Here is a 69579-nt window from a genome sequence, read left to right as displayed (position 1 = left end):
CTATTTTACTTGGTCCACATTCAAAAGAGAAATTAATATCTTTTTTTTTTTCAAATGCGAAAGTGATAATATGACAAGGAAACCAAAAACGCTTTACTAACACCAAAGATCTGTTATTAAATATTAAATACTTGTAGAATAATTGATTTTTTTGCAATATATAATATAAAATGAAAGCAAATATGAGAAAGACGACGAGGTCCAGTGTGAATGGGGGAAAGAACCGGAAGGAAAGTCGTCCTTTTTGATCTAACGGCTGTGGTTCAAAGAAAAGGAATTAATGGTGGATCAGATGCCACGCCAAAGAAAAGGACACGTGGCGGAAGATTAGTTGGCCCGTCACGTCGGTGAAATAGAATATATAGTAGCGAAGATAAGCTTCCGTTATCAAAAAGTCAATAAAATCAGCACAAAAAAGCAAACCCTAGTTTTCTCTCTCTACGACTCATTAGAGAGAAATAGAGAGAGAAAGAGAAAGAAAGAGAGACTCAGATTCCTTTTTTCCTCTTTCTCAGCTCTTTCGTTTGTTCCCACTTTCGTTTCTAGGAAGTTGCAGAGCGAACTTGACCGAAACCAAATTCCCCAAAACCCACTCCTCCTTTTCTCATTTACCATTTCACAAAACAACCTTGTTTTTCTTTCTTATCAGGTATTTCCCCCTCTTTTTCTTGTTTTTCGTCTTCGTCTTCTTCGTCTTCGGATTTTTCATCGCGCTCTATTGAAATTCTGGGTCAAGATCTGTTTTTTCTCCTCTAATTGGTTTGGTTTCTCCGTAGCCTGCGGTTGTGGGTATCTAATTTCACGAGCCTCACACTACTCTTTGCTTTTGGCGTTTATTGTGTTTTGCCCCTATTTGATTATTGGATTAGATCTGATCATCCCTTATATGCTTAGGGTGATTTATGTTCTTGGAATACGACACCGATTGTGAAATCAGTTTTTCGGACTTTGTTTTGTTCCTTATTGTTTGATGATGTTTTGGGAGTTTTCTGGTTGATTTGGTGAGCACTATTGATGCCGCGGGATAGATCGTTTACCAACCCTATTGTTGACTTTATTTGGTGAATTTTGGTCTTGTTGACCACTCTGTGCCGGGTTTGGTGGTGGTTATTAGGTTAATATTTTACTCATTTTGGTGTTCTGCTTACTCTTCTTGCGTGTGGAATATTCTTGAAGTGATAATAGGGACTGATCTGGAAGCTTTTTCTGATTATGTGGCGAATTAGGTTTGGATCTGATAGAATTAAATTCCAGGGAGTTATGGTGTTAAATTTATGTGTTTTTGGCTTTGATAATTAGTTTCTGACACGGGAGACTTATGTTGTGTGTTTCAGGTTCCCACATCTTGTGTGATGTTGAAGTGAGGCTAAGGATAGAACTAAGTTTACTTGGATATTTGCGAACAAGCTTTATGGAAGATAGAGATATGCCTACGAATGCTTAATTCAGTGCAGGATATTTTTTAGCCAACTTCAATAATATCATTGAGGAATTTCTGTTGAATTTTAATAACTGAAGTGAAAGAAGGGTTTTTGACTTGTGAGATTTTTAAGCAAACTTTGGAATCATGCCTGTTTCAGGACATGAAGAGGTGTTTATTTCCTTTCTGATTTAACAGCTAACTACGATTAGAGAACCATTGCCAATTTGTACTATTTTGGATATTGATTACTTGATCTTCTATTGACAGACTGGGGTTAAATCCATTGCTGGGCAATTTAGTGGTTTAACTGCAGGTGTACCGATCAAGAAAAGGAGGTGGTTCCCTTTGAATCGGCCTTCATCGCCACTGACTGAAGAACCATGTTCTCTTACTGAAGAAACTGATTTGCAACGAAAAGAAAACTCGAGCAATTCCCAAGGATCTACTCTTTCGAACGCAACCGCCGCAGGGGCACCAATCAAGAAAAGGAGGTTTCCTTCTGTTCAAGCTTCGTCAGCTCCTCTGGAAGAGGGTTCGTTTCCAGAAGAAAGTGATATCTTGCGAAAGGAACATTCAAGCACATCACAGGGTTCAACTCTTTCTACCAGTACATCTGGATTATCTGATATTAATGGAATTGTCTTTGAAGACAAGAAAGCAAGTACTGATCTCACTCATGCTAAGACGGTGCAAACCGATTCTGGCCTCCTTAGGCCCAAACTTGAGGAACCGACTATTGCAACTCAATCAAGTACTTTGGATGTCATGGATAGCCTAGAGAAGGTGAAACTTAATGAAGGTTCTGATAAGAAATTGGGATCCCAGATGATTAAGGGAAATCCTGAACTCTTGTTGGCTGCAAAGCAAAGTCTAGCACTTAACATTGGAGCAGATATGAGCAAACAGAGTGTCCAAGACATATGTAAACAAGAGTATGCTATAGTTCCGGATAGTACTCATTTATCTTTAAGGTTAAAGGATCATGAGTTTCCAGCCCTTGGAAGTTCTGAAACTCACAACAGCAGTAAAATTGAGAAAGTGGAACCCGTCTCATTGGAGTTGTCTCTAAGCAAGGAAGAACACACTACTCAAAATTCAATTAGTGATGCTAAAATTAACAGTGACACACCTCGTGTTCATTCCAACAGGGCAAACTGGGATCTGAATACTACAATGGATGCGTGGGAAGAATCTGGGACTGATGCAAGTTCAGTTAAACCTTCTGTTGATGGGATGAAAGCTTCTGGTGGTGCCCTTGATGAAAAACAATTCATGTGCTCAACTGGAATGGTGCTACCAACAGGTGTTGAGTCTGTAAAGCAAACACTTGAAGAGAGTCAAAGGAAGTCTTTCATTATTTCTTCTGGTCCGTATGGACAGCATAAATTGGTCCTCCCACGGGATCTCTGTCTTACAACTTATCCTTCGAAATTTGCTGAGCTCTCTAGAGTATCTGTTACATTAAATCCAAGCAATGCTACTCCAACTGTGAGCTCGTCAAGTTTGATAGCTTCTGGTGATGTGAATGCTTCTAGTCTTAGGTCGGTAAAATCAGAACCATTTGATGAGAACTTGAAAAGGAATTTAAAGGAAGCTAATGCCAGTTCATTAGATAGTGTTTCCGTTAAACAAGAAATTGTTCAGCATTCCATTGTGGAGTCTTGTAAGTCTGTGCCTGTTGGCAATACAATGTTAGTTGATCCGAAGCTTGTTAAACCTGAACCCAGTCATGATGGTAATGATGAAAGACCAAAGGCATCAGAGGGTAAAACAGATCGGTTGGATAATGAGTTGTCACAAGGGTCAGATATTTGTTCTTCAGCTCTGGCAGTGCCAGTGCCAGTCACTTCCGAGGTGGCAAAAGTTCCTGCAGAGGCAGTTTGTCCTCCAATGAAACCTGTCTGCTCAGCAGACTTGAAATCTTGTTCAGCGCAGTTGACTACCCCCGAAAATGTAGTTAGCCACCAAGAAAATTGTACTTCTACCACTGAAGTTAATGTTCAGGAAGTATCTCCTGGTGCTTTGGCCGTGCAGGTTCCTTCAGAAACAGATATGAAACCTGTAGTCGATAATGGTACAGAACTCTCTGATGCTAGCACGAAGGATTCATTAATAACCAAAGAAGAAAATGCTGATAATCGTGATGGTTGCAGAGTGAAACTCATGAATGAGCCTACACCTCATCCACGAGACAGGGGTGATAGTTGTGTAAGTGATGAAGAAAAGATAACCTTATCAACCGATATGATGGAGGATGATCCTTACGGTTCTGATTATGATTCTGATGACAATCGTGCTGTGAATGTTCCTGTTGATACTGAACAGTACGCTGAAGATGATGATTATGAAGATGGTGAGGTCCGAGAACCTCTGCAGCAATCCACTGCCCAAGACACCATATGCGAGGTAAGAGAAGTAGAACATCCTGACTCTAATAATTTTGGAAATAGACAGATGGAGGAAGGGGGTGTGATTGGTGATTGTCCTACCTTATCTCATGCTGTGGAGGATGACAAGACAGCTGTAACCCATGGTGAGGTAAAGGTTGGTGAAGATGGGGTGGACATTGAAATGCTTGAGAGGTCAGCTAAGGTCGTTGATAAAATTGTGTGCATGCAAGAGTCGGTGGATAATGAAAAGCCAAATATTGCCTCTGATGGGAAGCAACTGGTTAACCTTATGCAAACGAAACCGCTAGATCTTTCAGATAGGCAAAATGCATCTAAAACCGTGGAGATGGAATTATGCTCCTTCCAAGGTACTGCAAACAATGGGGAAGAAGCTGTTCAGTGTGCCAATGAGGTTGTAAAGACAGCTGACACTGTTAGACAAATTGATTTAGATTTGCCAAAGATGGAAGTGTTTGCAAATGCTGATGATGCAAGCAAAGATGTTAATAATGGTGGTAACCAAGGAAGAATCATTGATCTCTCCCGAGCTGCTAGCTCTTCATCCCCTAGTAAAACTAGGTCTATATCAGGAAGGTCATTGCCATCACGGGGAGGTAGAGATGTATTATCCGACACCCTGGATGGTGACAAGCTACCACGAGTAAGGTATGCATTTTATTCTCATCTGGATGTCTTTTGTTGGTCGAGTTTGTTCTTTTCCTTTAAAGTCTTATTTTTCCCTCCTTTATTCCTGTTTTGATATTTCAGAGATGATGTTTATATTGATGCACCTCGCAAATTCTCTAGAGAAAGACACCAAGATATATCCCCTAGAAATTCTAGAATGAATTTTGTGCGTGGTAGAGGAAGGGTTAATAATCGAATGGATACACTCCGTGGGGATTGGGAATCTGACCGGGAATTTTCTGGTGAGTTCTACAATGGTCCAGGTCAGTTCCGTGGCCCCAGAAAATATGCATCTGCTATTGCCGATAGTGATATGGAGTTCAATAATGTTGCTCCTGATGGCTCGTATGTTGGGCATGGTCGGATGGGAAGAAAACCATTGAATGATGGTTCATATATTCCGCCAAGGAGGCGCTCTCCAGGAGGAAGAGATGGCATCCAAATGGGTCATAGAATACCAAGAAACGTTAGTCCAAGTAGGTGCATTGGAGGTGATGGTTCAGAGATGGTTGGCATGAGGCACAGTGAGAAATTTATGAGAAATTTCCCTGATGACACTATAGATTCTATGTTCACACGTCCCCAACCGTTTGATGGACTGGATGGTCGGTTTACTAGAGGGAATAGGAACTTCTCTTCAATGCAGAGAAGGGGTCTTCCACGGATGCGTTCCAAGTCTCCCATCAGATCAAGGAGTCGCTCACCTGGTCCATGGTCTTCTCCAAGGAGGAGGTCTCCTAGAAGAAGATCCCCAGATGGGTTTGGTGGGCATCCAGAATTAGGCCACAGAAGATCTCCATTATACAGGGTTGACAGGATGAGGTCCCCTGAGCGCCCTGTTTTTGGTGAGAGAGTGGTGCGTAGGCATGGTTCCCCATCCTACATGTCGAGACCTTCTAATGACATTAGGGACATTGATTCTGCAAGAGATCATGGTCATCCGAGGTCTGTCATGTCCAACAGGAGTCCGTCTGGCCGGATTTTAGTTAGGAACAGGAGATTTGATGTTGTGGATCCCCGCGATCGTGCAGACAATGATGACGACTTCTTTGGGGGTCCTATGCATTCTGGTAGGATACTTGAGCTTAACAATGAAGGAAATGGTGAGGAGAGGAGGAGGTTTGGTGAGAGACGAGGACCTGTTCGTTCTTTCAGGCCACCTTACAATGGTAATGTTAATGAGAACTTTCACCTTAATGCTGAGGAGGGGCCTAGACATTATAGATTCTGTTCTGAAGACTCGGACTTTCATGAAAGAGGCAACGCCATGAGGGAAAGAGACTTCGACAGAAGAATTAAGGGGCGGCCAGGAAATGTGCCGCCACCTAGAAGAACAAGAAACATGGATGAGCAGGAAGATAACTTCAGGCATGGTGGTGGACAGGTTTGGAGTGATGATAGTTTTGACGACATATCACGAGTAAAGAGGAAAAGATTTTGATTCTCCCTCCTCTCCCTCTTAATTTATTTTATGGTTAGACGAGTCACCTGCTGAATGCATGAATGCTTTGCTGGGTGTTAAATATTGGAATTTGTATTGCAGGTTTTTCCACCTACAGAATTAGATTTAGATTTTGTGATAATAAATAGTATCCTTTTAGTTTTTCCCCCTTACTGCTGCTGCCTCAAGCTCTGGTTTAGAGAGCAGAGATGAAAGTAATGGTTGGTTGTAAAAGCTGTGTGAAGTGACCAGATTTTAGTGCAAGGAATTGTGAAATGAATGAAGGTTGCTTCTCAAAAATAAATTCTCGGTTGTGCGCGGGGCAAAAGTGCCCACAGGCTTATAAGGGAATGGATCAAATCAAATCAATAATCGCCAAAAAGAGTAATAAAAGGAATGGAAAGTACAACACACTTATGCTCTTTTAATAATACACTATAACACTATGACGCCCTGCCTCGGATGCTCACTGCCGACTAATGGGTCTAGTTAGGACAACTAAACAGGTCATAGTCACCAATCAGCATAATGGTGGTTCGTAACAACTAAGGTGTTATTGATGCCGTCCAAGACATTCTGTCTTGTGCTACAGTACATGATTTCACAATTCTTTTTCTTTCGTGTGCTTACTTGGACGGTGGCCTGTGTTACCAAACTAGTAAAAGAAAAATAAAACAGCTGCAGCTTTTAGAGCAGTACACATTTCCCTTTCAATGAATGAGTAAATGAGTACGTGATAAACTTATACTTTGCTAATCAGACTGGCCTCGTAATCTTATATCATTCTAAAAATATATGCAATCACTTTTAGACATTGGTCAAAGTGTTGAAATTTGAAAAACTAACATAAATCTAGATATTTAAAGGATTTAGTTAAGGCATATTATTAGGAATTTTTTATTTTAATAAATACATAATAAATCTCTTACTTTAATAAATATATTGAAATTTTAAGTTGTATTTTAGTTAGTATCTTAACATGTGTCTCATTGTCTGAAGACACAAAACGCATATTTTAAAATAATAAGATGCTGTAAATTACTAAATAAAAGTTGACACATTGATTTCTAGTGGTTAATCTTTATTTCATTTAGCTCATTTAACGTGTTCAATATATATTTTAGGATTTAGCTAATATGTGTTTTAAAGATAAATGATAAATTTATTATTATTAAATAATTTTAAATATTTTATTTAATAAATATAAAATAAATATATTAAAATTTTAAATTTTTAATAAAAAAATTTTTATTTTATAATTTTAATATGTATTTTTAGTATCCATGATAGATCAATCTTATATTATTGAAGTTTGAGATTATAAGATTTATTGAATGATGAGATTAACTTAGCCAGAGACATTGATTAATGCATGGATTTAATTTAACATTAATTGAAATACACCAGCACACATCCCCACACACAGAAAAAAGGTTCGTTTATAAATTATAACACATGCTTTCTAATTTGAGTTTTGGAAAAACTCTATATTCATGTATTTTTTATATGGTTATTAATCAAGTAATTTTTTTTACATACGCTTTCTCCATTCTTCATTCATTTGTTATACACTCGTTTGTTATACACGCGCTACATATAACGTGCTGCAACTTAAAACTTTGCTCAATGTATATCTTTTGCTGCAACGTAAACCTCCTTCTTCTTCTCTGCTCGCGTTTTTTCTTATTGATCTGCATTGTCTTCGTCGTTCTCCTTTGGTTGCGTTTATCTTCTCGTTTTCTTATTTCGATCTGGTTATGTTGCATTTATCTTCTTTCTATTCTTCTTCGTTTTTTTCTTCAATCTGCATTTCTGAATCGAAACAATAAATAACTTAACTTCAAATCAGGAGAGCGATTTGGATTACTCTTCTGAAACGAATCAAATTGACAAAGTTTGGATTATTCAATTTTGAATCGAATTGAATGGAATGCAAATGCTAATTTGAATTGAATTAAATGGACGGAGGTGTACTGAATTGAATTGAATTGAATTGATAATATGTAAATTGCAGGCAGAGTTATTTGAATTTGATTTTATATAATGGATCATGTTTCGTTCACTCAATATTATATACTTGTTTCACCATGAGTACTGTGTCGGTTCACCATGAGTACTGTGTTCGGTTCACCATGAATACTGTGTTCAGTTCATTCTGCAGAAAGCTGTTTGAATTTGATTTTATATAATGGATTATGTTTCGTTCACTCAATACTATACAATTGTATTATGTTCGGTTCACCATGAGTACTGTGTTCAGTTCACCATGAGTACTGTATTCGGTTTATTCTACATTATTCAAAACTCTTCTTCCTCACCTTCTACTGCTTCTTCACCAGAGAGAGAATGAGAAAAAGACAAAAAAATACAGCAGCAACAACAACAAAAGAATGATGATAAGGAGAAAACACGTGAAGAAAAAGGAACGCGAAAGCTGCTTGAATTTGATTTTATATAATGGATTATGTTTCATTCACTCAGTACTATACAATTGTATTGTGTTCGATTCACCATGAGTATTGTGTTCGGTTCATTCTGCACTATTCAAAACTCTTCTTCTTCACCTTCTACTGCTTCTTCACCAGAGAGAGAAGGAGAAAAAGACAAAAAATACAGTAGCAACAACAACAAAAGAATGACTACAAGGAGAAAACACGTGAAGAAGAAGGAACGCGAAAAAGGAGGAGAAGGAGGAACGCGAAGAAGAAGGTAAAGAAGAAGAATACGCTCCGTGCGTAAACGAGCGTGAGAAGAAGCGCGGGAAGAGAAGAAGAAGCGTAGGGGAGAAGAAGCGCTGGGCAAGAGCGATTTTGTGTGTGTTGAACACGTATATTTTACGTTTCATTTAATGGTATTAGATTTTTTTTGTGTTGGGCCAACTTAATTACATAATTACATGGATGTGTATCATCTCCATTTTAATTTTAACTATATGTATATTAAAAATTATTTATTTTATATATACTCATGCTTACACTTTATAGTTTTTATCTCTTTTGAAGTATGTTTTTTATATATGATTGGTGAATATCATTTTTTTATATTGTTCAAATGTGGCCCATTTATTTATTACTTTACAAATCAATCAATATTTCGTTGAAAAAAAAACTGATATAATAATTAATTTTTTATATGTATAATTGTTTTAAACTAAATTGTCAGAATTATATTTTTTCCTTTTTCAATTAGGGTTGGCAATAAATAGGATAGAGTCTGGATTTTATCTTAATTTTATTTGCGGATTAAAAATTATTTTAAAACTTAACTTTATCCTATCAGTAGGTTTCTATCAGTAGGTTGAAATTTTTTATTTCTAACCCTACATACATTCTAAAATTCTTAACCTTATCCTATCCGAAATTACTCGCAAAAAAAAAATTAAAATTTCAACTAAATAAAAAGTTCAATAATTTCATATTTCATACGTATTAATAAAATAAAAAAATTAAGTTCAAATTAAAATTAAAAACAATAAAAATTTAAAGCAATTCAATATAAAATTACAAATAGCATTGATCATCAAGTTTTTAATAAAAGTAAAATAATACAAATAAAAATAAATGTCTTGTCATTCTCCTTCTAACTCCAAATTCTTACAACATTAGTCTTTAAATAATAAACGTACTATATTAATAATTTAAATAATTAGTTTAATAGTTACTTAAGCTTTTATAAGAAAAAAGTTGTAGATTCAATACTCACTTTCTTCACTGTATATATAATTTTTAAATATATATTACAAACTAACTCTACATGTAACTTACCCTACCCTTCTCAAAACCAACCCCCTTTTTTTCTCTTACTTTTCACATTTTTCATTAATCTTCCTTTGTTAATAATTCATAAGTATGTTGCTGTTTATTTCGGTACTAAAAGTCTCTGATATGGATTGTGAGATGAATCGAAAACTTGCGAATCGAGGTAGTTGTCGGATCGTCTTTTTGGAGCGGCGGAGGATGGTACCTATAAAGACACTTCGACGCCTAAGTCAGAATGGATCTAAGAGGTATAAAGTGTGTGTAATGAGTGAATATCTGAGGAGGTCTCTGGCTCTTCTTTATATAACTGGTGGTAGTTATCTCATCTTATCTGGCTAAGATAAAAGAGATATTTGAATTCAAATGTTAGTTAGAAATTGTAGAGCCAGTTTAGACGATCATCATCTTATCTTACCAGGCTAAAATAAGGGAGGTATTTGAATTCGAATGTTACTTCAGGATACTGGAAGTTATTGATCCGTCTTTGGACCGTGAGGATGACCCAATCTTAGGATTGTTAGATTTGGTGACCATTCCAAAGAAGGACTTGGAAATTAGGTCTGGAACATGTGTCCCTAGATCATGAGAGCATGCTTGCTTGGTCTCAATATTGAATTGTTGGGGTGTCCAGTTTTCTATAGTTCAGAAGACTGTGAGGGGCTTGAAAAGGACGTGACGTCATCCTGTGCCAATTGGCGGGATGTTGGTGAGTTTCGCTTTTCGCGAGTTGGAAAGTCATTAGTTTAAACCTTAACGCCGCTTTCGTTGACGAATTTGGTTTTCAGTTTTCTATTCTCGGGATGCGGTGAGGGGGCTTGCAAAGGGTGTGATGTCATCCTGTGCCGATTCGCGGGATGTTGGTGAGTTCGACTTTTCGCGAGTTGGAATACCGTTAGCTCATGCTTGTTTTTGTGTGTCCTTTTTGGGCCGTTATTATGAACTTATTTTAGACCTCTTGGTGTGCCGATTTCTATACTTTGCTTATTTAGCTTGTTTGGATATTCGTTTTGTTGGTCTCAGAGGTGATCGATTTCTAATGGTAGCTATTTAACTTATTTGGATATCCGCTTTGTTGGCTTTGCGAGTGATCGATCCCCAGGTCACCTTTTTTGGTATTTGGATATCTGTTTTATTTAGATATCCGTTCTGTTAGCCTCGGAGTGATCGATTCTCGGGTAACCATTTGGATATCCGTTTTGTTGGCCTCGGGATGATCAATTCTTGAACAACCGTTTTATTTTTTGGATATTCGTTTTGTTAGTCTCGGAGTGATCGATCTCCAAGAGTAGCCGCGTTTAGTTCGTGCTATCGTACGGGACAATACTTTTGAAAAAATAAATTTCATTTGTGGTTTGGGTCTCGTTAAAACCTCCCGATGTGGGTCGGAAAGAGTCTCCCGTAGAAAATATACGATTAAACAACTTAAGCAATAAATGAAAGTGAACAAAGAAAGAAAAAGTTAAAAGGTAAAGAGATAGTCCTAAACGACCTTGATCTTGTTACTTTGGAAGAATGTTTCTACGTATAGTAACGTCGTAAGTTGGTGGCATTTCAGGATCTCGGGAGCTTGTCCCGTCTAGTGTTTTGAGTCTGTAGGATCTATTTCCGATTAGTCTTGATTCGGTAGAGACCCTCCCAGTTGGACGTGAGTTTTCCTTCTCCAGAAGTGTGGGGACCGGTGTCATTTCGTCATAATTTACCATTCAATTCAATCAGTTAATAATTAATAAAAGTTCGCATTCTTTTCTTTTCTTTTCTTATTCTTTCATAATTTTATCATGGTATCAGAGCCTTGGTATCTATCTTGAAAAGGATACATAAGCTATCATAATCACCCTACTTCTTTTTCAACCTTCTTCCACGATGAATAATCAATCTTTTAATTTAGCTCAGCAATCAATCTCTATTACATCCATCCAAGTAAAAATCTAACATCAGTCTTGGTTACACCTGTTCTAACAGAAAACAACTATCATTTATGGAATAGTCACTATGTCCTGTCTGCACCTTCTTTCGAGAGTTTCTTTTGCATTCTGTTTCAGCAGTCATGTTTGCATTCTATTCAGCAAGTTCAATCTATATATGTTTTAGCAGTTCCATCTGCACTTTTAGTGCGCTCTATGCGTCCTTTGAAGACCAATCTTATTGCGCCATACACGCCCTCTGAAGATCAATCTCATTGCACTCTACGCGTTTTTTTTTCTTTTTTTTGAAGATTGCTGCTCAAGCACAGCATCTCCTTTTATATTTTTGCCGGCAGTTATAACTCCGCCGCACGCATCTTCCTCTGCATCACCATATCAAAAACCATGAAATAAGTGTGCTTCTGCCTATCCTTAAATAATACTGCTTTATTTTAATGAACAATGTATAACTCCATACAGAAATTCAAACAGAACGAAATGCTTACCATCAGTTACCCATCATGGAAACTACCGCCGATGTCAAAGTATTTTATGCAATTTGGCCGCAATCAAACTCTCAGACCGGATACCATTACTTTCTCAATTTGGGAATTTAAGTTTCAGAGAAGAGAAGCCACACTTTCAGACAATGAGATGATAATTTTCTTGTTTTTTGTCTTTCAATTTTTTTCTAGTAAAACTTCTCAGGTTTTCTGTTTTTGGTCTTCAACTTTTCACAATAAAATATTTTTGTCCTCCACTAGACACAATAAATAATCCTTGCGGGTAACTATAACAAAAACAAGGGCAAAGATGTTATGACATTGGACGGGCCGGCCCAATATTTATTGCACCAGGATGCATTTCCAAATAAACCAGGATTCACTTCTTCAAATAACAAAATTTATGTGGGAGCAAACCAACTTGAGTTGGTGAGTAGTCAGCTCACTCGTTCACTTAAACAAGTGTCGGGAGTTTCAAACCCTGTCTTGTGCAATTTATTGGCCAACGACAAACCCTTAAATAGAATTCAAATCCGCAACGAATTAGTCTTTGACCTATCGGGTGGAGCAACCAAATTTCATAATAAACCAGGAAACCTCTGACTCTTCCTCTCAAAAAATAAAGGGCAGCTGATCTCGATAGGCACACGCTAAAACTCACCCTCTCCTCCCTCAAAATTGAAAGAAGAAAGAAAAGATGCGACGAACCCTAGCGGCGTAGCCCCCCAGCCCCGTAGCACGCAGCCGCCGTAGCCACCGCAGCCCCACAGCCCGGCATAGCCCACCGCCACCGCATCTCCTCTCCTCTGTTGGAGCTCTCTCTGTTTTCGCCGTGTCGCGCCGTCACTCCCCCTTCCTCTTCGCCGCCGGTAAGCACTGTGATAAATTGATAACAGTTCATTAGTTATGCTGTGTAGTTTTGTTAATGATTTTTGCTGTGTCCCTTTACTCCAACTAATAATTGTGTTGCTGGTTTTACTGTGGAATTTTATTACTAATAATTGAGCTCCCTCTGAATTATTTTTGATTTTTTAATGATGATGGAACCCTTGCAGAGCTTAAAGGTTTTGAGAACAAGCGAAGAGGTGAACTGAAAGTAATAAAAGTTTTCCAGGTATATGGGTTAAGATCGTTAGCTTCAAGCACAAAGCATCATAATATTTGATATGGATAAATCATTAGGATTGAGGATATCTGTTCCTACTTTCCTTTGACAGAACATATATTCATTATTCAAGTGATAAAGTTGAAAGTGGAAGAAATGTTATATTTATTTTGGTAATTTCTATTTAGCCATTTGCTTATTTATTTCCTGATTTTTTTTTTTGAAAAATACAAATACTGTAATTTACCTAATATCATTTCGAAACTTGGCAGCTGCCTAATCACTAACTTGGCTCATGTGATAATTTTGTGAAAGTTCTCTTTATGTTTAGAATGATTTTATGACTTTGTTTCTTCCTTAACAATTAACATATTCTTGTCACAGGCTGAGCTATTTGACAAGTTTCTCCATGGCTCAACCTTAGATGAATGCTATTCAGCTATTGCTGTTGTGGCAGGCTTGATCTTCTTGATGTGTGCTAAAGATTCATGGTTTACTGTCTAATTTAATTTTTGTATTAAGAGCATTGAGATTTTTTTTAAGGGTTAACCACAAAAAAAACGCTCTCGAATTATTCAAGCGCGAACAAAAATATACTCGAATTTTACTATCAACAAAAATGCCTTTAAATAATTTAAAAACACAATAATAATACTCAACAATAAATATATATTTTCAAAAAATACGTTAAAGATTGAATTTTCATGTAATTTTTTACAAGCATGATTATAAAAATAATATATTATTATATATAAAAATTGGTAATTTTTTGTTAAGTATATAATTTTTTATAATTATTTTTGTTAACAACTAATAATATTTTTAGAAAATCACAAAATAATATACACTTAACAAAAAATTACCAAATTTTAAGAATAATATCTCATTTTTTTAATTATGTCTGTAAAAAATTGTATCAAAATTCAATCTCTAATGTATTTTTTGAGAAATACATATTTAATGTTAGTTTTTTTGAGAAATACATATTTAATGTTAGTTTTTTTTGCAAGATTATATAACATTAAATATGTATTTCTCAAAAGATATATTAGAGATTGAATTTTGATACAATTTTTTGCAAGCATAATTAAAAAAATGAGATATTGGTATTCTTAAAATTTGATAATTTTTCTTTGAGTATATATTTTTTTTGTAATTTTTTTGCTAACAACTAATAATAATTTTAAAAATCATAAAAATATATATACTTAGAAAAAAAATTATCAAATTTTAAGAATAATAATATCTCATTTTTTTAATTATTTTTGTAAAAAATTATATTAAAATTTAATTTTTAAGATATTTTTTAAAAATATATATTTATTGGTGGTATTGTTGTTATGTTTTTAAATTATTTAAAAATAATTTGATTGATAGTAAAATTTGAGTATTTCTGTCCACAGTGTTTGAATTAATAATTCGAAAATTTTTTGGTGGTTAATTTTTTTTAATTTAGTTTATTTAGGATATATTTCGTCATGATTGGATATAACCTTCCATGATCTTGGCTGTGGTATATATAATTGAATTTTATTAAGTTTAAAATTATTAAATTTATATATATTAAATTTTTTAATAATTTTATTTAATATTTAATTAAATCAGTTGAATTTTTGTTGAATCAATGATCTATTAAACTAATAATTTTACCAATTTATGTTTTTGCAATCTTGTTAGCTAATTACGGTTTTGGCTTTTCATTTTTTATTGGATTTTTGTGAATTAAATCGTGTAGACTGTGGTATGCCTTGTCAAGCAGCGTGTTCAAGAGATGATGACCACGAAGGAAGTAAGACTGAAACCTTAGCTACGGAGTTCCATCTGTTCGAGGTAATATGTCGAAAAATTTACTGACGAAGAAACCAAATTGATTTTGTACGTATGAATAATTTCTCCCTTATTGGTTAAACAAGGCACGTAACATATTTTCTCCCTTATTAGCCACGTGTCGTTAAGTGGTTGGTCTGTGACACCGCCTAACAACAAAAAGAACAATAGAAATAACCTCAGCTCCACCACCTTCACCGTCAGAAGAAACAGGAAATTTAACGATGAGAAACTTTTTCCGATTAGCAGCACGGGCACGACATCCCCTCCGAACGCCCAAATCCGCGGCGGAGAACAGTGTAGTTTCCATCATCCACCCCGTGCGCACAACGGCGTCGTTTCACCGCCACTACCACAATGCCTTTTATTCCTCCGCCTCTCCACTACCATCACTCAAATCTTCCCCCTTCTTGGGATTCGGAGGTATTTTTCTTCTTCTTCTTCTTTTGCATTGATATTTTTTCGGTTGTTATTCTCTGTTTGTTTGAACTCAAACTGTGCGTCGTAACAGGGCAAAGGAGGAACATGTTCATCCAAACGCAGCCTACACCGAATCCTTCGTCTCTGATGTTCTATGCCGGGAAGCCTGTCATGGAAGTTGGAAGCGCCGACTTCCCAAACGCGCGTTCGGCTATGAATTCGCCTCTCGCTAAATCAATCTTTGGAATTGATGGTATTCTTGTTTGTCCTCTAGTTCAATTTCATTTTGTAGCTGGCATTTTGGTGAATGCGTGTTTGCGATTGCTTTGCAGGGATTACTAGGGTTTTCTTCGGGTCTGATTTTGTTACCGTGACGAAATCTGATGATTCTTCTTGGGAGTTGTTGAAGCCTGAGATATTTGCGGCCATTATGGATTTCTACTCCTCTGGTCAGCCGTTGTTTTTGGACTCTAAAGCTGCTGCAGCCATGGATACAGCTATTCAAGAGGTAAATATTATGCATCCTTGTTCTTTTCTAGTTTATTCAAATGCTTATGTTGTTTTTGTATTGATGATTGCGCCACTCATGTTATTTTTGTCATTTTAGCAAATGTGAACATGCTTTTTTGTGATTAGTTTATGAGGTCTTTGGCTTTTGCTAACCAGAGTGCATACCTGTCATGTATTTGTCACTGAATCCTTTATTTCACTTGGTTGCATAAAGACTAATGCTAGATTTATATCAGCAATATAATAACTTTTGCTTTGCCTTGCTATCATGTATGAGATGCTACTAAGTTTGGTTAATCGCTGTAGTCATCAAACATTTTGCTAAGTTAGGCATCGTTTTCCCTTCTGGTAATTTTTTGTGTTGTGCCAACTGGAAGAAAACCTCTGTCTCTGTTCCTGTACCTTTCTTTTTTTCTTTTTGTTCTTCTAGGGTTTGATGTAAAGGCACCATTTCCCCACTAAATTGGCATTCACTCCCTTGTTCCCCACCTAATCAGTTCAGATGGTTTTTTCCTTAACATATTCTATACTTGTATCTAACTAATCTAAGTACCTTGTGTAGTATGAAAATGTTTTAACCTTGGAGTACATTTGAGTATGTACTCAACCATATTTGAGAGGCCTAAACTAAATGGTAGTATGCATGTGTTTTGTACAGGATGATTCCGAAACTGTTGCAATGATCAAGGAATTGTTGGAGACTCGTATTCGGCCGGCTGTTCAAGATGATGGTGGAGACATTGAATATCGAGGATTTGATCCGTAAGTTCTTAATAGTTTGTTATTTTGGTTTTGAAGCACATGGATGAAACTTTTAGGAAGAGCGTCCAACTACTGGCATTATAGAATTATATTTTTACCAAGTTAATTTATTTATTGTGGTTTTTATCTAGGGATACTGGAATAGTAAAACTTAAGATGCAAGGAGCATGTAGTGGGTGCCCAAGTTCTTCGGTGACTTTGAAATCCGGCATTGAAAATATGTTGATGCATTATGTACCTGAGGTAACAAGTTCTGGGATATCTTCTTGTGCTGAAATTAATTCTTGTTTCCTACTGGGGACTATGCTTGTGCTTAGAAACAAAGTTTGTTCTGCCCTTCCAGTTTCTTTACGTTTTTTTTTTTTTAAGAAAAAGAGCAGCAGCTTTGTTTGTTGTAAGCTTAGAATTAGAAGGCAAAATTTATAGTGTGCCAGTTACAAAACTTATTTCCTCTTTATTTTTCACATTCAAACTGTGGAATTTGGATTTAATTATCATAGGGATCATGCTCTTATTTTGTACCAAATGTTTGATCAATTTTTTTCTTTTAGCTTGTTCTCTAGCATATGCAAATTGGCATTTGTCATAGCAACATTAATGGAATGAATTCCATGAACAAAATTTCCAATGCTGCTTGCTTTACAGGTCAAAGGAGTTGAACAAGAACTGGATGCTGAAGATGAAGCAGAAGCATTAAGTGGACAAATGGAATAGTAGAACTTGTTCCACATTTACACTTTGTTTGGATATAGAAAAAGAAAATGGAAGGAAAGAAAACAGGAGAAGAGAAAATGGAAGGAAGAGTAGATTTCTTTGTGTGTTGTTTGGATGAAGAAAAAATAATGGAAAGAAAATAGAGTTTTTTTTTTTTTGGATACTTTGTAGAGTTGCATGAATTACCCTATCCCTTAATAGGATAATTGCTGGCCTTCACTTTAAATTGCTGGCGATTTACACAATCACACAAGTGCCTAGGTATTGTGGTATAGTCCACATCTACTTTATGCCTGACTGAAGCCTAAGACGCTTGTATTAATTGCATAACAGGGGCCACTCGTGTAATGTAATAAAATCCCTTGATTCATAGTAATTAATGACCATTGAATATGGAAAGTTGTCTGTTAAATATTTTTTTGAATGTATCTATCTATCTAAACTTGTGTTTAGGTTTGAACATTTTAAATTCAAAACATGGTCCATTAGTTAAAAATTTATAACCACATTTTGGATAATCAATTTTTAAAATTAGTTTAATAATTTTGTAATCGGCTATTTTAGCATTTTACACTAGTTTGGTTAATTTCAACTATGTACACTCCTATTTATATTTTTTTTCTTTTTGTATACCTATAGCTCATTGGACAAACTTGGTTTGCTTTCGTTGAGAGTCGAACTCAAGACCTCCCGCTTACTAAACGGGTGCTCTAACCAACTGAGCTACGAAAGCAGATGTTATATTTTAATCATATTTCACATTTGATGATTGTCACTTATCTTTCAAAACATGATTCTAAATAAATAAATTCTACATAATGGAATTCGATTATATAGAATTTAATTTGCATATATTATGTTTCTAAACCAATTTTTATAAAAACATAATTTCACATTAATAGAAAAATATATGACTTAGTCACTTGCTATAAAACATGAACACTTCGCTGATTTGTTGCGTCTGTGTGTCAGACACATTTTGAACACGACACTTATTGACACTTGTTTGACATAAAAAAATTTTCACCAGACATGTTTGGCGTGTCTGCCGTATTTTAATAAAAAATAAAAAATTCTTTACTAGACATGTTTAGACACATCTAAATATCATCACGTGTCCGTACATCCAACTTTATTCTTGATATATATTCTTAAATAAATTTAGAAATAATATATATTATTATTTATTAAAACAAAAAATATTTTAAATATTTTATATAATTAAGAGAAAATATTTAAAAATTTATTTTATATTTTAATATCAATAAAATATCAAAATATCATTATAATATATTTAAAAAATACTTTATATTTTATATAGTCTTCCATGTCTTATTAAATTTTAAAATTCGCATATATGTCGTGTCCCGTATCTATGTATCCTAGGTCACTCATAAACTTAAAATTTTTGTGTATGATAATATATTATATAATAATTAAATTCTAATAAATAAATAAATATAAATATATTATCATGCATAACATTCAATATTAGCACTTGGATATAGTGTAATAGGAAATAGTTGTCTTGTTTGGATTTTTATTTTTTATTTTTTATTTTTTAATATTTTTAAAATTTTATTAACGTGTATATTTAACATGTGGGTTTTTTTTTCTGTCATGACATGATGGTTAATTTTGTACTATAGTCGGTAACGTAAAGAAAAAACGGGAGTAGCCAGTTGCAAAAATCCCGAAATAATGTTACTAAGGAAAATCCAATCTCTTAGGAAAAAACAGTTTAACTCATTTATTTATAGTTTCTGAAATCAAAGGGTATTGCCAATTCGCTTATTTAGTATTTACATTGTGACCCGAACGCCCGCATAAATTTTCCTTTTTCTCTTTCCCAAATCCCTCTTTTGTGCTCTGTTCCTGCGTTTTCGCCAATAACCCCTTTTAAAATTTTATTGCAAAGTCCCCCCTTTCTTACTTTTTCACATTTTTCATTAATCTTCCTCTGTTAATAATTAGTATCTTGCTGTTTGTTTCTTTTTTTATTTTTCGTTTGCTTTGATTTTTGTTTTCGTTGAATCTTCTATTTTTCGTCTTCTCCGAACTTTGGTTTATCGCGGTTCCTCCGATGCGTATCTGATCCCCTGATTTCCGTTCCCGAGCTACTCCAAGGTTTGTGATGTAAAGATTTGCTATGAACTAATTAGGGTTTTTGTCTTTTATTTTTGGTTGGATTTGTGTGAATTAAATCGTGTGGTGTGCTTTGTCAAGCAGCGTGTTCGAGAGATGATGGCCAACGAAGGAAGTAAGACCGAAACCTTAGCTGCGGAGTCCCATCTGTTCGAGGTAATCTATGAAGCTTGTCTCTCTCTAGTTACAAACTACTAGGGATACTCAAATTTCATGTTACTCATTTTAGCATAAGCTTTAAATCCAATATTAATCATAACCTTGCTTCACCTATCATTATTTATTTGTTTGTTTATTTTTATCTAAACTCTGATTCATATGTTGCTGGAAGCTTCAGTTTGTCATTTAATTTTCATTGTTTGATATGTGTTCTCTGGAGAAATTTGACCCTGTTAGGAAAAGACTGAAAGTTTGTACCAACTTTGGGGATCTCCTCTCTGTACTGTCATATATGCTAATATTATAGTTGCAGATGATAAATAATAGTCATTGTTTCCTTGCCTGTAATTTTCTGTGTTGGAAATTATTTAGATTCAGAAATGGTTCAGTTTCTGTACGCTTTTACCTGTTTTTGCTAGGCATCTTGATTATTGGTTAGATGCATAACCCACCTCTCTTTCTTCTTTAGAATCGGCATATTGATGCAACACAACATCAGCCATCTTCATACACTGCACCTACGGCTGGATCAGAAGCTGCTTCATGGACTGTTCATAGCTCCACAACAAATGGAATTTACTCTAATCCACCCTACCAGTATAATCAGCATCCACAACCACCTGGACGAAGCATTCAAGAAGGCCAAAACGTATCGTCAGTTGCTGGTAATTCATCAAATTTGGGAACAGCTAATGTACCACAAGATTACAATGCATACGCATCATACCCAAGTTCTTCTAATCCATATGGTTATGGCAGTGCGGGATACTCAGGCTACTATAACAACTATCAGCAGCAACCTAATCATACATATACACAGCCTGTAGGAGCATATCAAAACACAGGTGCTCCTTATCAGCCTATTTCCTCCTTTCAGAATACTGGGTCTTATGCTGGATCCGCAAGTTATTCAAGCACTTATTACAATCCTGGTGATTATCAGACAAATGGCGGTTACCAAAACAGTGGCGGTTATGGAAACCAAGCAACAGGGTGGAACAATGGAAGTTATTCAAGTTATTCTTCTCATTCTTATACAAATTACACACCAGATTCCACTGCCTCTTATAGTTCCAACACTGCAGCCCCTTCTGTGCAGTATCAACAACAATACAAGCAGTGGGCAGACTATTACAACCAAACAGAAGTCAGCTGTGCACCAGGGACAGAGAACTTATCTGTCCCAAGTTCATCTACTTTGTCATGCTCTATTCCTGAAGTTACTAGTAGTTATCCAACTCCAAATAGCCAGCCACCACAATCATATGCACCATATTGGAGGCAAGAGTCCAGCTCTTCTGCAATGCCTTCTTTTCAGGTTTGAATATTATTTTCAGGGAAAAGAAATGTTGGGAAACCAATTATATTTATACATGTTGAACTGCTTTGGCTAATTTTTTTCCCTTTTCTGTATTCTGATATATGCATTGATGTTAGGCTAGTTGTTGCGTCCCTATTATGATGAAATTTTGGTATATACGATATCCAATATTGTGTGGCTTCCATCGGATAAAACATAATTAACTTATTAACTTCTTGTTTGTTTGTTTTGGTGGTCAGCCTGCTGCTGTAAATAGTGGTGATCATGATGGTTACTGGAAACATGGGGGCCAAAGTTCTCAAATACACCACACTAATCCTATTCCCCCAAACTATCAAAGTCCTTTAGATTTAAATAATTCTTATGATAAATTTCAGGATCAGCCGATGACAGCTTCTTCCCAAGGGGCCAACTTACACCTTCCTCCTCCTCCTCCTCCTCCTTCTTATCCTCCTCCTGCTACTGCTCAACAGGTGAACCAGATGCCCATGCAAACTGCTCCATCTTTGGATACGAAACGGGTAAGTAAATTGCAGATTCCAACAAATCCTCGAATTGCTTCAAATTTGACATTCGGACAGCCCAAAACCGAAAAAGATAACTCTTCAAGCAGTCCAACAGTAAAACCTGCTTATATTGCTGTCTCAATTCCAAAGCCATCTGAGAAAGTGGCATCTAATGATGCTGCTAACTCAATACTCAAGGTGAGAATTTAGAAATAATATCCAAATATTTATTTTTAATTTCTGTACAATGCATCCTAGAGTATTTCACCTGCCAATTTATACACTTCTATTTCATATATTACTAGTGAAAGGAATGTGAAGACAGAAAAAAAAAAAAGCTTCAACATAACATCTTATTACATGCTGATGGAAACTAGTTATTTAAAGTTATTGTAGCATAAATAGAGTACTGGATAAAAATGAAAACAAATAATTAAGGTGAAGGAAAATAGTTTGAGGGTTAGGATTTCTCTCTAACTTGAGAAGCAATCAAAATCAACAAAAGAACAAGAAAAACATATATGAAGCACATCTAGCCAATTCTGCAACATAACCATAAGGAAAGAAAACCCTTGAGAAGGTCTTTCTTTCCCTAATCAATATGCCTGTTGACTTTTGCCTGTTTCACCATACTACTAATAGGCTAAAAGGGAAAGGCGCCTTGTTCTGGAGTTTTTTGTTTTGGGTGCATTTTGAATGAACAGGATTGATTTTCCCAGAAATTGGTTTGCTGCATGTTTGGTTCATAACAACTCATAACTGCTACCACACGTCATGGTTATGACTTTATGTATTAAGTATAAGTAATTAAACTATTGTTGCTTGCAGCCTGGTATGTTTCCCAAGTCTTTGCGTGGCTATTGTGAGAGAGCTTTGGCTCGTTGTAAAGACGAAAAGCAAATGGCAGCATGTCAAGCTGTAATGAAAGAGGTGAGTTTTATTTCTTCAATGGAATTTGGAAGTAAATGTTTTAATGCATTATTCCTTTTAGCCAGTTACCCGTTGAAAAAAGTTGGCTTGTGACATAATTTTTGTTTGGTAGTTTGATTTTGTAATCTTATCTGGCTCGTTAACTTTCTTCCAGATGATCACCAAGGCAACAGCTGATGGTACACTATATGCACGAAATTGGGATATGGAACCACTCTTCCCAATGCCAGATGCAGATAATGCCAATAAAGAGTATGTTGTCTCCAGTTTGGCTCTAGTTTTTGTATGTTTCACTCTCACTGATAAAACAAGAATTTCAATAACATTAGGTAAGAATATTAAAAAGAGAGAATGGTGGATCTTCATAATGGAAAAAAAAAAAAAAAGAACTGACAAAAGAAAACACTGAAAGTGGAAAGCTTTCCTATCTCCTTTCTTTCGTATGTTGTCATGGTTCTCTTCTAATTATTATGTTTTTAGTTTCATGGAACATAATTTTTAACATTCTCAAATATTCATGCTTCATTATCATAACTTAATTATAACTTCAGCTTAAACCAGGTACCATTCATTTTTCTATAATTATGTATGCAGTCACCTCCATCACTGGTGCTAGTGGAATTTGTGCTAATGTATTCCTCCTGTGTTTTATCCTTTGTTTTAGAATTGAGTCCCGTATCCATATTGTTTTGGCACCTGTGTCATGCCTTGTAAATGTGGATTATATGCATCCAAATGCCCGAATGTTGACGTGTCATAAATTCTAATGGCTATTATTATTTTTACAAGTAGTTGAGTCAGTGCTTTTATACTTTCTTATATCATTTCTTGCAGTGGTTCGCCATCTTCAACCAACGATTCTTCATTGCCAAAATACAAAAGGAGTCCCAGGCGAACTAAAAGTAGGTGGGAACCATTACCAGAGGATAAGCCAGTCGATAATCCGGTATTAGTCAGTAATGACACTATCAAATACAGCAGTTGGTTACCAAATCAAAAGGACAGAAAGGTATTATTCATAGACTTAGTAAGAAATTTATAGGTTTTCGAAGGTCTGCTCCTGCACATTACTGTAACTTCACTTTTTAATTTTTATTGGGGAAAAAAAAAGAATAATATGCATTATCGCTTGCAATGGCTTTTGTTTTTTGGAATAGAAATGCTTCTCATTAATCACTTTGAGAATTAGAAATATGTGTCTATATGAGTAACAAAATTATATATGTATTTATATAAATGAAACATGCAGGTGGTAGCGGAGAACAACGAGAACAAGGAAGATAGTTTGAGGAATACTAAATTTTCTCCATTCTTTCAGAGAACATCAAACAAGACACCCCAAAGGGCATTTAAGAAGCAACGCCTTGCTGATGCTTCTGAAAATGGCGATGCATCCAGTGATAGTGATAAAGAACAAAGGTTGACACAATATTATTCTGCTGCAATGGCTTTTAGGGACTCCCCAGAGGAAAGGAAGAGACGTGAAAATCGTTCTAAACGTTTCGATTTAGGGCAAGGGCATCGATCAGAAAATAATCACTTCAGGAAAAGAAATGCTGGAGCTGGAAACTTGTATAATAGAAGGGCTAGTGCCATGGTGTTGAGCAAAGCCTTTGAAGATGGTGTTAGCAAAGCTGTTGAGGATATTGACTGGGATGCCCTTACTGTAAAGGGTACTTGCCAAGAAATTGAGAAGCGTTATCTGCGATTAACTTCTGCACCAGACCCTGCCACTGTATAGTTTCTTTGTCTTATGAATTTAAATGGCACACTGCTTCCTTTTGCTGGCTTCCCTTCTCCACTTTAGTCATTAATCTTCGATTAAATTTTATTGAACTTGCAGGTAAGACCTGAAGAGGTCCTTGAAAAGGCACTATTGATGGTTCAAAATTCCCAAAAGAATTACCTTTATAAATGTGACCAGTTAAAGTCAATTCGCCAAGACCTTACTGTGCAACGAATACGCAATCATCTAACAGTCAAGGTACTATTCAGTCTAGATATCTTCTACTGGATCACGTCAAATATCTTTGGCTATCCTACTAGTCATTTGTTCTGGGAATTTTTAAATTTGGTTTCTTTTTGCTCTCAAATAGCTCATGCCTTCTATTTTATTTTAACTGGTTATTCTAGGTACCTTATGTTTCCATCTTTACTGCTCTCGCTAACTCTAAATAATGTTTCAGGTGTATGAAACACATGCCCGGTTGGCACTGGAGTTTGGAGACCTCCCTGAGTATAATCAGGTTAGTGTTGGATTCTTAATTTTAGATCAGGGAGCTAAGTATAACCATTCTTAGGTACAATTTCTTTTGATCAAGAAATAGGAGTTTTTTATTATAAGAATTGTGGAATTATTCAGTATTGAATTATTAATTACCAAGTGCAAAGCCTTGTTGCTTTTGTGCCATGTTATTTTATTTGTTGAATCCGAAGCAAGTTGATTGGATTTGTGTGGTTTCAGTGCCAGTCTCAGTTGAAAACTCTGTATGCTGAAGGGATTGAGGGGTCCTATATGGAATTTGCTGCTTACAACTTGCTTTGTGTTATAATGCATGCAAATAATAACAGAGATCTCCTATCATCAATGTCAAGGTTAGCCCACATTTTTAATAATTTCCATGTTGAAATTGTCAAGGAGTACATCAGATTTTGGATGTCTAATATTTGTCGATGTCAGGTTATCCGAGGAAGCAAAAAAGGATGAAGCTGTAAAACATGCCCTTGCTGTTCGTGCAGCTGTAACCTCTGGAAATTATGTTACTTTCTTCAGACTATACAAAGCAGCTCCTAACTTGAACACCTGCCTTATGGGTGAGCATTTTAGATTAACTTGTTTTCATTTGCAGCTTTTTGGCAACTTATTATGAAGAATTAAGCGTTTCACACTAATGTGATTTTTTATTTTCAATCTAACTTCCGCAGATCTTTATGTTGAGAAGATGCGTTTTAAAGCTGTGACCTGCATGTGCCGGTCATATCGCCCAACTGTGCCTGTTTCATATATCTCTCAGGTTCTTGGATTCTCAAATGTAGTGCCAACAAATGGTGTAAGCGATGATAAAGACACGGATGCTTTGGAAGAGTGCTCAGAATGGTTGAAAGCACACGGTGCAAACATAATTGCGGATAACAATGGTGACATGGTAGTTGATACAAAAGTATGTGTCTAATCTCTATCTTTTGTTCCCTGTCCATGTCATGAGTTTTGTTGCTATCCTGAAATAGTTATCAATACGAGCTTATAGAATTTTTATTTGCTGAAATATCACTCATCTTTATCTGATCATGCTGTTACTAAGCTATCTGGCTGCTGGTTCTTTTATAGATACAAGATATTGACATGCACAGTATAAGCTCTTCCTACTGACACTTCAAGGAATGTTTAATGTGCAGGTTTCATCAACTAGTCTATTCGTTCCAGAGCCGGAGGATGCCGTGGCTCACGGTGACACTAATCTTGCCGTCAATGACTTTTTTGCACGCCCACCCTTATAGCCAAGTAGTTTTTTTTTGTTTTTTTTTTTTTTTGGGGGTGGGGGGGGGGGGGGGTGGGGGTGTGTTTGGATTACTGTTATAGTGAAGATCATTCAGGAAGGTAGTGGGAAAAAATATTGGAGCCCTTGATGTACCTTTTGTAAGCGTAGGTTGTCATATTTTTCTAGCAAAAGATAAGATATAAAAAGGGCTGTGTAAAGTGCAGTATGAACAGAATAGCATATGAAAAACCATTAGAACTCTGCCTCAAGATCTAATGAAAAATGGCATCATAAAAACATTGTTTGGAGTGGTCATCAATCATCATTCTTTCCAGGTAGGTGGCAAACATAAAACTGTTGTGGAGATGTATTGTAATTTAGTGCAGTGCACAAAGATAATAAAATCGCCTTCAATTTATTTCCATGCCATGATATGAACCAATATATCTGCTTTACATATTTACTTTCCCATAGTATTAGTTATTACATGAACAAAATTGAAGCTCAACAATATATATATATATATAAGATAGCACAGTTAAATTATAAATAGCATCCCTGGCCAGAAAAAAGAAAAGCCTTTGCGGTTGAAGTTTACTTGTTAGTTGAGGACTGGGGCCAAACGCTTATCTTCTCCTTCTCGTACTTGATGTAGAGGGCAGAAACTGCGGCCACGAAATAGATCTGAATAAGAATAATGGCTGGTGTGTGGTAGTTTATCACTCCCTTCCCCGTTGCCAGCTCCACCAGCAACAGCGCCGTTAACCCTAGAATCGCAATTCGACCGTTTAACCTCTCGCTGTATGCGCTGAACCCGAAGTCTACCTTCAATCCGCCGGACACCGGTTCTTTCAGTGGTACCGGTGGCAAGAACACGCCGGATCCGGAGGTGGAGGAGGATCCCTTCTTGGACTTGCGGCCCTTTCGAGCCTCTGCTTTCTTCCCCGTGCCACTCCGGTAACGGACACGGAGCTGGTTGATGCGGTTCTCGATGTCGTCGTCGTCGGGAGCGGCGGGCGGGTCAGATTCGGGTTGGGAGGACTCGTCAGGATCGGATTGTGCGCGGGTTGTGAAGAGAAAGAAGCGGCGGCGGTGGTGGTGGTTGCGGAGAAGGTGAGGTTTGGGTGAGAATTTGGAAAAAGGAAGCGGGAATGAATTTGAGAATTGCAGAGACAGTGACGACGGTATGTTCGCCATTCTCTCCCTCTCTCTCTGTGTTTTGGATAAGTCGTTGTTGTTTATCGCAGCCTTTTTTCTGTGACTTAATGTCAACCTCAGAAAAAATGTGTGTATAATAAAATGAACACCACATCACTCGATAACTCAATCACATTATTCACATATTACTTTGGAGGTGCCTCATGCCTCAAGGTACATGAGCTGTCTCGTTTCCTTCCTTCATTCATTTTCTACCCACTTTCTCTTTTGTGTTTATTCTGCAATCAATTCAGATTTCAGAATATCATCTTATACTGCTACAATAATCCTTATGATACATTTTTCTATTGAACGGATGAAACTTTATTATTCAAATAAAATTCCTGTAAATAGCTTGTTTTATATATATCATCATTCTCAGAATATTAAAATATTATATTTTTAATATTTTGGGTGTGGGAATAGAATAATTGAGGAACATGCTGTTATTCTAACACAATAATTTTAATAATGGCCATTTTTCAGCATAATTTAATTAATTCTTATTTCCAATAGGTAGAAAAAAAAATCGAAATTTTATGTAAAATTAAAGATGTATGTTAAACATATAAAACATGAAATCGTGAAATTTTTCTAGCTTAGTATAAATTGTTTAAAATCGATTAGCTTTTTAAAAATTATAATATCAAAATATTTTAATAATTAAATTGAAATTCTAGCTATTATCTCCAACACCATAAACAAATCTAAAGGTGTCAGCATAGAGCACCACCCATTTTTAAATAACAAATGTTATATACACATTGAAATTAGTCACTAAATTAATTATGATATATTTATGTATAAATAATTAAATATATATTATTTAATTTATTTTATATTTCAATATATATTTTATATGAATATGATTTAGTAGATGTATTTTGACGTCCATATAAGGTAGTTGTTTCAAAATTGTGATAACTCTTATAAATATATCAAAGTTGTTTGTTCATTTGTTGAATAACTGAGTTTTATTTGAATTTCTTAATTTTTCGCGGCACATTCCGAGATTTCGAATCTTCTTTGGCCAACACTATAGTTGATTAGGATTGACACACCAAACTCTAAGAATGTTTAACAAAAATCGCGTGAAAGAATTGAAACTTTGAGCCATTTCATTTATTCACTTTGATGACAGGATATATATACTTGTTACGGTGGGTAACCGGAGATGGACTGAATGGATGGCGTTGGCTGGCCCAAATGTGTGAAGGAGGAGGTCGCCGGATGAATGTGCAACTCGGGAGGCTCCGTCCGACTTGTTTGTGAGAGAAGAGGGGGTGGTACCTGCAAAGACACTCCGATGCCTAAGTTAGCAAGAGTGTGAGCAGGTCTAGAGAGTATTGGGCTTAGAGATACCTGAGGGGTGTCAGTGTATTTATAGTGGTGAGCCAATAACCACCGTTGGAGTAGTGCCATCTTTAGGATGTTAACCGTCCCATTATCTCAGAGAAGTTAAGATATGGCTTTACGAAGCGGTTAGAGAGATTTTAGGGGTGGTTACTCATTTGAATGAGTGCTTATCTGCCAGCTAATCTCATGTCCGACTTCTTTAGAGTAGGTCGTAGTTGACACCGACTTCTTATATGAAGGTCGGTGTTTTGGGTTAGGCTTAATCCTTCGGATTAGGCCTTTTATTTGGACCTGGGCCTTTGTTATTTGGGCCAGGGTATGAACAATGCCCCTACTTGAGCCCAAGATTCCTTTAGTGCTTGGGTTCAAGTATTTAACTCGGGTTCGTAGCCGACTTTCTCGGAGTAAACACGGGTTTTTAAACCGACGTGATTTTCGCGACCTTTTGTTTCTGACAGTTACGTCTATTCAAGCGTCGTGTCCGTTAGGGATGCACTTAGGGATTGATGGCTTCGGTAACGGTGCACTCTCATTAATGACTGCTCTGTTTTTACCATTATGCCCCTTAGCATGCTCATAAATACTTTCCCTCTCTTTCATTTTTTCGTTTCTGAAAATTTTCAAATTTGCTTTGTTCTTCGTTCGTGCTGTATTCTTGCGCTTGAAGACTTCTGCTTCCTTCAACCTCCACCTTTTCAGATAAAGGTTAGCTTTTCACCTCTTATGATACGTCTTGTGTTTGCATGCTTTTATTTTGCGGGTAGATAGGTTGGTTTGTAGCTCTTTGGCTTCGTGTCTCCTCCCTTTAGAGACCGTATTTTTTTATTTTTCTTTTCTTTTTTCTTTTTGTAGGTTTCTGTCACCTTTTATAAGAAAAAGAAAATGGCTTCTGTAGATGTTCTTTCTCAGTGGGTTGATGTTACGGTCCTGGGGGAGGAACCCTTGGTTGATGCTGAGTTTATTACTCACCTTCGTACTCACCACAGGGTTTGTACTTCGGAGGAGGACGAGCCAAAATATGAGTTGGTGATCCCGGGTCCGGAAGACCGGGTTTGTTTTGGGAGGGCCAATGAGGCGGCCCCTCATTTTTTCTTTATGTATGAGTGTATGATCACCCGTTTGGGTGTTTTTCTTCCTTTTTCAGATTTTGAAATATCTGTTTTACACCACTGTCGAGTTGCTCCTACCCAACTTCACCCCAATTCTTGGGGTTTCTTGAAAATTTACCAGTTTATTAGCCATGCTTTGGACTTCCCGACCTCTTTGAGGATTTTCTTTCTTTTTCATATGACTAAGCCCTTTAGTGGGCTAAACAACAAACAACAATGGGTATCCTTCCGAGCCATACAAGGTCGGAGGATTTTCACTCTTTTTGATGAATCCTTCCATGACTTCAAAAATTATTTTTTCAAAGTGCAAGCTGTAGAGGGTCATCACCCCTTTTTTCTGGACGACAACTCCTCTCCTCGCTTTTCCTTATACTGGCTGGAGGCTTCTCCTTGTGAAAAGTACAGCCTAGACGATCTGGACGAGGTGGAGGCGGCCATTGTGGGGTTTTTCCGAGAAGTGTAGGGGAGGGCCCCATACTTAGACACTAGGAAATTCCTCCAAGGGTCGCCGACCTTTGTTCAGTCGCAACTAGGTAGTATACGTATTCCTTTTCTTCCGACTTGTATTTGTCGACTTTTGGTTTTACCGACTTGTAACTTTTGCTAGTTATTTTTTTTTTTGCAGATATGGCAAGGAAGAATGCTCAGGAATCTTACCAGAGAGTTTAAGAGGCTAAAGCAAAGTCTCGGGCCAGGTCCGGTGGTGCCAGGGCGATCACCTCTCCTCCTCCTCCTACTCCTCCTCCTAAGAACGTGGGTACTCCCTCTCAGCCCATTGTAATTTCATCTTCGACCTTGTCTCGGCCACTCCCTTCTGCCCAACTTCTTCCTGAGCCAGAGAAGAAAAAGCGCAAAACTTCAGAGTCTGGCTCTTCTTTTGATGGTGGGGTTAAGGCGGATGCTCTTGCATTCGTCCGAAAGAACATCTATCCTTATATAAGTATGGATGATGTTTCTGTTCGAAACCACCTCACCACTCTGGCCGAGGAGAGTTTTAGGGCGGCGGGTGTTTGTGGCAAACTTTTGGACATTTTTGAGAAGACTCTCCTCAGCTCTTTGGGGGCAACCTCGAAAGTTGAGGAGTTGGAGGGGAGGCTTCTTGCTTTCCAAGACCAAGAGAGGGAGTTAAGGGAGGAGGTGGCTAAGTTGAGGGAGGAGAGGGATAGCCTTCGGGAGAAGGAGAGTAAGCTGCGGGCCCAATGTACTATGGAGGCGAGTTTAAGGAAGACAGCACAGGATAGTTACCAGAGTTTATTTCAAGATCTTGTGGCTATGAGGAAGGATTTGCTGAATTCTCGGAATGCGTACGCCGAGTTGGAGGACTCTATTGCTGATGGTGCCGATGAGTCTTGGAGAATTTTCCTGGAGCAAGTCAGAGTTATCGCTCCCGACTTGGATCTTTTTCCTTTACATCCTGATAAAGTCGTTATTGATGGTGCTATCGTGGATCCTCCTGTCCCCGAGGTTGTTTCCGAGTCAGAATTGAAGACTCGGGGGCAGAGGATTATTGAGTCTCCTCCTCGTTCCAAAGATGCTCCGAGTTCTTCAGTTGTTCCTCCGACTTCCTCTTCAGCTTCTCTTCCTGGTCCTGGTGGCGCTCCTCCTGGCTCTGGTGGTGGTGATCCGTCTACTCCTCTGCAGAAATAACTTATTTTTTTATGGCTATATGGGGGCTCGGCCTGTGAGTCCCCCCCCTTTTTTTAACTCATGTTGTTTGGTGACGCTTGAACAATTTCTTTTGGCCTTTTAATGGCCGTAAACAAAGTATTTCGGCAAGTGCTCTTTGAATAAGGGTTTAGATTAACAAAATAAATACCCTTTTTTAGATAAGGGTTTAAGTTACCTTATGCGTGTATGCTTTTCTAATTTAAAACCCTCTTGATCTTTCTCTGAAAAACCTTTCTTATTGGCTTGTCTTGTTTTTCCGAGCCTTTTTGTTTAAGGGCTTTTAGGCAGCCTTCAAACTTTTCTCAGGTTTTCCAATCTCTTTTTGTTATCCTTTATACTCAACTTTGCTTTAGTGAGTTTTTATGACTTAGGTTATTTTTGTGATGCGTTTTTCCTCTACTCGGAGTGCCATCTCGACTTAGAAGTCGGATTGTTCTCGAGTTTTTACGATCAACTCATACAACCTCTTTACGCCGACTTGTACCTCGTCGTTTTATCCTGACGACCATCTAGGTCGGTTCATGGGATTTTCACGTTTTGTCGAGCTTAAGTCGGCGCGTTTCGTAGAAAGACTTAGAAAAATAAAGAAGGATATTATAAAAGATATTGTGAATGAAAAAGATCTTTATTAATTGGGGAGGTACCTTCTTTTGCTACTAAGGGTCTTGATAGCCTATTTTCCCTTAGTCTCTACTATGATGCCTCGTTAAAAACCCTTCTCCAGAAAAAACCCTTTTGGGAAAAAATCAGGAAGTTGGGAAAAGAGTACATCAGGGAGTAGAGTTCGCTTTTAACTGTAGTACCTTTTCATGTTACAAGCATGCCACGACCTTGGTAGCTCAGTGCCGTTCAGGTCGGTCACTTTATAATAACCTTTCCCTAACACTTCCTTGATTTTGTATGGTCCCTTCCAATTTGCGGCGAGCTTTCCTTCTCCCGATTTGTTGACTCCAATGGTGTTTCTGATTAGGACCAAGTCGTCCGGGGCAAATGTTCTTTGAATGACTTTCTTATTGTACCTGGTAGTCATCCTTTGTTTCAATGCCGCTTCTCTTATCTGGGCACCTTCTCGGACTTCGGGGAGCAAGTCGAGCTCTTCTTTGTGTCCCTGTATATTTCCGACCTCGTCATGGAGAATTACCCTTGGGCTTTGCTCGTTGATTTCTATTGGAATCATGGCTTCTACGCCATAGACTAGTCGGAAAGGTGTTTCTCTTGTGGCGGACTGGGGGGTTGTCCTATAAGCCCATAGCACCTGAGGGAGTTCTTCAGCCCAAGCTCATTTTGCTACCTGTAGTCTCTTCTTTAGTCCTGCCAGTATGACTTTGTTGGCTGCCTCGGCTTGCCCATTTGCTTGTGGGTGTTCTACCGAGGTGAACTGATGTTTGATTTTCATACTGGCTACTAAGCTTCTGAAGGTAGTGTCAGTGAATTGGGTTCCATTATCCGTAGTGATGGAATAAGGTATCCCATATCTTGTGATGATATTTTTGTAGAGGAACCTGCGACTTCTTTGGGCGGTGATGGTGGCCAATGGTTCTACTTCTATCCACTTTGTGAAGTAATCTATCCCCACAATCAGGTATTTGACTTGTCCTGGCGCTTGGGGAAAAGGACCTAACAAATCCATTTCCCATTTTGCAAAAGGCCATGGAGAAGTGATACTGATGAGCTCTTCTGGTGGAGCTACGTGGAAATTTGCGTGCATCTGACAAGGTTGGCATTTTTTCACAAATTCTGTGGCATCTTTCTGCAAGGTCGGCCAATAGAACCCTGCTCGGATTACTTTCCTGGCGAGCGACCTTGCTCCGAGATGATTTCCGCAGATCCCACTATGTACTTCCTCCAATACCTCGGTGGTTCTTGAGGTCGGTACGCACTTTAACAATGGTGTCGATATCCCTCTTCTATAGAGGACATTTTTCACCAAAGTGTAATGTTGTGCTTCCCTTCGGATCTTTTTAGCTTCTTTCTCCTCCTTAGGGAGGATGTCGAATTTCAGGTATTCGACTAAGGGATTCATCCATCCGAGGTTTAAACCGACTACCTCAAGTACCTGTTGTTTATCTTTTATTACTGAGGGTTCCTGGAGGGTTTCTTGGATCAGGCTTCTGTTGTTCCCTCCTGGTTTGGTACTTGCTAACTTGGATAGGGCGTCTGCTCTGCTGTTTAGATCCCGAGTTATGTGTTTTACCTCGGTTTCTGCAAAGCGCCCAAGGTATTCCAAAGTTTTTTCCAAGTACCTCTTCATGTTTGGGTCCTTTGCCTGATACTCTCCACTTATTTGGGAGGTCACCACTTGCGAGTCGCTGTATATCATCACTTTTGTAGCACCGACTTCTTCTGCTAATTTTAGCCCAGCAATCAAGGCTTCATATTCTGCCTGATTATTTGAGGCTGGGAATTCAAATTTTAGAGAAACCTCTATCTGGGTTCCTCTTTCATCTACCAATATTATGCCTGCGCCGCTTCCCGTTTTGTTGGAGGATCCATCTACATAGAGTTCCCATGTAGTTGGTTTTTCCTCTTGATCCCCTGCGTATTCGGCAACGAAGTCGGCGAGGCATTGAGCTTTGATCGCTGTCCGAGTTTCATATCTTAAGTCGAACTCGGAGAGCTCTATTACCCATTGAACCATTCTCCCTGCAACATCCGTTTTTTGGAGGATTTGCTTCATGGGTTGGTTCGTACGGACTCTTATGGTGTGAGCTTGAAAGTAAGGCCGTAACCTTCGCGAGGCTACTACCAAGGAGTAAGCAAACTTTTCTAGTTTGTGGTACCTTAGTTCGGGGCCTTGTAGAACTTTACTGATGAAGTAGACTGGATGTTGTCCGACCTCGTCTTCTTTTATCAGGGCTGATGAGACAGCCTTGTTTGCTACGGACAAGTATAGGACGAGGTCTTTCCCAGGTACGGGTCGGGTTAGAATAGGAGGTTGGCTTAAAAACTTTTTGAACTCCTGGAATGCCTCTTCGCATTCAGGAGTCCATTCGAACTGGCATCCCTTTCTTAATAAGGAGAATAGTGGAAGGGATTTTAGTGCTGATCCTGCCAAGAATCTGGAGAGGACTGCAAGTCGGCCATTGAGCTGCTGGACTTCTCTAAAACAAGTCGGACTTTTCATTTCTAGGATGGCTCTACATTTATCGGGATTGGCCTCAATCCTTCTTTGTGTTAGCATAAATCCTAGAAATTTTCCTGCCTCCACCGCGAAGGCGCATTTTGCCGGATTTAGTCTCATCCCATGCAGCCTTATGGTGCCAAAGACTTATGAGAGGTCGGATAAGAGGTCGACTTCATTCTTGGTTTTCACTAGCATGTCGTCGACGTATACTTCCATTAAAGTCCCTAGGTGGGGGAAAACACTTTATTCATCAATCTTTGGTATGTGGCTCCTGCATTCTTTAATCCGAATGGCATGACCACGTAGCAATAGTTAGCTCGGGGTGTGATGAATGATGTTTTCTCCTGGTCTGGCTCATACATCAGAATTTGATTATATCCCGAGTAGGCGTCCATGAATGACAAGTATTGGTACCCCGAGCTGGAGTCCACTAGGGTGTCAATACTTGGTAGGGGATAAGGGTCCTTAGGACATGTCTTATTTAGGTCGGTATAGTCGACGCACATTCTCCATTTACCATTTTGTTTTCTGACTAGCACTACATTGGCTAGCCATGTTGGGTACTTGACCTCTCTGATGAAGCCAGCTTCCAGGAGCGCCTGTACTTGTTCTTCCACTATTAGGGCTCGTTCTGGGCCGAGCTTGGGTCTTCTTTGTTGTACAGGTCGGGATCTTGGATAAACCGAGAGCTTGTGGGACATGAGCTCGGGGTCAATCCCAGGCATGTCGGAGGCCTTCCAGGCGAAGAGGTCGGAATTATCTCTTAGGAGCTTAGTCAACCCTTGTTTTAGAGTTTCCCCTAGGTTGGCTCCTATATGAGTGTTTTTCCCTTCCTCTTCACCAACCTGTATCTCCTCGGTTTTTCCTCCTGGTTGTGGTCGCAGCTCTTCTCTGGCCTTTGCACCGCCGAGCTCTATTGTGTTAACTTCTCTGCCCTTTCCCCTTAGGTTTAGGCTTTCATTGTAGCACTTCCTTGCTAGCTTTTGATCTCCCCTTACCGTTGCTATTCCCGCTGAGGTCGGGAATTTCATGCAGAGGTGAGGGGTAGATACCACTGCTCCGAGTCGATTGAGGGTAGCTCTGCCGATCAGAGCATTATATGCTGACCCCACATCGATGACTATGAAGTATACTCAGAGTCTTTGATTTTTCCCCTTTTCCAAAAGTAGTGTGAAGGGGTAAAAATCCTAGTGGTTTTATTGGCGTGTCCCCTAATCCGTATAGGGTGTCGGGGTAGACTCTTAATTCTTTTTCATCTAACCCTAGTTTGTCGAAAGCGGGCTTAAAAAGAATGTCCGCCGAGCTTCCTTGATCTACTAGGGTTCTGTGGAGATGGGCATTTGCTAGGATCATAGTTATTACCACTGGATCATCGTGTCCAAGGATTATTCCTTGCCCATCTTCTTTTGTGAATGAAATGGTAGGGAGGTCGGGTGACTCCTCCCCAACCTGGTAGACTCTTTTGAGATGTCTTTTGCGAGAAGATTTGGTGAGTCCCCCTCCCGCAAATCCTCCTGAGATCATATGGATATGTCTCTCTGGGGTCTGTGGTGGTGGATCTCTTCTATCCATATCATCTCGCTTTCTCTTTCCGTGACTATCCGACCTTTCTATGAGATATCTATCAAGTCGACCTTCTCTGGCCAACTTTTCTATCACATTCTTGAGGTCGTAGCAGTCGTTTGTGGAGTGACCATATATCTTATGGTACTCACAGTAATCGTTGCGGCTTCCCCCTTTTTTATTTTTAATGGGTCTAGGGGGTGGCAATCTCTCAGTGTTACAAATCTCTCTATATACGTGCACTATAGAAACCTTCAGAGGAGTATAAGAGTGATATTTTCTTGGCCTTTCGAGACCGAGTTCTTCCCTTTTCTTGGTTTCCCTTTCCCTCTCTTTTGTTGAGGGAGGGGGCCCAGGTCGCCCACTCAGGTCTCTTAGTCTGGCGTTTTCCTCCATGTTGATGTACTTTTCAGCTCTCTCTTGTACATCACTTAGAGAAACGGGGTGCCTTTTAGATATGGACTGTGAGAAGGGACCTTCTCTGAGCCCATTGACTAGCCCCATTATGACTGCCTCTGTGGGCAGGTCTTGGATCTCCAAACATGCTTTGTTGAACCTTTCCATATAGGCTCGCAAAGACTCTCCGACCTCCTGTTTTATTCCCAGGAGGCTCGGCGCATGTTTTACCTTGTCTTTCTGAATTGAGAACCTCATCAAAAATTTCCTTGAGAGGTCTTCAAAGCTGGTGATCGATCTCGGGGGAAGGCTGTCGAACCACTTCATCGCTGCTTTCGATAAAGTGGTCGGGAAGGCCTTGCATCGCGTAGCGTCGGAAGCATCAGCTAGGTACATCCGACTTTTGAAGTTGCTTAGATGATGCTTTGGATCCGTGGTTCCATCGTAGAGGTCCATATCAGGGCTTTTGAAGTTTCTCGGAACTTTTGCTCTCATTATGTCCTCGCTGAAAGGATCTTCTTCACCCAAGAGTGACTCTTCTTGTTCGTCGCGGGAGTTGTGATTCTTGTGGGAAGATTCCAGCTTTAAGAGTTTCCTTTCTAACTCTTTTCGCCGTTCCATCTCCTCTTTTAAATACTTCTCCGTTTCCTTTTGCCGCTCCCACTCTTGTTCTAGCTGTTCCAGGCGGCTGTGGACTAACCCCATTAGTTCAGTTACGTGGGATGGTCCGCCTTTTTCTGATTCGCACTCGTCTGAGGAGTTTGCCTTCGGGTTTTTTACCCCGGAGGTGCCCTCTCTCTGCTGATTGTTAACCTCTTGGTGGAGGGCTAAGTCCATATTGTTATTACCTGTGTCCAGATTCTCTTGTTCGGAATCTGTTTTCACATGGCCTTCTTCGTGGGATCTGTCCGCCATCAATGGATGATCTCTCGGTTCCCCGACAACGGCGCCAATGTTACGGTGGGTAACCGGAGATGGACTGAATGGATGGCGTTGGCTGGCCCAAATGTGTGAAGGAGGAGGTTGCCGGATGAATGTGCAACTCGGGAGGCTCCGTCCGACTTGTTTGTGAGAGAAGAGGGGGTGGTACATGCAAAGACACTCCGATGCCTAAGTTAGCAAGAGTGTGAGCAGGTCTTGGGCTTAGAGATACCTGAGGGGTGTCAGTGTATTTATAGTGGTGAGCCAATAACCACCGTTGGAGTAGTGCCGTATCTTTAGGATGTTAACCGTCCCATTATCTCAGGGAAGTTAAAATATGGCTTTACGAAGCGGTTAGAGAGATTTTAGGGGCGGTTACTCATTTGAATGAGTGCTTATCTGCGAGCTAATCTCATGTCCGACTTCTTTAGAGTAGGTCGTAGTTGACACCGACTTCTTATATGAAGGTCGGTGTTTTGGGTTAGGCTTAATCCTTTAGATTAGGCCTTTTATTTGGACCTGGACCTTTGTTATTTGGGCCAGGGTATGAACAATACTATTGTAGTATTGTAAGACCCAAAGACAAAGAGCTAAAGAGGTACGAAGAGGCATCAAAATAGTAAATGGAAATTACACTATACATATAACGAATAATGCTTCGTGAGAAAACTCTCCGGTAAATAACCTTATCAACATCACATCACATTTTTAAATCAGAATTCAGAACAAGTTACAAAGGTAATATAATAATACAATTAACAAAAAGAATAAAAGGATGCAGAAGATTTAAAACTCGATATAATTAATTAATTAATTAAATAAACTTGTAATCGATCTTATGAACATAATATATAGATATAATCACCTCCTCTTGTTCTTGCTTCCCACCAACAAGGACAAGTAGAATAGAAACCTGAACAAGAAACCCCAAGCCACAGTGACCCACAAGCAGTTCCACTTGCTCAAATCCGTGACTCCATTCTGCTGCAAAATGTCAGCACCAGTGGTCAAGCACGTGGACGAAGTGATCTTCATCCCAAGGGTGTTGCTCATGCTATCCAAGAGCTTCAACTTCAAGGCCTCCGGCACTGACCCGAGCGGCGTGTTATCAAAGATCTGCACGCCTCTAACGAAGCACTTGACAGGGTCCTGAAACTCGTTCTGTAGAACAGCCTCATAAGGGTACTTCACAAGTGACATGTAATGGAACCAAATCCAGTAACTTGGAATCCTATCCCTGTTGATGAAGAAGCCACTGAAGAGCAAGAAGTACGCAAGAATTGCCACCACAATTGTGTATCCCAGCATAACATGAGGCACCACACCAGACAGAAATGTAACAAACGAGTTCCCGGCCCAAAATGAAGCGAATATTATCAAAAAGTAAAACAAAAAGCCCGAAATACCACCGTCAAGGCCCACGGCCCAAAACGTGATTGATGAGAACGCCAATGAGAGGAACAACAGCGAAGGCAACGAGACGAGAGCGTGGGAAACAAGATAGGAGGATCTTCTGTATGCGTTGTAAGCTGTTTCGCGCATGAAGATATAACGTTCTTGGAGGAACACTGGGAGCGCGTCTGCGGTGGTGTAGAAGGTGGTGGACATGGCGAATGCGAAGAACCCGAGCCTTTCTTGCACTCCTTTCGGGGAGTTATCGAGCTTCCAGAACATGGTTGCTAGGATGAATCCTGTCACCATAACCGCACCTAACCGAATCCCGAAAAGCTCTGGCATTCTTCGAGAGTTCAAGAACGAACGTTTTGATAGTGTGGCCATCTCCATCCAGATCGGGTTCGCGAAGGTTGGAACCATTGAAGAAGGATTTGAAGAATTCGTGTTGGTTGCGCTTGCGCCTGAGACTAGTTTCCCGCGCGAAATGCTTGCGCTTATTGCTTCCTTCAACGACATGCCGTTTTGGTCGTTGACGGTGTTGTTACTGTGTGCTGCGGGTGCAGGGTGCTTCATGGACTGCCAGGACTTGTTGAACTCTACTAAGCTTTTGGTTCCGCCTGGGGAACCTTCTAGATCCCGAATGAGGTCCAATGCGAACTCGGTTCGGTTCTCTGCGTCCGGTATAGGGTGTCCAAACTCCGCGAAGAACGACGGAAGCTGAGCCGGTGAGCCGCTGTAGACGGTTTGGCCGCGTGAGAGGAAGATCATTCGGTCGAGAAGCCCTAAGATTCGGTAACTCGGCTGGTGGATGGACATGATAACGATGCTTCCGCTCTGTGCGATTCTTTGTAGAACCTTCACCACCATGAATGCGCTCGTTGAGTCAAGTCCGGAGGTTGGCTCGTCAAGGAAGAGGATGATAGGGTCGTGGATTATGTCGATTCCGATTGATACTCGACGACGCTCTCCGCCGGATACTCCGCGGTGGCCTTCGTCGCCGATGACAGTTTTCGCCGCATTTCGGATACCTAGCTGGTCGATTAGTGCTTGGACACGTGCTTTCTTCTTTGATTTAGAGAGTGTGCGGGGCAAGCGGAACTCGGCGGCGAACATGAGTGTTTCTTCCACGGTGAGCATGGGGAAGAGGAGGTCGTCTTGCATCACGTAGGCGGAGATAACCTTCAGGAGGCGAGAATCCAGCGCCTCACCATTCAGTGCCACCGTTCCTTTCAACCTTCCCTTGGCGATGCGGTTCGCCAGTGCGTCGATCAAGGTGGATTTTCCAGAGCCACTGGCGCCAAGAACCGCCATGATCTCGCCGTCGCGAGCCTCGCCGGAGATGTCGTTTAGCAGAGTCTTGGTCCGTGAGAACATGCTATCTCCCACTGCCGGTGCTTCCGAATCCGCCGCCGCGCCAAGACGGCTCCGGCGCCGAGGAAGTATCGCCGAGAAAGTCAGTTTCCGACGGACTTTGACGCTGTAGGTCAAATTGTTGAAGGAGAGTACAAACGGCAGTGAGCGTGGCTCTATTCCGACGCCGTCGTCACCAATCTCGAGCGCTTGGTGCACCGGCGTCTCACTACCGTCGCCAACAACTTCCTTTCGCACGTCGCCAACGTGTTTCAGGAGCTGTCCCAGCGTAGGAGACCCGCCGATGGCGGCTGAACGCCGCGTGTAATCGTCGAGTTCCGTCATTCCAAAATACGGCGTCGTATTGGTTACAGGTAATGCATTGTCTGCTACAACGCGAGATGACATTGCTTCTTTCAGTTGACTGTGAGAGTTAACGTTGACCAGGTAGTTCGTTTGTATGTGTTAATTAAGATGCAGAAAGAGCTTGCAGTTAGAGAAGCCTGTAGTTAACGGCGTTAAACGGTGAAGATGAGAGAAGAGGAGACGAGGATGTTAACTGTAGGTCCTTTATAATTTAGGTTAGGTTTGGAAGTGCATGGTGTGTTGATGTGTGTATATATATGATGGGTTTGGGAAGAAGATTATTAAAGGAATTGAATGAGGGTGGATGGTATAGTGTGGGAGAGAGGTTATAGATATAGATATATAGGACTGTGGGTATTAATTTTGTGGTTTTGACTACTAAGTCTAAGATATGGGTGTTGATGATTTATTAGGTATTAAGAGGTGTGAGAGAGGTGACCTACAACTCCTAATTCATGGCATATGCGTACGTCTCCTTATTGTTTTGTTTGCCACTTTCCATACAGTCACAAAGGTGGCTGTGGGAAACATGTGAGGATTTGTTATTTGGTGCATTCATGACACATGGCTCCTCTTTTCCTTGGATTGATTATTCATTATTATTCAAACTAATGGTCCATTTTGCTTTGCTGTTTCAACTTCTCAGAATTAGGTTGGGCGTTGATCTACTTACTGTGAGTCCCTGGCGTAAGCTTTTTTAATACAATACTATACTATATGTATTAGTCATCTAATTTACTATTCCCAAATGCAACTCTTTTTTTGTTTGTTTTATTTCTAATTCGTTATTGTTGTCTCATTACAATAAGGTGCAATAATATAGCTTTTTAATTTCTCTTAGTGTTACCAAAAATGTCTATATATTTGAAGTGCGATTCTTATTTAAATATTATAGCAATAAGTTAAAATTTAATTTGTGTAAATAGTTTAATTAAATTCTCTTTTAAAAAATTTAAACAATAAATATTTATATTAAAAATAGTTTATAAAGTAAATTATTTTATGTTTACTTTTTTAGTTTTCAAAGTGTTTATTTTAAAAAAAATTATTATAAGAGATGCTATATTTTTTAATTTTTTTTATAAGCACTTAAATAATTTTTAAAAGGTTATAATTTAATTTTAAAAATTATACTAAATATTAATACTATAATTTTTTATAAATTAAAAATAAAAAAACTATTTATTGACCTATCCAAACTAGTTCTAAATATAATAATAAATACATTCTAACATTGTTTATTTTGAAAAGGAATAGTCTAATAATAATAATGGTTCAATTAGAAAATTAATTAGGAGTGAAGCTAACTCTAATTAATTGGTTAAAAAATAAATCTATTATAAAAAAAACAACTCTTCGTTATTCTAATTTTTTGAATTTTAAAATAAAAATAAAAAAATTGACTTAGTTGACTCATACTATAGTTAGTTTCTTAAATTTTTTCTAATAATAAACAATTTTTATTTTTTCTTCTTTTTCTCTTTCTCTCTTGTTTCGAAAGTCGCTTTCCTTGTTTTTACTAATCTTTTAAAAAATTAAATATCGATATAAAATATATATTAAAATAAATTAAACAATACATATATCTATATATAAATACTTAATGATAGATGCCAATAAATTATAACTCAAATAGCATAATTTCTCCATACTTATTTAAAAGATTATGAGTTTAAATTTTTTTATTTTCGGTAAAAAAAAAATATACTTAATGATAGATTTTTTGTATATACATGCTAATTTTGTTAAAACTAAAAATGTTTGAGAGGGGTTCTAGAGGTAATCCTAATTTGATTTTTCTTTTTAATATTCCCCTCCCCTTTTAATTTCTCTAGTTTATCCTAGTTTCCCCCTTAGTTCCAATGTACAAGTACTCCAATTTAACACGATAAGATTATGGACGTGGGCATACTAATTCTAGAAACATTCGTTAGATGGAACTTTTGTCTAAATATCTTGGTAACTTGTACTCTCAATTAAAATTTAGTGTTTATGTAAATAATGGTTGGTAGAAAGCTTGATCAACACAAAATAAAACTTGTGTGGTTAGGCTGTGCATGCATCTATTGTCTCTTGATATTTATTCAATGCAACTGCATATAATAAATTTTGTCAAAAGTATTCCTAGAAGTCGGTATACAATTAACTAAGTTGCAATTTTATAGAAATGACCAAATTTTAAAACTGCAGAAAAGAAATAAAGAACACATGTTACATGCATGTAAGTCATATGTATTTATTTATTTCAAAATAATCAATTCATTATTATTGTAACTCCAATAGAGACCCGAAAAAAAAATTAATTATTGAAATTTCAATTATGGATACATGAATATTTATATTCCAAAATACTATTTTACAAATTCAGTCTGTTATTAGGAGTTTGTTTTATTGCTTTACAACATTGCACGTTAATAGTGACTATTAATATGTTCGGTAATGTTAAAGAAATAAAAAATAATTCGTTTAAATAGTTTAAATTTTTTATTTAATATTTATTTATTACATAATATATTAAATAAAGTTAAAAATAAATCATTTTAATAATTTTTTTCTCGTAAGTTTTGGTGCGTTATGCTGAAAATTTAAGCAAAAGTCAGTCTTCTATCTTGTTCAATAGAAATCATGGTGATTGGTATCCAGCTATATGATTCAATTCCACCAATGCAAATTAATGGCTTACCTAATAAGAGTTATATATATACTAAATGTGTGTGCAAGTGCTATATGTATATAGAAACCAAACTATCCAATATGATATTGCAACAATAATCATTCAATCAAGGGTTTGTGAGGGTCAAAAAAAGCAAGCCACACACAAATGGAACTAGAGGAAGTGAACTATCACTATCAATTGTGCCTATCCAATATAGCTAGGAAGCCATAGATTGATTGCAAGGAAATTGGGTTAATGTCACATGGTCATTTATTGCTTGGTCTATTTCATATATGTGCGTGTGTGTGTGAACAAAAGAAATGTTATAATGCTAGGAAGAAATAAGTTAATTTTATTTAATTTAATATTTATAATTTTATGTATATAACATTTGTAATTACATATTAATTAGTATTGTTTAATTATTCTAATGGTAATTAAAGAATATAAAATAAAGTAGTTTTTAATTGTTTTGAGCTTATTTTTTTCATTTTTTTAAACATTTTTGTTGGTGTATATTAATATTTGTGAGGATGATAGATCAAACCAAATCATATATGCAATCCTATGAGAACAATCCCACCTTCATCGTACGGACCATAAGAATATAAAGGTCATGAAAGCAACGAATTATGAAATGACAGATTTATTATTAATTTTCAAGAAACTAAAACTTGCCCAACACTTCATGCAACCTTCGGTGATCAACTACAACACACATATATGATAGAATGTTGAATGAGTTTGGAGGAGGACTCAGGATCTCTGTGTGGGATGACATCTATATGAGATTTTGATGTTATAATGGACACACACACAAAAAAAAATCATTTTACTATTTCTATATCTTTGATCTTATATCGTCTTTATATAAAATTTGGATCAATATGATTAGGTTACTAAGAAGTTTCAACATGTTCATTTTTGTTCTAAGTTTTTGTGCTGAGCATTTAGTTTTTAAATTTAATTTTGATACACTACCTATTTTAAAAAAATATACATTTATCTAATTAAATTTTATATAGTTAAATATTTTTTTAATAAAAATTTAAAAATTAGTTACTATAGTTTAATAAGGTACTTTGTTATTGTCTTTTCTTGTCGATCAACATTATTTCATAAAAATTAAAGAATAGTTAAAAAGTTATTGATTTTTTATTTGGGTTTGTTTTAATGGGATTTGGTTGTGTCTCAAGGGATGGCTATGGAAATTAAACTGATTAGAGGATGCTACGTGAAAAAGATTATTTTAACATGAGACTTCATCAATTTTAATTTAAACGGAAAAAATATTAAAACACCATTAGAATTTATATTTTTTATCATTAAAAAATGTGTCAAAAATAGATTTAAGCTATAGTAAATGACTGACAGATGATGATCTTTCTCATATATTCTTTATTATTGATGCTGTATTTTAGAAAGAATTATTACTTCTTCTTTTGGTTTTCTTTCATTGTTCAAAAAAAAAATGTGAACACTAATTTAGGAAGGTACCATTTTTAATATGCCAAAACTTTGCATTGTGGAACTTCAGTGTTGCCAAATAAATAAGGTTGCCAAACATAAGAAAATTAATGATGCAAACTAATAATATAAGAAGTAATTAAGGGCTATATATATATATGGCTAAGCAATAATAATCAATCTTATGTATGTGTCGTGCTTTGTTTTCTAATTGAAACAGCTGTATGTATAATGTATAGATATGTTCCTGCAATAAAAATAATGGAAGATTATAATCTCAATTCAACTTCTTCCGTTGCTTCGTCCACATGCAATATGAAATTGGTGATAGATGTTCTAAATAGATCATTTAATTTTTAAACTATGAAAGAATCAGTGCTCTCTTAACTTTTAGCTCGTATGGTTAAGGAAGTGTGAACAATAGTGTGTGTGAGATGAGTTTTTCAATTTTCTTCAACCTTTTTGTACACGGAATAATCATGGTTGTTTATTACCAAAAAAAGAAAAATCAATACAAGATGACATGTTCAAATAAAGATGGCAGCTTCTCTGGACGAGAAAAACGTTAATGTTGTTGATTAATATATATTTTATTTTTATATTATTAAGATTTAGTATTTTATTTTAATAAAAAGAATTACAAAAATAATTTATTAGAAATAATTGTACATAATATGAATGTATTTAATTGTTAATATTAATTTTTTAATTTTAAAATTTAAAATTAAATAAATAATTAATAATTTTATTTTTAATTTTAATTTTATCTTTTTTTAATATATTATTCTCATTATTTACTATTATCATTTTTTTATATTTTTTTTTAAATAATTCCACTAATTCACTTGTTCGTTTTTACAAGAAAACAAAGAGTAGCTGATTTTGAGTGACTTATCTGTTATAAAGGAATAGACACAACTCTTAAAATGCGTAGCCCATGATCCGAATCAAGGTAGAGCTCTCCACCACCGAGCTTCTTAAAGTTAGCATGGGAGTGAATATATGGATGCTGTTTGTAAAGGAGATCAAGATTGAGATTGAGGGATAAAAATTAAAAGATAGAGATTGAGAGATATAAACTAAATTAAATTTTTGTATTGTATTTTTTTTAGTAACTTAAATAAGTTAAATAAAAAATAAGAAAAATAAAGGAGTTGGTTAAATAGAAGGATAATTCCGTTTAAAATTATTCTTAAACTTCTTTCAAGAAAAAGGAAGTTCCACTCGATGAAGTTGTAATCTCATCGTTATCTTTGTCATGGTGTCTGTCATCATGTTTGTATCTCTCATAATTAAACAAAGCTAACACGCTAATTCAAATGCATGATATCCCTTATTTTGAGTACAAACGGATCAATAAATCTAAAATCATCTTAGTGATTAGTAATAAGATTGAATGTTTCTATACAATCTGTCCCACAAATAACATCTCGTTGACCTACATTCCAAGTTAAGATATATCCTCTCCAAGTAATAAACAATTCTTCTTGAAGAATACTATTACTTTCAAGCATTCCCAAACACTTTTTTTGTCAACTCCCATTATAATCTCTAATAACGCAAGCAAAATCAACAATATCACCAGAACCAAGATAACTAGCATCACAATTAATATTAAAAGTAGCAATGGTTGGGAGATTCCAAGAACCACTTAGAATAGATAGGAGGGACATATGTTGTAATTCAAAAATATTTCTAAACTCCTTTTTTGAAGCTAATATCAGACATATCACCTTTTTCAGAAGCCAAGTCTCATGAAGATTAAAGATGTCATTATTCCTTATCCTCCATATCCACCAAAGTCTCGAAAAAAACTTAAACGGATGCTCTCTGCTATGATACAATAACACATTCTTTAAATCCAAAGGATAATAAAAAATTTTCCAATCCATGTCATACAAATTAAACTCTTTGATAATTTCGAATACAGTGTAAAATCGATTCCTAGATAGAAAGGCATTTTGGGCACCAATCTAATAATGACATCCCTCTTCTGAAACAAAAACTTGCAGTAGGAAGAGCCTCCTTAAGACACAGTTAAGCTAACACACTTGTACTTTTTCCAAAATAAGCTAGCGCCAAAGTCAAAATCAATTCTCCCGCTCTTCCCAACCAAATAGCTGCTTAAACAACCACAAGTAACCATTGCGTGAGTCATATACTTTGGCAGCAGACTCAGACCAATACCAACCCATTTTTGGATCTTCTTGCATATTTGAATTGTAAAAAAGACTATTACCTTTCATATTTTGAGATAAAGGGAAATAAAGAGTATCCAAATGCCACATACCAATCGACTAAATATCCTGTATCCGGAGGGTTGAATAAGAAATATGAACATAATCCATTTCATTAGATAACTGCCCTTCTCTCCTCCAGCTATAAAACAAAAAATTCTGGTTAAAATTTTCAATACATCAAGCAAATTCATATTTTAACACTTTTCAAGCTTTGCAAATACTCTTCTAAATGGGAGAGTCATTGTTCTTAGGACAACCAAAGTAATCATATTAAGATGATTGGTATTTGACATCCAACAATTGGACTCATAACTTGTTCGGCTAATGGAAAAAGTCCAAATTAGCTTTCCAAAAAGAGCAATATTCACACAATAAGAATTTCTAATTTCCAAACCTCCATATTTTTTTGAAATAACTAATATCTTCCAACTAACAAAATTCAATCATCTTCCATCAACTTGTCATTTACAAAGAAAATTTCTCATCATAGATTCCAGTTTACTAATGATCCTTTGGAAAAAATAGAGACTTACATCTAATACGTAGGAATACTATCTACAACAGAATTAACAAAGCAGAATCTACCTGTCCGATTGAGTAAACTCCCTTTTCAACTTGCTAGTCTTTTTCGAATCTTATTCAGGACACTATTGAAAGTTGAACGGGTCACCATTAAAAATTGCTAGTCGTTTGATGTAAAATAAATTGGACTCAGTTATGTCTTAATATTATATTTGGTTTAAGATAAATATGGAGATTAAAGGATAAAATTTAGAATTTAAAAAATTAAATAAATTCATTTTTAGATGTTAAAAACAAGAAAGTAATATAAAAAATAGTTGTCTATTATGGAGTGAATTGCTAAATAATACAATATATAATACTATATATAAATACTAGGAGAATCAAAATAATAAAAACGTAATATTTTATATAAATATATAAATATACTAAATAATTGTAATTGATATTAATTGATCCTAATTATATTTTAATACTAAAAAAAATGTTATAAAAATTTTATTTTTGGTTTTTAAAAATTTTAGTCACTGTCCTCATTTTCTATTGATATTGAAATTTTTTGTTTCAACACTAAAATTTTAGTTCTGATTACTAAATATAATACTCAATTTCAATCCTAGTTTTATAGTTAGTAGTTCAAGTCCTAAAAAATAAATGTAGCTTATATATGTCTATATATTAGTGAACAATAAAATTAAATAAAATGTAAAATTTTTTATTGAATTTAAAAAAAATATAACTTTTTTTATTAGATTTTTTTCTTTATTAAAAAATAATTTTTACTTTTCATCAAAATTTCAATTTTCACTGTAGCATTACCCATTTTTTTTTTCTTATTCCTTGCACACAAAGCTTTCTATTGCATGTCTATCCATTATTTATTTGTCAATGCATGGATAAGATTCTTCTTCTCCAAAGAGCATTGCATTATTGGTTTCGTCATTGATTGCTACCCACTTTAATTTTATGGTTTCCACTTTCAACCAATTTCTGAAATCTATCTATTCAAAATTTGGATGTGGACAAGAATGTGTTTTTGCTTTTAGTATACTAAAAAAAAAAAGTCAACTATATATACAGGGAAATTCACACTACGAACACTCATATTGGAGGGAAAATTAAAAAAAAATATATAATTTATTTGAAATGGGAATGAAGGAGGGGAAGAAAGAAAATAAAATGAAAACGATGAAAGGTTTAACAATGTGTTGTATGTTTTGTCTTGTTAGGCATTCAGAGTTGCCACCATTGAGAAGCTAATAATAAGAACATGAAATGTAACTTGCTACGAAGGTAATCATTAATTTTAAATAAGTATGTAAATAAATGAATGAAAAAGTAGAAAGGTGGTAGTTAATATAGATGGGCTACCATGCATGAACTACTATTTACCAACTTGGAAGCTAACTCTTACCAATTTAGGTGTTGCCCTGCGTATACTATTCAAACTTCAAAGTCAAAGCATAAATTTGGGTGCCTTAACCATGTGTTTCTACAGAACTGGATGCTGCTTCCTTTTTTATTCAAAAATAATGTTTGTACTATTTTTTACAGTATAAAAACATTTTTTTTATTTCTTATTAATTAATGTTAATATAAAAATAAAAATGTATAAAAAAGATATATACAACAAAAATTGTGCATATAACATTTTATTTTTACTAATTTTTATATTAGTAATTTAGCGTGTTTGATGTGACTATCAACCCTTCTTTTTCTCGGTGAGTAAAAATATAGTAAAAATTTGTTATGCATCTATATGTTCATTCGAAATCGATATTTAAAAATTATAAAATATAATTTAATCAAATATATTAAATTATTTAATAATTTTACATTATTAATTTTAGAGATAATTTTGTTTAAATTTTTTTTAGAAACATATTTTAGGAGTGGATCATCTCTAGTAAAAAAAATTGGATCGTCCAGTATAAGATTTCATCTTTTATTATTTTCTCTCGTATTTAATTTTATCCCATTTATAAAATTAAAAGTAAAAAATTACACTTTATTTTTTTAAGTATTAAAAAAAATAGAAAAGATCCATTTTCACACACCTTCAGGGTTGCGTAGTTGTGAACCAATTTATTAGTAATATATATTGGGTTTAGTTAATATATACTTTAAGAGTCTATAATAAATTTATTACTAATAGAAAATTTTAAATATTTTTATTTAATAAATATAAAATAAATATATTAAAAATTTAAGATATATTTAATTTGTATTTTTATTTTTAATATTTTTGTTTTATATAAAACAATAAAAACGTTATCATATTTTTTTATAAAATCTAAAAAATAAAAAATACTCAAATAAAAACAAAAAATAAAAACGTAAATCAAACGTATTCTAAATTTTTTATACTTTTAATAATTTTTTTTATTTTATAATCTTAACATGTGCAAAATACTATATATTTATACATATTGAACATGAAAATGAGGGATATTGAAAAGTCAACGGAACTCAAACCAAGAGTAAATGGTCAAAAAAGTGTTCTTAATCAAACAATAAAGCTTTCACAATTCACTCACAATATCATGTTTTTTTTTTTTTGGTATAGCATTGACAACATCATTTTTCTTTTTCGTTGTTTGGTATATGAGTCGCAAGCTATGCTGTTGTAGTGACACAACAAGCTCGAAGCCCATTTTATGCAAAAAGTATATTGGGTTCATTGGGATGAACACATGATTTTGAAGCCCATTATATATCTCACTCATCTTTTATATTATTATGTTTTTGAATGAAAACAATTTTATAATCATTAACATTTTCCATGAAATTATGGATCAAAAAGATTTTCTGCCACTTAATTAAATTTTACAAGTTTTTTAGATAGTTTCTTATATAATAAATTTTAAAGTTAGTTATTTTTAACAATATTTAAATGTTTCTGCAATTTTTTATATTATTAAATTTATTTTTTATTGAAAATAATTAATAAAATATTGAATAAGTATACAAGAGGATTAGATATTTTGGTTTTCATTTTCATTTTCATTTTTTCTTTTCTTAATAAGCTCAACGTAATAGAGAGAGAACACTATACAGAGTGCAGAATTGCAGATATTGGAGAGAGAGAGAGAAACCGAATCTCCCAAACCCTAACCATGGACGACAGAGAAAAATCTTCCAAGAGAACCAGAGATCGTCACTCCGATCGCGACCACAAACGCCACCGTGAATCCTCCGATGAGCACCGCCACCATCACCACCACCACCGATCCGACAGGAACTCCAAGCACGATCGCAAATCCAGGGAGAGGGATGAAGATGACCGAGAAGGAACCAGAGCTTATGATAGAGACGAGAGAGAAGGCAGCAGAGGAAGGTCGAGGCCTCGCGATGACGAGAGGGAGAGAGAGGATTCGGCGGAGCCGCGACACTCTTCGCATTCGCACTCGCATAAGCGGAAAGAGAGGGAGCAGAGCCAGGAAGATAGGGATGATAAGAGGGTTAGGGTTTCCGAGGAGTCCAAGGAACTGAAAAGAGAAAGGAGAAGGTTTGGGGATAAAGCCATAAAGGAAGACGGACAAGAAGCAAAAATTGATAAAGCTGCCATTGAAGATAGGAAACAAGTTCTTGATAATGAGGTCAAGTTGAAGCACGAGGAGCTCACTGATAACAATAATAAGCAGATTGATGGAAACGGGAACGCTTCTCTGCATAATGTGAGTTCTAATTTTTCCCCGACTATTATGTTTTCAGGGTTTCATGATGGATAATATCAATTCTAAATTGTAGAGATATCTATTTTCCCGGTTTATGTTAATGCATTATGCATGGATGTTTATTCAGAATTCAGAATTTCACCCTAAATTGTAGGCCTGTGTGTTTACTTTCAGTTATTGAAGATGTGCAGTGAAGGTATTGGTAATTAGTAATAATTTAGTATACTAGAACGGTAATGCTTGTAGAATAATTTGAGATACTGTTTCAAGGTGTTGGATTACTACTGTTGGTTTACTAGAGATATGTTTTGATGCCTTTCCATGATTGCGGTTTACCTTTCTGTGGAACCTAATCTTGAAAGTACAGCAAAGTTCACGGACTCTTTGGATGCTTCTACCTGCACTTTTCGCATTTATCTTCTGAATTTCCATTCCAATACAAGATGGGGTAGAACAATAATTAGATAAGTGATAGAATTTTATTATGATTTCTCTGCCAACTTTTGAAAATTGGCTCTTTCTCTTAATTTTATATGATGTTTAGTATTTTGTATTTTATCATTTTTAAAATTTGTTGAGTGTATGTATACTCTTTTTTGAAGATTTACACATTTACTGGTGTTTTATCATTGCACTTTCAGGGTTCTGCCTTGGGATCACCTGCTGTGGCACCGACGAGTGCTCCTGAGGCATCTTGGGGCCCTACTTCTTTTCCTACTAAGGTATCTTCAAATTCTACCACAAATGAAAATAAGGGAGTTAGTATTACCAGGTCTCATGAGGTTACTGGAAAATCTAGTACAGATGGGTCATCTTCAACTGCTGGGAAAAGTGGAAGCCTGTCTATTGATGCCTTAGCTAAGGCTAAGAAAGCTTTACAAATGCAGAAAGAGTTGGCCGAGAAGCTGAAGAAGATTCCTCAGGTGAGTTGAGCTATTTCTGTCTGTTAGATATTTATATACGATGAATAGCTGCTGATGCTGGTTTACTTTTTTTATTATTATTTTAAATTCTGGTTTACTTTGCCAATTATCTTATCAATTATACATGTTCATCTGGAGCACTTCTTGTTTGCACAGTTGAACAAGAGTTCTACACAGAACTCACACGGAAGCACAAAACCTGATGAATCTGCCATTCCCTCTGTTAGTGCCGGAGTGGCATCAAAACCTTCTATCTCATCACCATCTGGACCTGCAGTAAATGTACCAGTTCTTTCTTCGGGAGCTAGTGGCTCGACTGCCGCTGGTATTCCAACTCCAACTCCAGCCAACTATGAAGCTGTCAGGCGTGCTCAGGAGCTTGCTGCTAGAATGGGATTTAGGCAAGACCCACAGTTTGCTCCTCTTATAAACATGTTTCCAGGTCAAGTGGTAGCAGATATTGCCGTTCCACAGAAACCCACCAAAGCCCCTGTTCTTCGTCTTGATGCTCAGGGAAGGGAAATTGATGAACATGGAAATGTTGTTAATGTGACTAAGCCAAGTAACCTTAGCACATTAAAGGTGTGTAATGTTCTTAATTTTTTCTTTTTTTTTTTTTACCATTTATCTGCATCTATTTGGGATTGGCATCTTAGTTACTGTCTGTTTCTGAACATTGTAGGTCAACATTAACAAACAGAAGAAAGATTCATTTGAAATACTAAAGCCTGTTTTAGATGTCGATCCTGATAGTAATCCCCATTTTGATCCAAGTATGGGTATAAATAAAAACAAGTTCTTGAGGGTCAAGAGACAATTTCAGTTTGTGGAGGAAGGAAAATGGTCAAAAGATGCTGAAATAATAAAATTAAAGGTACTTTTTCATCTTTCTGTTGTCCCCGCAAGGCTCATTATTTATTTGCCCTTATACTTTATTCTTTACATTCGTATTATATATCCTTTGCTGTTATTGTTTGACTCCTGCAGAGCAAATTTGGGGAAGCTCAAGCAAAAGAGCAAAAGGCCAAGCTAGCACAATTGGCAAAGGCAAAGGCTGCTCCTGATATAAACCCGAACTTAATAGAAATAACAGAGAGGGTTGTAATTAAAGAGAAACCCAGGGAACAAATTCCAGAAATTGAGTGGTGGTAAGTATCTGCTTACCTGTACTAGTTGGTTTGTTAAGAGCATCATGGTTGTGCCCTGGTGGAAGTTTAAGGTTTGTGTGAAAGGTGAATGCATAAATTTAAGTAATTAATTGTTTTAGGCAATATACATGAAGTTATGTTCTTCCCTTTCTATCGTTTTTAGAAATAACTATATTTTGATGCTAGGAAAGTCATGTTTCGTTGTTCTTTTTACTTTTTGCTTACTTCTCGTCCCATCTAGTATCATCATTCTCTTCATTGTAATGATATTCTTCTTTATCCCCAAAAACGAAAGTGCTGATGCTAGATTATAACATACTCGAATAGCCAGGTTGATTGGTAACAAAATGCTAGTATTATCCTTGTGCAAAGTTGGTATAACATCTTTGTCCTGTAACTTAGACTTTACTATGAATTGTCTGATTTTTGAATATCTGCTGTTGAATATAATGTGGCCCTGTCATCTGTTCTATTGAAACATGCTTAAATGCCGATGAAAGTTATAGTTCTTTTCCTTAACTGTTTGAATTTTTCAGGGATGTACCTCTTCTGCAATCTGGAAATTATGGTGACACTGCTGATGGAACCATAGGAGAAGACAAACTGAAAATGGAGAAAATCACTTTTTATGTGGAGCATCCTCGTCCTATTGAACCACCTGCTGAGCCTGCACCTCCACCACCTCAACCCCTCAAACTAACCAAGAAGGAACAGAAGAAACTCAGGACACAGCGGCGATTGGCCAAGGAGAAAGAGAGGCAGGAGATGATAAGACAAGGTGTAATAGAACCTCCAAAATCAAAGGTCAAGATTAGCAATTTGATGAAAGTACTTGGCTCTGAAGCAACACAAGATCCTACTCGGCTTGAAAAGGAAATACGAAGTGCAGCTGCTGAACGTGAGCAGGCTCATATAGATAGGAATATTGCACGCAAGCTTACTCCTGCTGAGCTGCGGGAGAAGAAGGAGAGGAAGCTGTTTGATGACCCTAGTACAGTGGAAACACTGGTCTCACTTTACAAGATTAATGACCTATCACATCCAAAGGCCCGCTTTAGAGTTGATGTGAATGCTCAGGAGAATCGTTTGAGTGGATGTGCTGTGATTAGCGATGGTATTACGGTAGTTGTGGTTGAAGGTGGAAGCAAGTCGATCAAGAGGTATGGGAAACTTATGCTGAGGCGTATAAATTGGAGCGAATTTTCAAAAGAGACGGAGGAAAATGAAGATTCGGATGACGATAAACCGGTGAATAAGTGTTCTCTAGTATGGCAAGGAAGTGTCGCCAAACCGAGCTTCAACAGGTTCACTGTCCATGACTGCATCACCGAAGCAGCTGCTCGCAAAGTTTTTGTGGATGCTGGTGTTCCCCATTATTGGGACCTAGCTGTCAACTATGTAGAAGATGAAGCTGTTTGAATTGTGTCTGGTGTTTTTGTTTTCATTTTTATTTCAATATGATTAACCTGCCTTCATTACTTTGACTGAAGTCTCTTGTTGAGTGATCAGTTTCACAATATGCAGTAAACAGTGTTTCAGACAAATAAGAACTATGGTGACTGCTAGTGCTCACTTATTTCCATTGGCCAGTGCCGTCAACAGTTATTTGATGATGATTGTGTGAGATGGAACATTATGTTTCGAATTTTGTGGCCTTGGGAGTACAATGAGATGGAGATGTTTCTTGCTGTACTAAATATTTTGTTGATATTCCCTTCTGCCTTCTCGCGTAACCATGTAAATTCTCTTGTATCCTGCCTTCTTTATGTTACGGTGTAGCGCATGTTAAATGTGAAAACCGAATGCGTATATATTTTTGAGGTCATAATATGAATAATAATCCTCTCTATTTTTATAAGAATGATTAAGGTTTTCTTTTTTACGTAAAACTAGATTTTACCTTAGTAGTTTACAATTTGACGAATACGCTATATTTCTTTTTAAGTGCTTAGTTAGAGTCTTTAAGAATGTTACACAGTGCAAGTTTTTGACACTTGGGAAATAGGAACGATATACATTACTGTCATATTGAAGTAAGTTTGATCAATCAATTGAAACTAACTTTTGTCTTTTCTCTTCCTTAATTTCTCCTTCCCACAAAGAGGGAAATCCTTTTAATTTGGTGATGACTGAAAATTTTAGAGCAAAAGCGTTGAAATGCAGTAAAGGCATGCCATACCTCTTTAAGTTTACTTTCAGCCACCAAAACAGAAACGATTGGAACCAAAGAATGATAAGCATTATTCATTATGATGACATGGATCATAATCCATTGCTTTTCTTAACATTTGGTTCCTCCTGACTTGAAGGCCAAGCACAATTAATGGCTTACTATCAAAATCAGCAAGGAATTTTTATCAAAGTCAAACATTTTTTTTTTACCAAAATACAGCTATTTAATTAATTAATAACATTATAAATAAACGCTTTCTTGATCCCTAACATTTGTATCTGCATTTTTTACTATAATCAAATCAAATATATATGATTTGTCTTGAGTTTGCACAGTTGACCCGTAGAATATGGATAATTGTACATACATAAACCTGAAATTTTGTGTAGTTGGTTGAACCTTCTTTTCTATATAAAGCATAACATTGTTATCATTATTCCATGTCCATGTAATTAACCATATCAATTACATATATAGTACATATAATCTTAAAGCACTGAATTGTGTTGTGTCTCAATGGCATTTAACAAGTGTTGGTTGATTTTGGCAATAACATTATGTGTTATTGGGATTGGTTCAGGTGATGATGATCATGAGTTGTTAAGTGACAATTTCTATCACAAAACGTGTCCGAAAGCTGTTGAAACCATTAGGAAGGCAGTGATTGATGCTGTTTCCCAAGAGCCTCGCATGGGTGCTTCCTTGCTTCGCCTCCATTTCCATGATTGTTTTGTCCAAGCAAGTCTCATTTCATGCATTATTATATATCCTATCCCTTATATATATAGTAGACTATAGTAGTAATGTATACTATATAGTTTCCTATACATGCATGCAATAGCAACTCCAATTATTATACAACAAAGTATAGAAGCCAATTTTTTTTTTATAGCCAACTCTAACTAATTTTTTTTCATTATTTTAAAATATTTTTTTATTAATTTTTTTCCACTCATATTAATCAAAATTTGACTTGAATTTCAAACACATATATTACTTATTTACTTGTCTTTTTCGTGATTTTCAACAAAATTATCATTGACTCTTGATATTCTATTTTACTTTTAGATTTTTTTAGCAGAAATTTATATGTTCTTTTGGTATGTAATTTTGGGTATTCACGGGGACAAAGCTAAGTTAAATTTTAGGGAGGGACCAAAAAATAATTTTATGATAAGTAAAAATTTTTAAAAATAAATTTATAAAAAAATAAATTATTTAGAATGAAAGTAATATGATTAAATGTAATTTATATAGATGTAATTAAAAAATAATTGAATAACTATGTACCAAAAAAATTGATATTATTAAAGGATAAAATTAAAATTTATTTCGTCCTATTTAAGTTCTTAATATTTTAAAATTGTCTCGATTTTGTCCTACTATCAATTCTGTTAACAGATCTTAACGGCACGACAACATTGAGTCAATTTAAATATTAGGAATAACTTTAAAATTTATCTAAAATGTTGGAGACAAAAACGATATTTTATTCTAAATAAAATTTAAAGTTTAGGGGACTATTGTCCTCCTTTTGTTGCATGAGGCTCTGCCCCTGAATATTCGTTTCAATGTTAACGTGAGTTAAAAATGAAATTTCAAAAAAAATTTGCTTGATTGATAAATTAAATAGTTAGTTACCTAATTAGATTCCTAGAATAATATCCTTCAACACTTGGAAAAAAGTTTGTATTAATATAAACAATGAAGGGTGATTTTTATAATACAATAATACAGGGATGTGATGCATCGGTATTGCTAGATGACACCCCAAACTTCATAGGTGAGAAGAATTCAGGTCCCAACAAGAACTCATTGAGGGGTTTTGAGGTCATTGACAGCATCAAATCCCAATTGGAGTCCATGTGTCCTTCTGTTGTTTCTTGTGCTGACATCTTAGCTCTTGCTGCCAGAGATGCTGTTTTTGCTGTAAGTAACATAATAATAATACAATTAACCAATATCTAACTAATCAAAATTTGTGTAATTAATTCATAAGATAAAATGTACATATATATGTATCAGCTAAAAGGACCAAGATGGGAGGTTAAATTGGGGAGAAGAGACTCAACCACTGCAAGTTTAAGTGAGTCTAATTCAGACTTACCTGCTCCCTTCTTCAATCTCAGTTCCCTTATCACTGCTTTCCAAAAGAAAAATTTCACCATCCAAGAAATGGTTACTTTATCAGGTAATAATTATATTAATTCAACATATAAATTCATGATAAAAGTTTGAATTTTACTTTAGAGAGTAAAGTATGATCTTCTATCCTTGATTAGTTTCTCTTTCATATTTATTCTTGGTCCCACCTATATGAAATAAATAGTGAGAGATCACACTTTATTCTCTAAAGTAAAATTCAAACTTTAGAGAATCCAAATCCTAGAAAAAGTATAGGGAGCCAATGGAGGTTTAGAGAGTATTAGAGATATATCCATTAGTGTTATCTTTTTCTATCAGCTGAAATTTTTGGGATGAGTGGTATCATGATATGGTATTAGAGCTCTAGATTCGAAAGGTCAAGAGATCGATTTTTGGTGAACCTCAAAATCTTTTAAAGATATTTAGCAAAAAAATCGATAAATTACACTTTCAATCGATCTAAATTAATATTTTTTTTATAAAAAAAAATTACAATATCCCTGTTATAAAGAATGACTAAAATATTCTTATATATATATATATATATAAGAATATTTAATATAAATTGAGAACTCTAAATTTTAATTATTTTCTTTTCTCTCTGTCGTTATAGCCTATAGGGTTAGAATTTAGAATTTTTAAAATTAAAAAATATATATATAATAAGAATATTTTAGTCATTTTCTATAATAAAGTTATTGTAGTCATTTTCTATGAAAAAGAATATTGACTTAGATTAATTTAAGGTTTGGTTTACCGATTTTTCAGCCAAATTAATTTGTCTCATTTAATTTTGACAAAAATAATATAATTTAATCGATTATATGTATTAAATTTTAATTAATAAAAAAAACATCTTTAAAAAAAGATGTTTTAAGTATTTTTATTGGAGTGGCCTCCATTTTAGATAATATGAGTGATGTTCATTTTATAACTTAATAAACCATTGTACACATTGCACGTAGGTGAAATACTAGAAAAATACTTTTTAAATTAGGTAAATATTATAGTATCAAAAAAAGTGTCTATTTATTAAAAAAATAAAAATTAATATTTAATATAAAATATATATTATTTTTAAAAAATTAAAATTTACTACAAAATATAAATTAAATAAAATTTAAATAATAATTTATAAACACCATAAAATTGACTGTTTGATATTTTTACATCCTAGAAGAAGAAAAAAAAATCTCATACCAGCATAAATGACCCCAAGTTTGGTGACATGTAATACATCCAAATCAACATATAAATTAATCATAAAAATTTTAGATATGAATCTAAATTTGGTAGGAGAATAAAGTATTATTTTAGTTTTTAATATTTAAAATAATATTAATTTAATACTTAACCTTTTAAACAAGTTTAATGCTATTCAATTATTAAATACTTAAATTTAATATTTATAGTTAATAGAATGAATAACATAAATATTAATAATATTATTAGTTAAGGTATTAAAAAAATATAACTGAAATTTTTTTATAATATTTTTTAATTTTTTTAGTATAAAATTTTAAAGCTTAACAATCAATCATCAACGTTTTAAAATTAAAAAAAAAATTATATTAGTAATCATTAGTAAATCAATTTTATTTATATACCAAAATCGAATTATATTAGCATTTTAATATACAAATTATTAGTGTCAAATTTAACAGTGGAATAATATCATACCTATTTAGTGCATTATTACATCCAAATGAATCCCATTTGTGGCATGCAAATGTTAACTGTTCAGGAGGCCACACAATAGGACGAGTGAGGTGCAGATTCTTCAGAGACAGGATTTACAATGAGAGCAACATAGATCCAAGCTTTGCAGAAGCAATGAAAGCATTGTGTCCCTCTGCAAAAGGTGATGGAGATGACAACCTCTCTCCCTTTGATTCAACCACTCCAGACACTTTTGACAATGCTTTCTATCAGAATCTTGTGAATCAAAGGGGTCTTGTGCACTCTGATCAGCAGCTCTATGCTAATGGAGCAGGCATCACTGACTCTCAGGTCTTTATGTATAGCAGAAACTTTGGTCGTTTCAAGAAGGATTTTGCAGATGCCATGGTTAAGATGAGCTTGCTTTCTCCTCTCACTGGCAATGATGGTCAAATCAGAACTACATGCAGATTTGTTAATAATTAGTTTATTATTACAATATCAAAATTCCACTCTTTCTTATCATCATATCATTCCTTCAGTCATGTTTCTTTTCAGTTCATCAATTCAGTTGTGGAATATAATAAATATTTACGTTAAGAGAAATGTTCTCAAGACTTAGAAAAAAATATGCTGTTAAATTTAATTATCAGCAAATATAAAAGTTAGAGTATATATCCGAATAGGTCTAAGAGAATTTTATGCCGAACGTTTTTATTTCTATAAAAAATTTATTATATTGAGGTCCTGAATTTTACAAAAGTAAAACATATAAATATCTACTTTAGTCAAATTCATTATTTTTATTTGGACAAATAAATTTTAAAAAATGTGACAAAAAAAATCTATATATCTTACTTTTATAATGTTTAGGATTTCAACGTAATAAAATTTTTTAAAAAACAAAAATATCTGACACAATTTTTTAAAAACCTATTTGAATATATACTATAAAAATTATTAATATAACAAAAAAAATAGAATTTGAACAAAATCAAATAATATGATACAACTTTAAGTTATAGAATTGGCTATTTATTTCACTATTTGTCTCTGAAACTTTGCCTTAGTTATATGCAGCAAAAATAAGTTGTAAATTGATCTATAGAAGTTGAACTTGCCTCGTAAAATTAAACTATTTATTGAAAAAATTCTCTATAGTTGTCTTCTGATACTTACTCAGATTCACCGTTATCCCATCTATATTGTCAATATACTCCCGTGTCATGAAGCGACAGAAACTATTAAAATATAATTAGTATCAATTAATATTATTTAGTATATTTGAATATTTATTATAGGAGATTACGTATTTATTATTAAGATTCTCTTAGTACTTATAAATACCCTTTTATATTGTATCATTACAGACAACTTGAATAGACAACTTAATTACACTCAATAATACACAAATCATTCTTCCAATTTAGTCTTTTATTTCTAACAGAAACAATCACTCATTGTTTGATCGACTGCTCTAGAATTAAAAACGTATGGTGTCAGAATTATCTTCGTGACTGTCTTCTTCCTTAGAGTCTTAACGATTTTTGGACATAGTTGACTGCATCAACGAAGATGTTTAACTTGCCATCATTTACTGGAACTGTTGAAAAGCTTGCAATCAGTTAATTTTTGAAGGTTCTATTTTAATATCGTCTACTATTCTAGCAAGCTCTGTCAAATGGCTCCATGAAATCTAAAAAAATTTTAGTTTAGATTGTGACTTCCATGAGACAAACTCTTAGTTTCATTCAATTTGATTTATTATTCTTTCTTTTTTAAGATTCTTCTTCGTCTTTCAACCAGCACCGTTGAATAAATATCTTCAGTGTATTATTTTAAAAAATTCTCACTGTTTATTATGCTAACCTACCTTTTGACATTTTTATATTTTATTTTTTAATAATTAATAAAATATAACTTACTATTTTAAAAAAAAGATTTGTTTGATTAATGGAAATAAAACACTCTTAATACCTTCCCTAAAAATATAAAGAATATATATAAGCCTTTAAAGAAAAATTTGAATTCCTAAATTTTTAATTAAGGAAACAAAAATGATGAGCTACTAAGTCAGATTTTTATTTTAGTTTGAAACTTTTTCCTTAGAAATATAGAACAAGAAGGTAGCTACTAACTAACCAACCCGTGAATTTGAGAGTTTGAATAATTATTACTGATTAGAATAGTTGAGTGTTAGTTGCACATTGACTTCAAGTTTTAATAAGGAACTTCATTTTCAAGGGGGTTGGGCTGTGGAAACTTGGAAAGTCCATCTTCATCATGGGATATGCACCTTATTTCCACTCATATCTCCCTAAGTATCACATTTTAAATATTAAATAAATCACATTTAAGAATATGATGACTTGGTTAAAGAATATAATTTCAACTCATCAAAGACTTCAGAGCATAGAGTGAAGGAGAATGTAACCCCACTATACATATAGGCATGCTAAGAGAGAATATTTGATGAGTATTCCTTGCATAATAAATCTAATATTCACTTACGTGGATATTCTCAATTCTACTAACTATTTATTTTGAAGAAAAAAATTAGTCATGATTTTGCTTTTTTCATATAAAAATATTATTTATTTATTAAAATTAATTATCAAAATCAGTTATTATATATATAATTTATATTCATAGTAATATTTTGTTGGATACCTAAGATAGTTGTTAACCCAAAAAATTAACCGGCGGCGGTGGTGGTAGGTGGATTGACTGACAGGTGAGGCAAGTTGATAGGTCTATAAAGCTACACGCCTATTCCTTCCATTCACTCACTTTCAAAATGGTCCTACCCTCCTCCTTGTCCGCCGTGCAAGTCGACAATGTCAAGTTTCCGGCCACCGCCAAAGCTCCAGGCTCCGACAAGAGCTTCTTCCTTGGCGGAGCAGGAGTCAGGGGCCTCCAAATCGACGACAAATTCGTCAAGTTCACCGCCATTGCTGTTTACCTCCAGGATAACGCCGTTCCCTCACTCGCCGTCAAATGGAACGGTAAGACCCCGAGCCAGTTAACGGAATCCGTCGACTTCTTCAGAGACATCGTTACAGGTAACCGTTACTCTCTGCATCCAGGCACCTATGGCTGTGAAAACTTTAACAGCACTGATCTGAATTTTTATGGTGTAGGTCCGTTTGAGAAATTTATGCAGGTAACCATGATCTTGCCTTTGACGGGTCAACAATACTCCCAGAAAGTCTCTGAAAATTGCGTCGCTATTTGGAAGCATCTTGGAATTTACACTGACCAAGAAGCCAATGCCATTGACAAGTTTCTTTCCGTTTTCAAAGATCAGAATTTCCCTCCAGATTCCTCTATCCTTTTCACACTATTACCCAACGGATCTCTAGTGGTTAGTAATGCCACCATAAAAGATGATTACTAAAATTAACCACCAAATTAGTATTATTAATTTAATTTTGATGCATAATATTAAACAGATTCATGCGAGTTAGTGCTTTTTTCTGATATAATAATTGTCTAGAATAATCCATGATTATCGTAGCAGAATAATCAAACTTTTTTATAGCTGCATAATCAAGCTTTTTTTTTATGAAAATCAAATATTTATATGATGGATGATTTGTGATCGATTTTTTTTTTTTGTACACATGACATTGTGTACTCAATTGTGATAATATTTTGTTTGTTTTGACTGCAAACAGATTGGTTTTTCTAAAGATGGATCTATTCCAGAAGCCGGAAGTGCAGTGATTGAGAATAAACTACTCTCAGAAGCTGTGCTTGAATCAATGATTGGAAAGCATGGTGTTTCCCCTGCTGCAAAACAGAGTTTGGCCACCAGATTATATGAGTTATTCAAACAGAGTGGTCATGATAATACTGCTGATAAAAAATTGCATGATTCTGATACTGATAATGGATTACATCACACGAAAAGTGGAAATTCGGTTCCCGAAGATGTAGCAGAAAAATTACCTTAGGAGCACATTCAATCTATCACTCACCAGCTTCTAGTGTATTAATAAAATGAATGGTGAAAATGTAGAATTTCTTTGTTTTGTTACTATGATATGTGAACAAATATAGCACAGATGGGTAAGGATCTGTGTGAATATAATGCAGAGTTCAGGTTATTATGATGGTTTTCTTTCTGCATATATTGAATGAGACACCAAAAGAAAAAAAAATGGTGGAAATTAGGGAACATAAGAAGCTTGATGCTCTGGATACAACATCTGTTACAGCATATTATGATACAAGTAGCCAAGTACAAGGATAATCACAAAAGAAACTAGCATTAATTTTTACAATTGGATGTAATCTTTCTTCAACTGAAGTTAGAACTCAATGCAGGGGTTGGCCACATTCAGAATCTGAAAAAAAGCCTTGTAGTCAAACTATCTTTTAAAGCAAGGGTAACAGGAATCTCCCTAAATCATGGTCTCCAATACTGCCTTATTTTCATTAGATGCATGCTGTTCTTCTGGTTGTTTAACTTGATAATTATGAGGAAATTAAAGAACTGGTTAATTTATGCTTGCGAGATTCTTGTGGACAACTAACCCTTTTAATTTGGGTGTGATTAAATTTCTCCATGCTGAGGCCATAGGTTGGACACTTTGTCAGATTTAATAATAATCTTCTTAATATATTACTAAACATGAACTTGATGCCATGGATGTACCTCATATATACATAGAATTCAAACACTTTTATATATTAACACGCATCAGATTCTCTCAATGTAGTATTTACAAGCCTACTACTCTTATTAGCATATTCTCTTATTAAGACACATCAGACTAACCCTGTGTTTAGTTTTCGTGTATGCACAAACCAAACTAAACCAAGCCAAGGTTAAAAGCTTTTGTCCAAATTTGTAATTCTTTTACAGAATAACTTAATCTGTTGGACTTTAAATCCATATTTAATTATTCATTCAAATAAGGTGGCGGATCGATTATCATCATCACCACCACTTCATAGTTGGTAGACAAAGGTTTGGGTGCCCAATAACAACTGCAATTTTATAATTTAATGGATCTAATTCAACTCCAAGAACAAACTTAGTGCAAGAATTGTCTTATGAGCTATCAAATAAATAGGCTTTATTATTTTATCATAACTATGTATATTAAAGTATTAATATTAAAATTAGTATTTCTCTATCTTCTTTTAGTCAAAAATTTGTTTTTTATGTTAAATATCATATGGGTTAAATATTTTGTAATTTTTAAGTATTGCTTTATCATTGTCTTTCATGTCAATATTTATGTTCTTGGATGAAATTACTTAGTGTAACTAATGAAATTAGTAGTCTAAGAAACATATATTTGGAGCTCTAGTAGGAACATCTGCTTTGTTTCACTCATTTAATTGATGTGGCAATTTGGCATAAAGGAAAGAAAAGCAGACAAGCACAGAGATAATTGAGACAAGAAAAGTGGCATTATTTATGACAAAGTAGATAGCAATGTCTAGTTGGAACCCCTTTTTCATTGAAGGTTGTTGATGAGAACTTCAACTTCTTAGAACTCAATGGAGGGATTGGCCTCATTCAGAATCTGAGAAAGTCTTGTAGCCAAACTCTCTTTAAAAGCAGGGGAAACAGGAATCTCCCCAATCATTGTCTCCAACACTGCCTCTGAAAGTGCCTTGTTTTCAATAAATGCATTCCTATGTTCTGGTATTGTGTCATCCTTGGAGAATTTCAGCTGTTATTAATTAACCAAACATGTTAAATTAAATTAAATTAAATTATATTACTATTGGTTAATTAAAATTAATTAATTAATTAAGTATAGTATATATACTGACCCCTAATGTTCCATTGGGGAATTGTTCATAGAAGACAGTAGAGCCTGGTGGGAAGTTTTGATCCTTGAAGGCTTGTCTGAATTCATGAATAGCTTTTTCTTCTGCATCACCGAATGTTCCTACGGATTTCATGTATGCCACACAATTTTCTGAAACCTTCCTTACATATTCAGGACCATCTAATGTTTTAAGCTTTGACCCTCTAATCAGTTTCTCAAAGGGACCTAATTAATTATATCACACCGGTCAGATCAATTAACTCACTCAATTATTCAATTGGTCTAAGAACAAATTAAAATTTATATAATAGAATCCGATAATATCAAAAATACTATTTACATATTAAAATTAGTCAATATATATATATATATATATAAGTAATTTAATTTATTTTTAGTATGTATTTTATATTTTATATTTTTGATTAATTTAATAGCATATAACATGGTTGCAATAATATATATTGATTATTGAATGAAGTTTATTAGTATACATATTTTGTCTATGTCGATGTAGTAGTAGGTAGGTGAGTTGGTATTATATATCATATCATCATGCTCATTTTTATGCATATATATAAGGGAGATATTTAAATAAAGATATTAAAAGTATTTTTTATAAAAATATTTATATAAAAATATAATTTATTTATTTGATTATATTTTAAATAAAAATAATATTTTTATAATATATTAAAATTTAACTCTACAATTTATTATTTAAAAATTAAAAAAATATATGAAGATAATTACAAAATTCATTAAAATACCCACCTACATATAATATTTCCAGTCAAAAAAGAATGTGAGATGTCCGATACGATATATTATTGACGTGCTACGCGTCAAAAGAAGCAATTTAATGAAAATTAAACTTCAATAATTGAGTTCATAGTAAAAGAAGAGAATATAAAAAGAGGGACCACACTACAAGTACCCTCCCAAAGTTCCAATTAAACTAGACAGCGGATTAATTATAAAATGAAAAATTGTTAGGTAATTAACCTTTATATATTTTTTTTTTAAAAATTAACTTAACATGTTTTAGCTAGAACATTAAAATTAATTATGGAGGATTGAGGACCTTGGATGATGTCTCTGTAGAAATGAAGAGAATCCAACAACTGAGCAGGGGTTTTGGCTTTCCACCTTGAAGCCAAATATGGAACTGCTTTGTCTTCCAAATATAACCCTAATCCCGTGAACGTGACGAATACTCCATTAATTGGTAACCCTCTCACCCCTGCAACCATTGCATGCATTATATATAGATTATTTTGAAGAACTAATTAAGTTGAATAGAGAAAGCGATCGATGGAAGAACCTGCGCCGGCAAGGAAATATGATTTGGTGGTCCCCGGAGGTGTGACCACTGGCGGGAATTCAAGGAACTCGACTTTGACTCCGGCGAGGGATGCTGCCTTCACCATAGCTCTATGAGTAGTGTTTGATGAGTGTGAAGATCAGAGAGCAAATTGGGTACTTTATATAGATCTTTAAACTTCTAAGGAATATTAAACAAACAATAACGTGACTTACGCTTCTGTCACCCTAGACTAATGGGATTACAATAAAATATTATAGATAAGAATCCCGCCAAAAAATTAATGGAGTTTCTGTATAATCTGTACAATGACTGTTTATTTGGCTCGATATGAGTTAAAAAATAAATATTTAAAATAAAATATTATTAATTTCTCAAACATAACACAATATATTTATATTATCCAAAATAACCATTTGAATACCAGAAATACTAAACATCTGATATCTTAATAAATGAACATCTCTAAATTTCATTATACACATTATACAATTATTTCATTGACTCCTTATACTTTTTCTATAGATAAATATTTGAGAGTCATCAAATTTATTATTTTATTATTATTATTTTTAGTTATTAATTTAATTTTTTTTAATTTATTAACTATGAAATATTTTAAAACATCATAAAATATTCAACTGTTAGATATAAAAGCCAGATTTCAATATGATTTTTAGTAAGATTAAAAAAAATATTTTTAAAATATTTTGATTTACTATAATTGATTTAAATTGCAATTTTTTAAACATCCAAATATTTTAAAAACATTAATAAATCTAGAAATTGATTTTTTGTTTTTATTTTTATGTAGTTCTTAATAATTATCTAAATTATATTTACAACATTTCAAATTAAATAAATAAACAGTTTGTCAGTGCAAATACAAAAATTATTTGCTGTTTATAAAATGTATATATATATATATATATATATATATATATTACTTATTTTTATTGTATATTAAACGATGTTGAGAATATTTTTGTTATTAATAAATTTAAAAAGTATTCTGTTAGTAATTTAATAATTAAAAATTAATTTTGGTAGTTTATTCAAAAAAGATTCAAATATTAATAATATTCTTAAATAGATTTGTTAGTATAATGATAATTTATTCATCTGTGCTAACGATAAATTTAGTTTATTTATTTATGGATAAATTTATCAGAATTTCAAATTTTGTAGACAAAACAATAATTTATTCTCTTTATAAATATTATATTAAATTCAACTAAAACAACACAAACCTAGCTAATAACATAAATTATTTTATTTTATTTTATTTTATTTTATTTTATTTTATATCGTGCAAGTTACCATTGATTGGATGTCTGTGGAAATGTGGAATAAACTAACAATATTAAAAGCCGTCAGAAAGGACAAAGGTTGGTCTAAACTCCAAATGGCTCCTATTCTTAATTTCTTATACACATGTAGTGAAAATTCCACCGGGTGAACCATGTTAATTAATGTTTTGAATCAAACCGAATTGGTTGAGTTGAACCAACAAGTATTTGACCATGTAGCTTAGTTGATAAGTTAAAATTATCTGTTTAAAAACTGTTCATAAACTGCCAAACAATTACTAAATTAGTATTTAAAAATTCGTATTACTAATACAATAAATCTCAACAGATATTAATGATAAATAAATTATTAAAAATTTTAAAAAAATGACAAAAAAATATATTAAATATATATTTTAAAAAATAATTTTAAAAATTAAATTTTTATTACAACTATGATTAAAAAAATAAAATCCGTTTATTTTTAAAATTTTGTAACTTTTTGTCAAATATAGTTTTTTTAATTTTTTTATTGTGAATGACTATATTTTTTAAAAAAATAAAAACAAAAATTTAAAGATTAAATTTTGTTTCGAATTTTTTTTACACCTTTTAAATATTTATTGAAATATTTCCACAAAAAATTATAATATTTATTGGTTATTTTTATTGTATTTTTAAATCATTCAAACACTGTTTTATCGATAATATTTTTTAGGGACCTTTTAGTCTGCGACTAAATCTTTCGAATATCAAATTAATAGTTAACCCACTCAGCTAATTCGGTTAAGCCAAATAAAAAATTGGCCAATTTTTGTATAAATATCTCTTGTTTATCACTCTTGTGTAAGTGTTTCTAATGAGTTGCCAAGAGTTATAGCTTAAATGGTATATTTTCTTTATTCTTACTTAGAAATTTTGAGTTCGAATCTCACTCGTAACTTTAAAAAAAATGTCTCTAATGAGTTATTTAAATTTATGATAAAAAAACATTTTTTATACATAATAAATTATCTTTATTTTTAAAATTTTAATATAATACATTTATTTTTCAAATAAGTAATTACAAATTAAGATAGATATAACCAAACTAATATTTTTTAGATTATTTTTTAGTATTTTATAATATAAAATATATAATATCACAAATATTATACAAATATAAATATTAAGATTTGACTATTTTTTTATTTAACTCTTACATTATATTTATATGAGATTATAAAATTGAAGTTGGTTTTGCACTTTTTAAATTTATATTAGTATATATTTATATCTTTGTATATTTATTTATAATTTTACATATTATTTTATTGTAATTTGATTATTCTAATTAAACTACCATTGAACTAAATTAAATTTTTAAATCGATAAATTATTAATTAAAACAGGTCATTTGACGGTTTGATTTCTAAAACCTTATGTTCATATCCTGACCCAATAATAAAGGCCCAAGTCCAAACGAAAGGCCTAGTCCAGAGAATTGAGCCTTGCTGAGCACCGACCTTCGTACTAAGAAGTCGGTCTCGACTACAATTTGCTCTAAAGAAGTCGGGACGGAGAATAGTTGGCAGATTAACATCAATTCAAATGAGTAACTGCCCCTAAAATCTCTCTAACCACTTCCACGAGCCATATCTTAACCTCCCTAAGATAATGGGACGGTTAACATCCTAAAAATATGGCACTACTCCAACGGTGGTTATTGGTTCACACTATAAATACACTGACACTCTTCAGGTATCTCTAAGCCCAATACATTCTAAACCTGCTCACACCCTTGCTAACTTAGGCATCGGAGTGTCTTTGCAGGTACCACCCCCATTCACTCACGCACACAAGTCGGAAGGAGGTTCCAGCGTGCAAACCTGCTCGAAAGTTACCATCCGCAGACGATTGGACCGGCCAAATACAGTCCAATCCATTAATCTCCGGTTACCCACCGTAACATTGGCGCCGTTGCCGGGGACCCGAGAGATCAACTACTGATGGCGGACAGATCCCACGAAGAAGGTCATGTGGAGACAGATTCTGAGCAAGAGAATCTGGACACATGCAATAACGATGCGGACTTCACCTTCCATCAAGAAATTGATAATCAACACAGGGAAGGTACCTCCGGAGTAAAAAACCCA

General features: G+C 34.9%; 9 protein-coding genes and 1 non-coding gene across 20 annotated transcripts; 6 read left to right on the top strand and 4 right to left on the bottom strand.

Moving 5' to 3' along the window:
- Positions 1-384: 384 nt before the first annotated feature.
- On the top strand, positions 385-6703 carry LOC130950558 (uncharacterized). Its single transcript, XM_057879089.1, has 4 exons — positions 385-649; positions 1335-1591; positions 1691-4479; positions 4582-6703. The coding sequence occupies exons 2-4, from the start codon at positions 1568-1570 to the stop codon at positions 5939-5941; spliced, it is 4173 nt and encodes a 1390-aa protein (XP_057735072.1). The 5' UTR covers positions 385-649; positions 1335-1567; the 3' UTR covers positions 5942-6703.
- A 6014-nt stretch (positions 6704-12717) lies between these two features.
- LOC130951226 (nifU-like protein 4, mitochondrial) lies at positions 12718-17856 on the top strand. 9 transcript variants are annotated; one of them, XM_057879868.1, is made up of 11 exons: positions 12718-12975; positions 13162-13220; positions 13324-13384; positions 13596-13702; positions 14971-15041; positions 15153-15461; positions 15550-15711; positions 15791-15966; positions 16627-16730; positions 16862-16973; positions 17376-17856. In XM_057879868.1, exons 6-11 carry the CDS (start codon positions 15263-15265, stop codon positions 17442-17444), a joined length of 822 nt encoding a protein of 273 aa, XP_057735851.1. In that variant the 5' UTR covers positions 12718-12975; positions 13162-13220; positions 13324-13384; positions 13596-13702; positions 14971-15041; positions 15153-15262; the 3' UTR covers positions 17445-17856. The 9 variants fall into 9 exon arrangements, with proteins under 9 accessions (XP_057735851.1, XP_057735848.1, XP_057735849.1 ...); XM_057879865.1 differs by having other exon boundaries at positions 14947-15041; XM_057879866.1 differs by lacking the exon at positions 13324-13384.
- A 247-nt stretch (positions 17857-18103) lies between these two features.
- TRNAT-AGU (transfer RNA threonine (anticodon AGU)) lies at positions 18104-18177 on the bottom strand. The gene has a single exon. It is a non-coding gene; the product is annotated as a tRNA-Thr (tRNA).
- A 1050-nt stretch (positions 18178-19227) lies between these two features.
- Positions 19228-26406, top strand: LOC130951395 (SAC3 family protein A). Of its 2 annotated transcripts, none has more exons than XM_057880043.1 (14): positions 19228-19571; positions 19674-19745; positions 20218-21066; positions 21309-21773; positions 22404-22505; positions 22660-22757; positions 23340-23514; positions 23824-24240; positions 24349-24489; positions 24692-24751; positions 24970-25100; positions 25186-25319; positions 25431-25666; positions 25902-26406. In XM_057880043.1, the coding sequence occupies exons 2-14, from the start codon at positions 19686-19688 to the stop codon at positions 26001-26003; spliced, it is 2970 nt and encodes a 989-aa protein (XP_057736026.1). In that variant the 5' UTR covers positions 19228-19571; positions 19674-19685; the 3' UTR covers positions 26004-26406. The 2 variants fall into 2 exon arrangements, with proteins under 2 accessions (XP_057736026.1, XP_057736025.1); XM_057880042.1 differs by having other exon boundaries at positions 23755-24240.
- On the bottom strand, positions 26381-27429 carry LOC130951396 (uncharacterized). Its single transcript, XM_057880044.1, has one exon. The coding sequence runs from the start codon at positions 27179-27181 to the stop codon at positions 26579-26581; it is 603 nt and encodes a 200-aa protein (XP_057736027.1). The 5' UTR covers positions 27182-27429; the 3' UTR covers positions 26381-26578.
- A 10487-nt stretch (positions 27430-37916) lies between these two features.
- LOC130951460 (ABC transporter G family member 6-like) lies at positions 37917-40961 on the bottom strand. Its single transcript, XM_057880107.1, has one exon. The coding sequence runs from the start codon at positions 40469-40471 to the stop codon at positions 38180-38182; it is 2292 nt and encodes a 763-aa protein (XP_057736090.1). The 5' UTR covers positions 40472-40961; the 3' UTR covers positions 37917-38179.
- Positions 40962-50332: 9371 nt separating this feature from the next.
- Positions 50333-54923, top strand: LOC130948678 (protein RDM16). 2 transcript variants are annotated; one of them, XM_057877519.1, is made up of 7 exons: positions 50839-50991; positions 51633-51713; positions 51796-51914; positions 52071-52496; positions 52597-52788; positions 52902-53062; positions 53599-54923. In XM_057877519.1, the coding sequence occupies exons 3-7, from the start codon at positions 51873-51875 to the stop codon at positions 54479-54481; spliced, it is 1704 nt and encodes a 567-aa protein (XP_057733502.1). In that variant the 5' UTR covers positions 50839-50991; positions 51633-51713; positions 51796-51872; the 3' UTR covers positions 54482-54923. The 2 variants fall into 2 exon arrangements, with proteins under 2 accessions (XP_057733501.1, XP_057733502.1); XM_057877518.1 differs by having other exon boundaries at positions 50333-50991; positions 51633-51914.
- A 781-nt stretch (positions 54924-55704) lies between these two features.
- Positions 55705-59639, top strand: LOC130950746 (cationic peroxidase 1-like). Its single transcript, XM_057879314.1, has 4 exons — positions 55705-55973; positions 56973-57164; positions 57261-57426; positions 59125-59639. The coding sequence occupies exons 1-4, from the start codon at positions 55752-55754 to the stop codon at positions 59523-59525; spliced, it is 981 nt and encodes a 326-aa protein (XP_057735297.1). The 5' UTR covers positions 55705-55751; the 3' UTR covers positions 59526-59639.
- Positions 59640-61815: 2176 nt separating this feature from the next.
- LOC130950747 (chalcone--flavanone isomerase 2) lies at positions 61816-63154 on the top strand. Its single transcript, XM_057879315.1, has 3 exons — positions 61816-62101; positions 62180-62403; positions 62717-63154. Exons 1-3 carry the CDS (start codon positions 61837-61839, stop codon positions 62993-62995), a joined length of 768 nt encoding a protein of 255 aa, XP_057735298.1. The 5' UTR covers positions 61816-61836; the 3' UTR covers positions 62996-63154.
- A 1203-nt stretch (positions 63155-64357) lies between these two features.
- Positions 64358-66371, bottom strand: LOC130950748 (chalcone--flavanone isomerase 1B-1-like). Its single transcript, XM_057879316.1, has 4 exons — positions 66156-66371; positions 65916-66074; positions 64833-65056; positions 64358-64729 (listed from the first exon to the last, which is right to left on the bottom strand). The coding sequence occupies exons 1-4, from the start codon at positions 66259-66261 to the stop codon at positions 64544-64546; spliced, it is 675 nt and encodes a 224-aa protein (XP_057735299.1). The 5' UTR covers positions 66262-66371; the 3' UTR covers positions 64358-64543.
- Between the last annotated feature and the right edge of the window lie 3208 nt (positions 66372-69579).

Source organism: Arachis stenosperma, chromosome 9, assembly GCF_014773155.1.
Source record: "Arachis stenosperma cultivar V10309 chromosome 9, arast.V10309.gnm1.PFL2, whole genome shotgun sequence".
Taxonomy (NCBI): Eukaryota; Viridiplantae; Streptophyta; class Magnoliopsida; order Fabales; family Fabaceae; genus Arachis; species Arachis stenosperma.
This window is presented reverse-complemented; position numbering and strand designations above follow the sequence as displayed.

Bases quoted from the DNA above. Each gene is read 5' to 3' on its own strand.
- LOC130950558 (XM_057879089.1), top strand. From the start codon at position 1,568: ATGCCTGTTTCAGGACATGAAGAG. The intron at 1,592-1,690 runs GTGTTTATTTCC...TTCTATTGACAG, and splicing joins CTGTTTCAGGACATGAAGAG to ACTGGGGTTAAATCCATTGC. The intron at 4,480-4,581 runs GTATGCATTTTA...TTGATATTTCAG, and splicing joins GACAAGCTACCACGAGTAAG to AGATGATGTTTATATTGATG.
- LOC130951226 (XM_057879866.1), top strand. From the start codon at position 15,263: ATGAGAAACTTTTTCCGATTAGCAGCACGGGCACGACATCCCCTCCGA. The intron at 15,462-15,549 runs GTATTTTTCTTC...GCGTCGTAACAG, and splicing joins CCCCTTCTTGGGATTCGGAG to GGCAAAGGAGGAACATGTTC. The intron at 16,974-17,375 runs GTAACAAGTTCT...CTTGCTTTACAG, and splicing joins TGATGCATTATGTACCTGAG to GTCAAAGGAGTTGAACAAGA.
- LOC130951395 (XM_057880042.1), top strand. From the start codon at position 19,686: ATGATGGCCAACGAAGGAAGTAAGACCGAAACCTTAGCTGCGGAGTCC. The intron at 22,758-23,339 runs GTATGTTGTCTC...CATTTCTTGCAG, and splicing joins GCAGATAATGCCAATAAAGA to TGGTTCGCCATCTTCAACCA. The intron at 23,515-23,754 runs GTATTATTCATA...TGAAACATGCAG, and splicing joins CAAATCAAAAGGACAGAAAG to GTGGTAGCGGAGAACAACGA.
- LOC130951396 (XM_057880044.1), bottom strand. From the start codon at position 27,181: ATGGCGAACATACCGTCGTCACTGTCTCTGCAATTCTCAAATTCATTC.
- LOC130951460 (XM_057880107.1), bottom strand. From the start codon at position 40,471: ATGTCATCTCGCGTTGTAGCAGACAATGCATTACCTGTAACCAATACG.
- LOC130948678 (XM_057877518.1), top strand. From the start codon at position 50,431: ATGGACGACAGAGAAAAATCTTCCAAGAGAACCAGAGATCGTCACTCC. The intron at 50,992-51,632 runs GTGAGTTCTAAT...TTGCACTTTCAG, and splicing joins GGAACGCTTCTCTGCATAAT to GGTTCTGCCTTGGGATCACC. The intron at 52,789-52,901 runs GTACTTTTTCAT...TGACTCCTGCAG, and splicing joins CTGAAATAATAAAATTAAAG to AGCAAATTTGGGGAAGCTCA.
- LOC130950746 (XM_057879314.1), top strand. From the start codon at position 55,752: ATGGCATTTAACAAGTGTTGGTTGATTTTGGCAATAACATTATGTGTT. The intron at 55,974-56,972 runs GCAAGTCTCATT...ACAATAATACAG, and splicing joins TCCATGATTGTTTTGTCCAA to GGATGTGATGCATCGGTATT. The intron at 57,165-57,260 runs GTAAGTAACATA...TATATGTATCAG, and splicing joins CCAGAGATGCTGTTTTTGCT to CTAAAAGGACCAAGATGGGA.
- LOC130950747 (XM_057879315.1), top strand. From the start codon at position 61,837: ATGGTCCTACCCTCCTCCTTGTCCGCCGTGCAAGTCGACAATGTCAAG. The intron at 62,102-62,179 runs GTAACCGTTACT...TTTATGGTGTAG, and splicing joins CTTCAGAGACATCGTTACAG to GTCCGTTTGAGAAATTTATG. The intron at 62,404-62,716 runs GTTAGTAATGCC...GACTGCAAACAG, and splicing joins TACCCAACGGATCTCTAGTG to ATTGGTTTTTCTAAAGATGG.
- LOC130950748 (XM_057879316.1), bottom strand. From the start codon at position 66,261: ATGGTGAAGGCAGCATCCCTCGCCGGAGTCAAAGTCGAGTTCCTTGAA. The intron at 66,075-66,155 runs GTTCTTCCATCG...CAATGGTTGCAG, and splicing joins ATATTTCCTTGCCGGCGCAG to GGGTGAGAGGGTTACCAATT. The intron at 64,730-64,832 runs GTCAGTATATAT...AATTAATAACAG, and splicing joins TCCCCAATGGAACATTAGGG to CTGAAATTCTCCAAGGATGA.